The sequence below is a fragment of the Glycine max genome, chromosome 4 (assembly GCF_000004515.6).
Source record: "Glycine max cultivar Williams 82 chromosome 4, Glycine_max_v4.0, whole genome shotgun sequence".
Lineage (NCBI taxonomy): Eukaryota > Viridiplantae > Streptophyta > Magnoliopsida > Fabales > Fabaceae > Glycine > Glycine max.
In genome coordinates, this window is record NC_016091.4 from 9,825,395 (window position 1) to 9,897,483 (window position 72,089).

General features: G+C 31.6%; 5 protein-coding genes and 1 pseudogene across 10 annotated transcripts in view; 2 read left to right on the plus strand and 4 right to left on the minus strand.

Annotated features, from left to right (window-relative positions):
* LOC100792347 (uncharacterized) overlaps positions 1–2,441 on the minus strand; it is a 6,586-nt pseudogene extending 4,145 nt beyond the window's left edge.
* Positions 2,442–33,504: 31,063 nt separating this feature from the next.
* Positions 33,505–36,384, plus strand: LOC100775995 (phosphatidylinositol transfer protein 3). 2 transcript variants are annotated; one of them, XM_041014697.1, is made up of 6 exons: positions 33,505–33,765; positions 33,909–34,006; positions 34,137–34,313; positions 34,775–34,873; positions 35,191–35,433; positions 35,737–36,303. In XM_041014697.1, the coding sequence occupies exons 2-6, from the start codon at positions 33,932–33,934 to the stop codon at positions 35,965–35,967; spliced, it is 825 nt and encodes a 274-aa protein (XP_040870631.1). In that variant the 5' UTR covers positions 33,505–33,765; positions 33,909–33,931; the 3' UTR covers positions 35,968–36,303. The 2 variants fall into 2 exon arrangements, with proteins under 2 accessions (XP_040870631.1, XP_003522806.1); XM_003522758.5 differs by lacking the exon at positions 33,505–33,765 and having other exon boundaries at positions 33,774–34,006; positions 35,737–36,384.
* A 4,706-nt stretch (positions 36,385–41,090) lies between these two features.
* Positions 41,091–45,564, plus strand: LOC100777065 (phosphatidylinositol transfer protein 3). Of its 2 annotated transcripts, none has more exons than XM_041014699.1 (6): positions 41,091–41,245; positions 42,552–42,627; positions 42,741–42,917; positions 43,334–43,432; positions 44,445–44,687; positions 45,038–45,564. In XM_041014699.1, exons 1-6 carry the CDS (start codon positions 41,238–41,240, stop codon positions 45,362–45,364), a joined length of 930 nt encoding a protein of 309 aa, XP_040870633.1. In that variant the 5' UTR covers positions 41,091–41,237; the 3' UTR covers positions 45,365–45,564. The 2 variants fall into 2 exon arrangements, with proteins under 2 accessions (XP_040870633.1, XP_014630078.1); XM_014774592.3 differs by having other exon boundaries at positions 41,237–42,422.
* A 271-nt stretch (positions 45,565–45,835) lies between these two features.
* LOC100777582 (2,3-bisphosphoglycerate-dependent phosphoglycerate mutase 1) lies at positions 45,836–49,754 on the minus strand. Of its 4 annotated transcripts, none has more exons than XM_006578265.4 (9): positions 49,534–49,754; positions 48,734–49,007; positions 48,332–48,546; positions 47,893–48,011; positions 47,634–47,790; positions 47,172–47,273; positions 46,963–47,082; positions 46,273–46,329; positions 45,836–46,195 (listed from the first exon to the last, which is right to left on the minus strand). In XM_006578265.4, exons 1-8 carry the CDS (start codon positions 49,666–49,668, stop codon positions 46,285–46,287), a joined length of 1,167 nt encoding a protein of 388 aa, XP_006578328.1. In that variant the 5' UTR covers positions 49,669–49,754; the 3' UTR covers positions 45,836–46,195; positions 46,273–46,284. The 4 variants fall into 4 exon arrangements, with proteins under 4 accessions (XP_006578328.1, XP_014630077.1, XP_006578329.1 ...); XM_014774591.3 differs by having other exon boundaries at positions 48,332–48,555; positions 49,534–49,749; XM_006578266.4 differs by having other exon boundaries at positions 48,332–48,555; positions 49,477–49,609.
* Positions 49,755–58,726: 8,972 nt separating this feature from the next.
* LOC100305566 (putative pollen Ole e 1 allergen and extensin family protein) lies at positions 58,727–60,245 on the minus strand. Its single transcript, NM_001250260.3, has 2 exons — positions 59,984–60,245; positions 58,727–59,293 (listed from the first exon to the last, which is right to left on the minus strand). The coding sequence occupies exons 1-2, from the start codon at positions 60,138–60,140 to the stop codon at positions 58,962–58,964; spliced, it is 489 nt and encodes a 162-aa protein (NP_001237189.2). The 5' UTR covers positions 60,141–60,245; the 3' UTR covers positions 58,727–58,961.
* Positions 60,246–68,944: 8,699 nt separating this feature from the next.
* The window catches only part of LOC100793399 (uncharacterized mitochondrial protein AtMg00810-like), a 7,505-nt gene continuing 4,360 nt past the window's right edge, over positions 68,945–72,089 (minus strand). The window contains exons 7-8 of the mRNA XM_026128094.2: positions 71,082–71,188; positions 68,945–70,704 (exon numbers count right to left, since the gene is read on the minus strand). The gene's annotated coding sequence lies outside the window, so the exon portion shown is untranslated. The remainder of the gene's footprint in view (positions 70,705–71,081; positions 71,189–72,089) is intronic.

A 72,089-nucleotide genomic window follows, 5' to 3' on the forward strand; every position in this document is an offset into this window, starting at 1 on the left:
TAAGGACTTTATTAGGCTTGTAACATGGCTGGGCTAACAAAGAAATCATGGTTTTTCTAGGAGTCAAAGCTTAGGATATAGGATAGCATTCAGTCCTCCAAATTATTTACAAGCCATAACTTAGAATTTTTCACAACGCGAACCTTATTGTTTTGCTACTCTTTTCAGCACCTTTATTTTCTTTGATGATGGTTTACCCCAGCTTTTATTCTTTAAAATAACACAACTTTTTTTTTTGAAAATGTAAAAACATTCATACTAGGTTGGAGTAATACCATATTTTGTAACTCAATTTAACTTGCGATGTATATTTATTTTCTTGCAATAGAAAATCACTCAAAAACATTCCCCCCCAAATTTTGGACAAATTTGTCTGAATCCATAAGTACTCTCGTACAACCTAAGAAAGGGTAGTTAGTAAACATCACTTTTTGGGCTTGGGTTCCAAAAATTTTACATTGGGCTAAAAAAGGGTGCACGGGATGCATTCATTCACAGGATGACTTTTTGGCTAAGTAGCTGAATAAAATAACAAACAAGGCCTTGATCATCTTCGCATCATACATCCATTTCAAGCAATCCAAGAATTATGCAAACTAGGAAATTAAAACCAGTCATTCTCTCACAGTTGAAAGTTCACACAACTTACCGGTTTTCATTGAAGTATGAAGGTTCTTATTCCATGCTTTTATGTCAGAAACACTAACCTTTTCACTCTTGTACTATTAGTTCACACTCCATCACTTACACTGATGCATGCTGTCACGAGAATCAACCATTAACAAAAATACTCATTTGTATGCAGTTAATCTCACTCATGCAATCAGTTCACTAAAAATGTGTTGCAACCAATCAATAAATATCTACCTCTCTATCATGCATCAAACTATATTAAAACTATTAAATGACTGAATTTAAACTACTAAAATTAAACTATTGAAATTAGATTATCCTAAATGCAAGAATTTAAAATGAGAATAAAAGAAAATGAAACCAAAACAAAATAGATAAAGACAAATAAAAAGAATTAAAGAAAAATCAAGATCAAAATGGGTCTCAATCCTGTGTGGGGCCTGGATCCCAAGCTTCATGTGCAACAGTGATGCCCGCAATGTAATCATCATCAGCTCCATTGTTACCCATGTTAGAGGTGTCACCCCCTTTTATAGAAGAGGGTTGGACTCCTGGCCAGGCAACTTGCTGTAGAAAAGCTTCTGATAGAAAGGTGAATGGATAGCTGGTGCAAGTTATGCTCTTGGTGGGAATAAGAGGAGAAGAAGGGCTTGCAAAAGTGAAGGCGATCGTGAGCACGAGATGGTGCGCTTGGCGCCTGAAGCTTCTTTTTGAAAATCATCAAAATTTCATTAATCGTCACCCCAAAAACTGCAAAATCACATAGAATAATATTTTTTTTTTGGATTTTTAGTAAAAATGAAAAATTAACAAAAACAAGATGAAGATAGAAGAAATCCTAGGTTGCCTCCTAGTAAGCGCTTCTTTAACGCCACTAGCTTGACGTGGGACCCCTTCATGGGTCCTGAAGGTGGATGACGGTGGTCAATCTTTCAATGTAGCCACCATTATAGATTTTCAATCGCTTACCATTAACAATCTAGCTTCTCTCAGGGTCACTTGAGGCAGGATCCACTCGCTCCAGAAGGCCTCTCTTCTTTAATTATGAAGGGCCCAAACCATTTAGACTTGAGTTTACTTGGGAAGAGCCTTAACCTTGAATTGAATAGAAACACTTGTTGTCCAGGCTGAAAGTTCTTCTATATCAGCTTTCGATAATGGTACACCTTCATCTTCTGCTTATAAATTTTGGAAGACTTATAGGCATTGAGTCTCATCTCTTCTAGCTCCAGCAATTGCAGCTTCCGCTTCTCATTGGACAAAGATTCATCAAAATTAAGGAATTTGAGGGCCCAATAGGCCCTGTGCTCCAGCTCCACTAGCAAGTGACAGGTTTTTCCATAGACCATATGAAAGGGTGACAATCCAATAGAAGTCTTGAAAGCAATCCTATAGGCCCATAATACATAATTCAACTTAGCGGCTCAATCTTTTTTGGAGGAAGCCACAGTCTTCTCTAAAATCCTCTTCAACTCTTTGTTAGAAACCTCTTCTTGGCCATTTGTCTAAGGATGATAAGGTGAAGCCACCTTATGTCTAACATGATAATGCCCCAAAACCTTATGTAACTATGCATTGCAAAAATGTGAACCTCCATCACTGATGAGTACTCTGGGAACCCCATAATGGGAGAAAATATTCTTCTTCAGAAACTTGATGACAATCTTGGCATCATTCTTCGGGGAAGCTACAACTTCTACCCACTTAGACACATAATCAATAACAACCAAGATGTATTGATTCCCATAAGAGGATGGTAGATGACCCATAAAATCAATCCCCCAGCATTCAAAGACTTCAACTTCCATGATATTATGTAATGGCATCTCATTTCTTCGAGAAATGCCCCCTGATCTCACTAAAGCACATGATCATGGGCATCCTTGAAGATAGAAGGCCAGAAAAACTAGCCTATAGGACCTTAGCAGTAGTCCTATCCCCACTGTAATGTTTGCCACAAGAAGAATTGTGACAGTGCCTAAAATGCTTCTGGCTTCTTCCATAGTAACACATCTTCTCAACAGATTATCCACTCCAATCATAAATAAGTGGGGATCATCCCAGACATAGAAGCGAGCTTCATGGAGGAACTTCTTTCACTGATTCCAATTGAAGTCACTTGGAATGATACCTCCAGCCATATAACCGGCCATATCTGCAAACCATGACCTCTCATGCTCATGTAGAACATATTCATCAGGAAATTCATCCCGGATGTCCTGCTCCTCTTGAGTGACCTCTTCATTGACTAACCTGGAGAGGTGGTCAGCCATTACATTCTCTAAGCCCTTCTTGTCTTTAATCACTATATCAAACTCTTGAATCAGAAGGACCAATCTAATCAGCCTTGGCTTTGAATCGGCCTTCGTGAGATGGTACTTAATAGCTGCATGATCAGTAAAGATGATGACTCTAGAGCCCACCAAATAGGATATGAACTTCTCTAAGGCATAAACAATGGCGAGCTTTTCTTTCTTAGTGGTGGCATAATTCAGTTGCGCATCATTTAGGACCTTGTTGGCATAATAATAAATGGCATGGAATACCTTATCTCACCATTATCCAAGAGTTGCCCCCATTGCATAGTCTCTAACGTCGCACATGAGCTCAAACTCTTTACTCCAGTCAGGTGCCACTATTATGGGAGCATACACGACACTGGTCTTCAAGGTCTGAAAGCCTGTCAAGCATTCTTCATCAAGCTTAAACACAACATCTTTATTCAGCAGGTTGCTCAAGGGTCTGACAATCCTGGAGAAATCCTTTATGAATCTTCTGTAGAATCCAACATGTCCAAGGAAACTCTGGATGCCTTTCACATTTATTGGCGGAGGTAGCTTTTCAATGACATCAATCTTTGCTTGGTCTACCTCTATCCCTCGAGCTGAGATCTTGTGGCCCAACACTATTCCTTCTTGGACCATGAAATGACACTTCTCCCAATTCAGCACCATATTTTCCTTAACACAATGTCTCAGCGCATGCTCTAGATTAGTCAGGCAACAGTCAAAAGTGTGGAAGCAAAGCTTTCCAAGTTTATTTTGATGATGCCAAAGACTCAAGTCAAGAATCAAGAGTTAAACAAGTTTCAAGAATCAAAGAGTCGTTCAATCAAGAATCAAGATTCAAGTGAAGATTCAAGAGAAGACTCAAGATATGAAAGAACTTTAAGAAAAGCATCAAGATAAGTATAAAAAGATTTTTTCAAAAGAAAATATTGAATAGCACAATTTTTCCAAAAGAATTTTTCAAAGAAAAATCTTTTACCGGAGTTTTTACTCTCTAATAATCGATTACCAGAAGACAGTAATCAATTACCAAAAGCCCAAACAGTTTTATAACTGTTTTACAAAGTAGTAATTGATTACCATGGGCATGTAATCAATTACCAATGTTTTTAAACGTTGGATTTCAAATTTCAAGAGTCATAACTTGTGATAAAACATTTTCAAACTTGTGTAATCGATTACACAACATTTGTAATCGATTACCAGTGTTTCTAAATGTTTGTTTTTCAAATCTAAACATGAAGAGTCATATTTGTTTATGTGTAATCGATTACACTATAATGGTAATTGATTACCAGTGACTGATTTTCAAAAATAAATTGTCAAAAGTCACAATTTTTAAAGTGACTAGTTGTCAAGAGAGTCACAACTTTTAAAGTGACTAGTTTTGAAGAAATTGCCAAGAGTAACAACTTTTAACTTGTTTTTTTCAAGAGCCATCAAGTGGCTATAAATATGTGACCATGGCATGAATTTTAAAAGAGATGATTTCATTCAATTATTCTCAACATCTTTCTAAGAGTTTTTGTTCAATACTTTCTTTGTCAAGAAAAGTTCGTTGGGAAAAAACTTGTTTTTATTCTATTTTCTTCTTCTTTCTTTCTCTTTCTTGCCAAAAAAATTCAAAGAACTAATCGTCTGAGAATTCTTTTGATTCCCCAAACAAAGAATTCAAAGAACTAATCGTCTAAGAATTCTTTTGATTCCCCAAACAAAGAATTCAAAGAACTAACTGTTTGAGAATTCTTTGTCCTAACACTGAATTCAAAGATCTAACCGTCTGAGAATTCTGTGTAAGAAGCGGGTAGCATCTTGGTTGTAATAGTGAACACAAGGGAGGGTACATCCTTTGTGGTTCGCTTTAAGTAGAGGGTACATCTACTTGGTTGTTCAAAAAGAACAAGGGAGGGTATATCCTTTGTGGCTCTTTGCTTGTAAAGGATTTTACAAGGTTATTGGAAATCTCAAGAACCGTGGGTTGCTTAGAGACTGGATGTAGGCACGGGTCGTTGCCGAACCAGTATAAAACTTGTGTTTGCTTTCTTCTTCCCTATGCTCTTTACTTTTTTGCTGTGCACTTTTTATTTTCGCTTTACTTTTGTCTAAGTTATTGTTTCTGTTCTTTGCTTTCTCATGACTTAGTAGTAAAGCCTAATTGAATATAGTAACATTAAGAAGGATAAATTTTTAATTAGTCAAGACACGTTCATAATTAATTCAACCTCCCCTTCTTAATTATTCCGAGGCCACTTGATCCAACAAAAAGAAGGGACAAAGACAGAGAAGTCTTCCATGAATATTTCAATGCGCTTTTCCACCATATTAGCAAAGATAGCCAACATGCACCTCTGGAAAGTGGCTGGTGCGTTACATAGGCCGAACGACATTCTTCTATAAGCAAAAACTCCAAAAGGGCATGTGAAAGCAGTCTTCTCTTGATCTTTGGGGTCCACTACAATCTGATTGTACCCTGAATAATTGTCCTATAAATAGTATAAGCCTTGGCTCGCTAACTGCTCTAGCATCTGATCCATAAATGCTAAAGGAAAGTGATCATTTCTCGTAGCATCATTGAGCTTGTGGTAGTCTATGCACATCCTCCATCCAATGACCAACGAGTCGAAATTAGATCATTTTTTTCATTGCGGACCACATTCATTCCTCCTTTCTTGGGCACCACTTAGGCTGGACTCACCCAAGCACTATAAGAAATAGGGTAGATAAGTCCTGATACAATCCTACCTCCAAGGGCACTGGATAAAAGACTCCAAGAAGATTGAGCCAGAGCTGCTGAAGAAGGCCCTAGGGTTCTCATAAGCCTTAGGGTAAATTTTTGGTCCATGGGCTAAGTATAAGCCCACTTATCTTTGTACATATTAGATTAGGGTTTCATTATTTTTGGACCTTATATTTAGGGCTCCATAGTGTAAGGAGAGTACCTTAGTAATGTAAGCACTTGTATTTTAGAGCACCTAGACTAGTTTTTGTATTAGGGGTAGTTTTGTAATTTCATATGCATTAAGTGCACTATTTGATGTGTGTGAGTTGGGAGAGAAATTTAACTGAATTGAGAGAAACCCAATCCAATTAAATTTTGGACCTTTCTAAGGGGGAGGTGACCATTTGCTTGTTACACCCCATTGTCACATCATATAGTCACACTTTGCGCATGTCCTTCATGCTTTACATGCCTTCTTACACCTAAGTACACTTAGTAGAGAATCTCTGACTTGATCTTGGATTAGTGGGCTGAACCATAGCTAAAATTTACTAATCATAATTAGTGAAATTTTGGCTCCAAATTTGAGTCCACAAATTCAAATTCAAATTCAAGTGAAATTTGAATAGAAATTCAAATTTCTATCCAATTTTGTGTGACACTTAGGCTATAAATAGAGGCCTTGTATGTGTATTTTTTCAACTTTTATCATTTGAGAATTACATTTCAAAGTTTAGACCTCATTTGAGACATAAAATTTCATGCTCTTTCTCTCCTTCTCCCTCCATCCATCTTCTCCTATCTTCAAGCTCTTATCCATGACTTCCTATGGTGGTGAGCTTGTTCTTGACTCATCTTCTCCTTGAAGTGACGTCTCCAATCATCTTTCTTTCTTCTCCATTCCATTGCCATTGAACTTCAAGAAGCAAAGGACTCCATTGATGAAGAATATCCAAGGCCTACAAGCTCCACATGGAGCTACATCATGTGATATCAAAGCATCTTTATCTAGGTGATGTTTTTTTGCTTCCTCTATCTTTTAGTTTGGTCAATTCACTTTAATTCCTTGTTCTTCATAGTCTTCTCCATGTATCTCGTCCATTGTCTTGTGGTTTGGTTCTATTTAGAGTAGATTCAAAAAAATAAACCGACTAAATCTTAGATCTACACTTGTTCTTGCATTTCTATGGTTCAAATTTTATAGATCTACTATTGAATCATGTTTTGGTGTTGATTTTAGGTTCTATCATTTTACAGTCACAATCTTCTTATGTTGAACCTTTAGATCTCAATTTTCTTGCAAAATATTGATTAGAAAAGAAAACACAAAAATATAAGTGTAAATCACTTCATTCATGTTGTCTTAGAGTCATGTTTAGTCATAATAATTGTCACAATATGATCTAAGTTTGTGCTCAATTTTGATTTTGTTAATTGAATTATATATACATTTGTTCATGTATTCTTGCAATTCTTAGCCTATAATTTGAATTTTAAGTCTAATTCATGCATGTTATTTAGTTCATAACATGTTCTAAATCTATTCCTAGAAGTAGTCTTGTTGTTGAACTTTGTTTTGTTTTCTAAGTTTCCTATATGATGCCTATGAAGAAATTGAGTTGTGGTGCTGAGTTGTGGCTGGATTTTTTAATCAAAATAAGTCTTAAGCTCTTTTGAATTGTGTTATTCAATACAATTGAGCATAAGAAAACACAAATTGTAACTATCCAAGCCTTAAGCAACATAAACACTACTCTTGATTTCTAGGTTGAAATCACTGGTGCTGGCAGCTTGAACATACACACTTGTAAAACTTACTGGGAATTGGTCACTGCTAATTTTGAGCTGAAATGTTTACTTAATTTTCTAGAAATCTGGAAAAAAATTAGAAAAAAAGAACCAAGTGATTTGGATAAAAGTAAAAAATAAGAAAAATCACACAAGTTGGCAGGAAAATCAGTGTCCAGAAAAAAAAGTGAAAGGGAAGTGTGCTTGTTGTTTTGGCTCAAAATTTGTTCTATAATTGGTGCCTATTTTATAACAATATTAGTTCTGAAATTTCAATTTAAAATTAGTGTGAAAACAAGTGCCAAAACTAGAGGTTTCTTTAGTCTTTTATTGTTAGTTTTTTTACTCTACTCTAGAGCCATTTTAGGTTTCTCTTTGAGTCCTAGCTTGCTTTTATGTGCTTTTCATTGCTTTAAGTGTTGAATAATCCTTGAAAATTTGTCTTGTTAAAAATCTATTGGTTTATCATTCATTTCATTTTTTGGTCTTTGGTTATTGTTTGTCTCTTTGTTTCCTTGTTTGTGAGTTGCCATATAGGAAATTGGAAAGGATTGGTGCCATCCCTTGAAGAATTTGGGTCAAGAAGTAAGGGGCCAACCACCTTAAGAGCTATTGGACTAAGAAGTACTCCAAATTGAGTGAAACACCAAAGAGAGAACAGCCACAAACATTGAGGACTTTTTTGAAACTTTGTAATTGGAAATTTACTTACCTTCATTGCTTTAAAATTTTGTAACAAAAAGGCCTTTCATTGGAAGTGTGTTGGGAGTCTCCAATAGGTTACCAAACTTCCATTTTTGTGTAATAATTTTTAGGCAAATTTTCCCATAGGATAGTGATTGTTTTGTTGGGATCCTTAAATGTGTTCATCCAAACACTCTTAGGATCCGCCTAGTTTACATTTCTTGCTTACTTTCATAGCTTAGTTTCTTTACTAGTCACAACTAGTTTATCTTGTTGTTGCATGATACTTTCTTCTTGCTTATCACGCTTATCTTGAGTTCTTTTGAACTCTAGCTTCTACCTTTTGCAAACCCCCAATAAGAAAGAACCATAACTTAGGAACCAACATGAGTCATCATTCATCTAGTGTTAATGGTGAGGGTACTAGTCATAAGGACCCTCTCTCTAGAATCTTAGATGACTTGAGTTCCCTCAAGTTATGGAAAGAAAAACTAGAAAGAAAATAAAAAGGAAAAGAGAGGTAGAAATAAATTAAGATGAGAGAGAACAAATAAGGGAGGAAGAAAGAAGAAAAATAATGAAAGAAATGAAAAGAGAAAAACATGCCTCCTATAGTAGTCATGACTCTTGCAAGAGTTTAAGTGAAGAACTTAGCGACTATTATAGAGGGCGTCATAGTTCACATACTAAACATCACTCCCAAAGAAGAGAAAATGATAGAAGGCCTCAAGAGGCTAACATTAACCTCCCATACTTCCATGGGAAAGACAATGTAGAAGCTTACTTAGATTGGGAGATAAGGGTTGAGCAACAACTTAAAAGGAAGTCTACTTCAAAATCTTATGTCCCTCACTCTTATCCAAAGAAAGACCAAGGTCAAGGCATCTTAGGGGCGGCACCTTCTAAGCCCAAAGATGATAAGGGGAAGACAATAGAAAAGCAACCCCCTAAGGCTAGTATGCAAGAGAAGACTAGCTCTATAAAGTGTTTTAAATGTCTTGGAAGAGGACACATTACTTATCAATGCCCCACCAAGAAAACCATGATTATGAGGGATCAAGACATTTATAGTAGCCAAGATAAGGCTACTACTTCACCTTCCTTTAGTGAAAGTGAAGAAGCAAAAAGGAAAGAATCTAGTGAAGAAATCTACCCCCAAGAAGAAGGACAACCTTTAATGGTTAAGGAGGAGTGTAATGAGGTAAGTGTCTCCTCCAAGAGGTTAGCTAAGAAGGAAATTCATTTTGCAATAAAGACAAACATTAAAGAAACTTCCCCTCTTAGACAACCTTCACATTTTCTCCTTTGTAAAAAGACACTTGTTAGCACTGCCACACTTCTTGGGTTTGAGATTATTCCTCAAGTAAAGGAGTTGTTGGATAAGGGTTTGGTTCGTAAGAGCTTAAATCCTTGTGCTTTGTTGGTGCCCAAAATAGGTATTATGAGGCGCCAAATCCCTATGATAGGTGGTATGACGAATTTGTTGAGTGGTGCAACCCTCTTTTGTAAAATTACCCATGCATCCAACATCTTCATGATTCACATATATAGGGACTCATTAGGTAAGTTTGTTCTTATTTTTGGTTTCAATACAAACCTAGGTGCTCATATGAAACACCTTAGGTTTGTCATACTTTTTGGTAGCAGTAATCAACATGAAAATATAAAAAAAGGTACGTTTTATTGCATTACTTTTCTTAATTTTTTAAATAGTGATCAATGGGTTCTCATGGACCCTAAGAGAATAAAGGTCACTCCAGAGTGGCCCACTCCACCAAGTATAAGGGAAATTTGGGGCTTCCATGACTTAACAAAATTTTACAAAATAATTGTCCCATATTTTTCTATACTTGTAGCACCACTCATTGAGTTGGTGTGGAACCATGTTCCCTCATGGGAAGATTGTCAAGAAAGGGGTTTTCAGACCTTACCATACTCTAACATACCCAACACCACTAACATATATGTTTTTATTCTTTTTACAAGTGTCGAGGAAAGAAGCCTAGAGTTTCAAGAACCTTTGAATTTAAGGTCAAATCCTTTTCAAGGGGGAGGGGATGATGCAATCCTACCCCCCAAGGGCATTGGATAGAAGACTCCAAGAAGATTGAGCCAAAGCTGCTGAAGAAGGCCCTTGGGTTCTTATAAGCCTTAGGGTAGATTTTTGGCCTATGGGCTAAGTATGAGCCCACTTATCTCTGTACATATTAAATTAGGGCTTCATTATTTTTTGGGCCCTTTATTTAGGGCTCCATAGTGTAGGGAGGGTACCCTAGTAATGTAGGATTTTTCAGCCCTTGTATTTTAGAGCACCTAGACTAGTTTTTGTATTAGGGGTAGTTTTGTAATTTCATATGCATTAAGTGTACTATTTGATGTGTGTGTTGGGAGAGAAATTTAATTGAATTGAGAGAAACCCAATCCAATTAAATTTTGGACCTTCCTAAGGGGGAGGTGAGCATTTGCTTGCTACACTCCATTGCCATATCATGTAGTCACACTTTGTGCATGTCCTTCATGCTTTACATGCCTCATGACACCTAAGCACACTTATTGGAGAATCTTGGACCTGATCTTAGATTAGTGAGCTGAACCATAGCTAAAATTCACTAATCATAATTAGTGAAATTCTGGCTCCAAATTTAGGTCCACAAAATCAAATTCAAGTGAAATTTGAATAGAAACTTAAATTTTCATCCAATTTTGTATGATACTTAGGTTATAAATAGAGGCCTTATGTGTGCATTTTTTTCAACTTTGATCATTTGAGAATTACACTTCAAATTTCATACCTCATTTGAGACATAAAATTTCGTACTCCTTTTCTTGTCCCTCCACTCATCTTCTCCTATCTTCAAGCTCTTATCCATGGCTTCCTATGGTGGTGAGCTTGTTCTTGACTCATCTTCTCTTTGAAGTGGCGTCTCCAATCATCTTTCTTCCTTCTCCATTCCACTGCCATTGAACTTCAAGAAGTAAAGGACTTTGTTGATGTAGAAAATCCAAGGCCTACAAGCTCCACATGGAGCTACTTCAAGTCCAACCTCAAGTAACTTGAGAACTTCTTTTCACACCTACTCTTTCATGGATGGATTGAGCCTCATTTATGGCTGTCTCACTGGCTTGTACTCTTCTTCCATCATAATCTTGTGTATGCAGTATGAGGGACTAATTCCTTTGAGGTCAGACATATGCCACCCAATAGCTTCTTTGTGCTTCCTAAGAACCTCTATCAATCGTGCTTCTTCATCTGATGACAGGTTATTGTTGATCATGACTGGATTGGTTCCATTATCTTCCAGGAACACATACTTTAGATGAGTAGGTAGAGCCTTCATCTCCACCTTGGGCTTCTCTAATAGTGTGTCTTTCTTCAAGTCTTCAAAGGTATGTTTCCCTAAGGGAGCTTTCTTTAATTTGTCTAAGTCTGCCAGACAGTCTTCGATATCTTCTTCTTCTTTATTGGTCAGGCAATCAACATCATTTATAAGGGCCTTCTCTAATGGGGAGTGAATGGCCAACTGCTGCACAGTGAGGTCGGCTTCTTGCTCTATTGCCTCCACCCTGAATAATTCTTTATGATCACCGGGATGTTTCATTGCTTCAAACAAGTTGAAGGTAACTTTCTGATCTTCGACACTCATCTCCAAGTTGCCATCCCTCATGTCCACAACACATTTTGCAGTAAGCATGAATGGACAACCCAGGATGAGCAGACCATTTTTGATGTATTTAGATTCAAAGTGTCTTCTAGCTTAGTGGTTTTCTCATATAAACTAGGCACTTGATTAGAAGGTCGGATGGATAGGCCACCTTGATCGTTGTTGAAGTTGTTCCCAGGATGAGATCTCTAGCCTTGGCCTTGAGAAAAATTTCCTCCCTGATTGTCTCCAGGAGGTCCTCCTTGATGGAAGCCTTGACAATTGAGATTGGCCATGTAGTTGACTTCTTTGAATGAATCATCTTAGTTCATGCACATACCTGACTCATGGTCCCCACCACAAATGTTGCATCCCCTAATTTGCATGATTGAAGAATGGGAAGGTTGCACTGCATGCAACTATTAAGGAAGCTTACTCAGCGTTTCTATGAGGGTCTCTATTTGCTTGGCTAGAAAATTGTTTTGGCCTAGTAATGCGTCTTGTGATGTGAGCTCAAGAAGACTCTTCTTTGTAGGTGTGTAGGCTCGATCACAAAGGACAACATGGTCATTAGCTGCCATATTTTCAATCAACTCCATAGCTTCATTAGGTGTCTTTAGTTTGATCTTCCCACCAGCGGAGGCATCAAGTAACTACTTCGAATGGGGTCGCAAGCCATCAATGAAGATATTGAGTTGAACTGGCTCGCTGAACACGTGGGTGGGAGTCTTCCGAAGTAAACCACAGAAGTGATCAAGAGCTTTACTTAGTGATTCATCAGGGAATTAGTGGAATGAAAAAATCTCTACCCTTCCCTCAACGGTCTTGGACTCTAGAAAATATTTCTTCAAAAATTTCTCCACCACCTCTTTTCATGTTCACAAGTTGTTTCCCTTGAATGAGAGTAACCATCTTTTAGCTTCACCAGCCAAGGAGAATGAGAATAGGTTGAGGTAGATGGCATCTTCAGGAACTTCTGCTATCTTCATTGTGTTGCAAATCTCTATGTATGTAGCAAGATGGGAATATGGATCTTCATTAGGGAGCCTATGAAAGAGATTGCCTTGAATCAACTAGAAGAGAAAATGTGGATAAGGGATATTGGCAGCTTGAACTTCGGGCCGGGCTATGCTTGTGAAATACTAGGGTGTAGAGGTACTAGAGTAGTCATCCAAGGTGATCCTCCGTGGCCGGTCTTCTTCCATGATGTGTTCTTCAAAGTTGGGATGTGGAAAAGAAGAAGATGATATAGAGGATGATGGTTCTTGATTCCCTTGTTGTTCTTTCTTTCTTCTTGGAGCGTTGTTTCTTCTACACGTTGTCCCAAGTAGTAAAGTTAAAACAGAAGTCCCAAGTAGTAAAGTTAAAACGGAAGTCCGAGTATCGTATCCACAAGAACTTTGTTTGTACTTAGGTAGATAAATATTTAATTTACAAGTAATAGATAAGGAATTTAAAATAGAAGATAAAGAAAGATAAAAGATAAGATAAAGATTTAAATTAAAAGATGACAAAGAAAGATAAGATAAAGATTTAAATTAAAAGATGATAAAGATAAAAAAAGTAGAAGATAAAATAGATAGGAAATTTTAATGAAAAATAAAAAAAATAAAAGACAGATGATGACAAAAAGATGAATTCAGAATATGGGAATGTTGGAAGCTTAGCCTACCAGAGCTACTCTTTGATGTAATGTTACTGATTTTTTTTCTATATATAATTATTCCAATTTACACCTGTATCTACTAGTTTACTCTAACTTTGGTCCCCAGCATAAAAAAGTCTAATTTATCTATTTTCTCTCCCAAATCCCTTTGCAGAGCTAAAATAGTAAATTACATTAAGAATAGAGATGTATAACAGGCTAAACAAATATCAACCTATCCCTAATGATGACTTTATTTAGATACCATTTTCCAGTTATATTAGAAAATAATGTTTCCCAACGCTAACCCTAAAACTTACAATGAAAATGAGTGATCAAGGCACAAGCAATAATATTAAGCACAAGAAAGGATAATGAAAATGTAATATTCATAAATAGATAGGAAAAGGAATTACATCAATAGTAGTTGACTGTCAAGTTCCCAACAAAGGGGATTTAGCCTCTCATTGTCATGGAGATTTTACAATTGCAAGAGGGGAATATTTAGTAAAGGAGGAAAAGATAAGAAAGAGAATGGAGGGAAGGAATGACTCTCATTGTCATGAAGACTTTACAATTGCAAGAAGGGAATATTTAGTAAAGGGGGAAAAGATAAGAAAGGGAACAGAGGGAAGGAATGACTCTCACTGCTCGCTTCTCCTTCTTCTAGCCTATGCCTTCTATAAGGGATTGTATTCTGTTGAATTTTTGTGTGTCTTCTCCTTCTTCTCTCTTCTTCTTTTATAGGTGCAAATTAGTGGGCTTCTGAATTAGTCTGATTTCCTTAATTAGTTCTTCTTTCCTTAATTATTCTGCTTTTCTACTTTCCTCAATTAGTCTTCTTTCCTTAATTAGCTTGTTTTCCTCAATTAGCTTGCTTTCCTTAATTAGTCATTCTTTCCTCAATTAGCTTGCTTTCCTTAATTATTCCTGCATTTTTGGGCTTTATTTTACTCACTAAGCTTCATAAATCCATCACTTTTAATATTCTTTGTACAAAAACTTAAATGATGTTAATTTAAAAATTATTTGCTCAAAAAGGAAAAATTAAAAGAGAAAAATTACAAATTCCTATATAATTTAACCCCAAAATATTCTCATAATTAGTAGTTATCACTCACATATCAACACATGTTCAAATTTACACTTATACTCAATCTCAATAACAATGCTATAATCTCATGATTCATCGTATATTCAATTTATCACTTACACACAATTTTAATTACAATTTCATGATCTCAATATAACAATTTATTACGCTAATATAGTAATTTTGTCCAAAATACAAACAAATTATACGAAAATGTTTCTCACAACATCAGGAATAAACCCCCTCAAACAATTTCACATAATCATATAGGAAGAATTACAATACAATAAATATCCCAAAATAAACCCCAATTTGATCCCCTAAGGATCTCTACACATGTTCATCCAAACCCCCAATTGTGATAAATTCATCCCTTACCTCTAAACGGGTTCACGTGTGTAAATTTCGGCAGTGATAGCGGCATCTCTAGCGGTTCCCTAAAATTTCTCAAGTTTTTCCTCTGTTTGCTCTATTAGGGTTTCAAGCATTAGAGAGAAGGAGAAGGGATCAGAGCCTCTAGTTCACTGTGTGCGTGAGATGAGAAATTATCCCTCCACATACATTGCATTGCAAATCTCAACGGTGGAGATATGAACAAATGAATTTCGAATTTGGTGTCCAAATTTCATGACGATCCAACGGTTAACGAGTTCGGGATCGTAGATTTATTGGGATAGGTTTGAGTGTATGTGGCAAAAATAAAGAGCTACGTGAAAGGGATGTTTCTTCCACCACAAACATTATCTAGAAAATCCCAACACTCGGTGTGTGCGGGAAAAAGAGAGAATTTTAGGAGGGAGAGAAGGGAAAACGAAATTGAGAGGAAGAGAAAGCGTAGAGACGTATCATCAGTATGAAAACTGATCTAATATATCTCTATTTATAGTTACGGTATTCTCAGCCTATTATTTACTCTATTTTTTCTTTATTTTTATTATTTTATAAACATGAACTCTATTTTATTTCCTATCAAATGAATAAATAAATTATCAATTTTATTTTCCTTCAAACCATTATTTTAATTATTAAAGTTATTTTTCCTTATTTATTTAATTGTAAAAATCTCATCATTTTTTCTAAAACTCTATTTATTTTTAAATAAAATTTCTTTTTAATTTATTTTACGAAAAAATGGGGTGTTACAGTTCCAATTCACCCATTAGCACATCCTTTCTTTTACAAAGGTTCTCTTTTTTTCCATTATTGATTGAATGCTCAATGGTATTATTCAATTCTAAGCGTGCTTCATTCATAAATTGTGATTCAATCTCCAACTCCATCTTTTTAACCTTCAAGGTTTCAAAGGATGAAAGTCATTGGTCCATTTCTTTTGAATACACTCATGATGCTCTCTTCACGGTAGAATCTGCATTATTTAAAGCATTCGTTGCATAATGGTTGAGTGAGATTACACATTGTTCCTCAACAACTGTATGATGAAAATGACCTAATCTTTTGTGCCAGACTTCTATATTGTTTACAGTAAATGGATAGGTTGTTTGCTCCTCCTCTAATAGATCAATTGAGAAACTTTTGCCTCTCATTTTGATATTGAAAATTTCCTTATCATCGACATCTTTAATCAAATAGTGCATATTTTCAAAGATGACTTTAAATCCCTTCTCAATCAATTGTCCCAAACTTAGCAAGTTTTGATGAATCTCAGGTACATACAAAACATCATAAATTAATTTTGTTCCTGCACAACCTTCAATGGATACAATTCCATTTCCTGCAACAGTGATAAGATCACCATTGCCAATTCTAAGTTTTGATACCTGTGATTTGTCTAACTCTATGAAAAGCTCTTGATCGTGGGTCATGTGGTTGGTACAATCACTATCCACTAGCCAACATTTGCTTGAGTTACTGCTTGTAAAACAAATTGCTACAAACAGTTGCTCTTCTTCTTGTTGATCTACAACTTGAGCCACATTCTTTTGTTGAAAATTGCTTTTGCAAATTCTCACATGATGCCCCAACTTGTTGCACTTTTCACACTAAACATTAGGTCTTCTCCAGCATTTGAAAGGAGGATGACCCATTCTGCCACAGTGCTTACAAGGAGGAAATCCTTTGTTGTCTCCATTATTGTTGCTAGTGTTAGCTACTGCTTCTTAGGTGCTGAAATTTTTCTTCTTGTATTTCTTCCACTTGCTTTTCTCTCCTTGGTTAGTTTGCAATTTAGCTTACAATGCTCCTTCCACAGAACCCCTAGCCCTCATTTTTCTTCTTTGCTCCTGGGCTTGTAAAGCATTTACAAGTTCTGCCAAGGTAAGTTTTGATTGATCCTTAGTATTCTCCAAGGATGTAATAGTAGCCTCAAATCTTTTAAGGACAGTCACCAGTATTTTCTCAACTATTCTTGAGTCGGAAAAATTAGAACCAAGTAATCTAACTTTGTTAGCAGTGCTAAGAAGTTTGTTAGCATACTCTTTAATTGTTTCGGACTCCTTCATTTTCTACATCTCAAATTCTTTAACCAGATTTAGGACTTGCATTCCTTTAATCCTTTCATCTCCTTCGTATTCATTCTGGAGCAAACTCCATATTTCATATGCTAATTTGATGGTCATGATTCTAGTGAAAATTTCTTTTAAGACAGCAACAAACAAAGTAGCTCTTGCCTTTGACTTTCTTGCTTTCCTTTCTTTTTGATTTTTTATCTGAGCCATTGTTGAATTAGTTGGTAAAGGAAGAACTTCATAGTCTTCCTCAATAACTTCTCAGATTTGCCTTTGCCTCCAGATGTGCCTCTATTCTCGCTGCCCAGATTTGATAATTGTCACCATCAAACACATGTGGTGCTAGTGCTACGTATGGTGTTTCAGATGAATTGAAGCAAGGTGTTTAGGCCTTTTCTGTGATGGGTTTCACTCAGTTCACTCACAGACCCTTCTTAAGAAGAAGACTCTGATACCAATATGTTGTAAAATAAACGTAACTCACAAAATCAAGGGAGATGACTGCATACTTTTTTATTGAATGATCATCTGTTTAAATACATATTTGTTGTAACATTGTAACAGAAAAAGTAATAATAACTGACTTCCTATATAATAACCAACCACAAACATAACAATTAATAGAAAACAACAAACTAACCCTGGCTTCTTATATAATAACCAACCACTAACATAACAATTAATAGAAACTAACAAACTAATCCTAAAACCTTGATCAAACAATTAATAGAAAATAACAAACTAACAAACAATTACTTATACAGGTTCAACAGAAGCGTGGTGGGGAAGCATCATGTATTTCTATTTATTAGGCCTAAAAAACAAAAAAGCGCAAGTACTGTGAAACAATAGGTGGGTTTCGAGAGTGTGATGCTTGATGCAGGGGAAATGGCTCATCTTAGTAGAGCAAATGAGGCTGGTGCAATGATAATAGAAGAAGGGTCTCATATATTGCTTGTGGATGATCAAGAGCACCCAATAGATATAATTGTTTGATGCTATAGATTTATTCTTCAACAATGTCAACCTAATTTAGCCAACATGCATCTGAAACACGCTGCACTTTGGGATTATGAGACCAAGAAATGTACTATAATTTGATTTGGTTCCAGGCTCCATGGTATTTGCATATGAAATTTAGATGAACAAAGAAGAATTATTTAAGTATTTGCATGTAAAAGTTGGCCCTCGTTGATTATTGACCGAGATAAACCTGGTCACTAAATTGAATTGTATTTGTATGCATCATCTAAATTCTAAAAGTGTTTTTTTTCTTCTCTTCTAGAGAATGCTTCATATGTATGGTTACAAATAATCGTGGAACACATTCCACGATACTAGTGTTCAATTGTTCATTAAACGTGTCAATCTAAGAACAAAATTTCATTTTCTAAAATGTATAGCTTACTTAGAGAAAATCTCCTATAAATTATGCATAATTATTTTACTTCCTGAATGAATATACATTTCTATGGTACGAAACACAATGAAGTGATCTTAATAGTTGACTATTGTCATCATGCAAGAGGAAAATGGGAATTATATAGCTAACATGGAAAATTGATTACACTTGACTTTGAGTGTTGAATCCAATATTCCAACATGTGGAGATTGGTTTTCATTAATCTCTACATGGCAATAAGAACATTAATCTCCACATGTAATCTAAGGCCACCAAATAATCTATTATTGATATACAAACAAGGCCCTGATACCTCCACAGTGGCCACGTGTCGGAATACCCACGCCCCCTCATAAGTTGCTTTGTTTTCCACTCCACATTTATTATATTTTGTCTTTTGTGTTTAATGCTCTTCATTTTTCGATGAACGCATGTTTCCAAGAAACATTATTGTGACCCTGGGGCATCGGATGCATTTTGGGGTTACCCCATTTTGAACTCCCTTTAGTTTGGAGTGTCGCTATTGAGTTGTGCACCAGTTCCATTTTCATCCCGTGAAGAAAAAAAAACAAATGCACTTCTATTTACATCTTGGACGTCAACGACACTGGAGCTAGACCCCGTCAATGGCCGTATCCCCTCCAACCTCAACAGGTTCGTGTTTCTTTTGTTTTGCCTTTGTTATGTTTTCTGAGATCTCGCAATACAAAAGCTTGGATTTGTTTGTGTTCCTGAGCCTTCCAAAGCCTTCTATTGTATGCAGAGAAGGTGGAAGAAGACACTAAAGCTGTCATCTTTAACTCCAAAAAGCTTCGATTTTTGTCTCATTTTTATCTCAAATAGGTTTGTTTTCTTTGTTTCTCTGCCTACATGTTCGTTTTCTTTGTTTCTTTGTTTCTCCATCTTCCATTTTTGTTCCTCTCCATTCCTCTTCATATATATTCTGTTTTACTTTTATTTTCCTTTTGGTTCCATTTTCGTTTATCTCACTGCATGTTCATTGTTTTTTATGAATCGCTATTGTATGCAGAGAAGGTGGAAGAAGACACTAAGGCTGTCATTTTTAACTCCAAAAAGCTTCGATTTTTATCTCAAACAGATTTGTTTTCTTTGTTTCTCTATCTACATGTTTGTTTTCTTTCTTTCTTTGTTTCTCCATCTTCTATTTTCTTTCCTCTCCATTCCTCTTCATATTTCGTTTTACTTCTATTTTCGTTTTGGTTCCATTTTTGTTTATCTCACTGCATGTTCATTGTTTTTTATGAATCGCTATTGTATGCAGAGAAGGTGAAAGAAAACACTAAGTTGTCATTTTTAACTTCAAAAAACTTCGATTTTTATCTCATTTTTATCTCAAACAGGTTTGTTTTCTTTGTTTCTCTATCTACATGTTTGTTTTCTTTCTTTCTTTATTTCTCCATCTTCCATTTTCGTTCCTCTCCATTCCTCTTTATATTCCGTTTTACTTTTATTTTTTATTTTGGTTCCATTTTTGTTTATCTCACTGCATGTTCATTGTTTTTTATGAATCGCTATTGTATGCAAAGAAGGTGGAAGAAGACACTAAAGCTATCATTTTTAACTCCAAAAAGCTTCGATTTTTATCTCATTTTTATCTCAAACAGGTTCGTTTTCTTTGTTTTTTTGGTTTACCGTTAAATTTTTTTGTCATCGACAGCCTTCTTGAGCGTGTTCATTCTTTCCTATACCCATTTTTTCACAAGCCAAAAGCTTTAATTTTTGGGGGTGTTCTCCCTTTATTTTGTTTTCTGAGTTCTTGCACTACAAAAAGCTTAAATTTTTTGTGTTCTTGAGCCTTCTACACCTTGCGTTGCATTTTGGTTTCATTTCTGTATCATTGGGTAACTTTTTTTTTTCCTTTTCTATTTTTTCGCAACCCAAAATTTTAAAATTTTTTTGTGTTCTGCCTTTATTTTGTTTTTTGAGTTCTCGCAACACAAAATCTTAAATTTTTTGTGTTCCTCAGCCATCTCCACCTTTTTGTGCTTTCGTCCTTTTTTTGGTGGTGTAAAGGTTCAATATATTTTTTTTGTGTTGCATTTTTGCGTTCAGCTGAAGCAATGACAGGAATTCTTGACACAAAATCAGTTGACTCCGGTGATGGGGTAGCATTCTACTTAATGTGTATGGGAGTTGATAATCAGGAAACAACAAAATTGGAGTGATGATGACTCCATTTGATTGATGAAGAAATTTTTATGTTACTTTGTTTCTGTGTTATGTTTATTATCATTTTGTTACTTTGTTACTGTCTTATGGTGTTATTGATATCTATCTAGATATTTGAAGACTATTATACTGTGGACTAACTTTGGAATTATTAGTGTATAGATTCTAACAGATTTGCTACATTATGTTTGCAGATTGTTAGCTAAATAGATATACGTTATTTACCGCAATCAAATACAAAAGTTTCAAATGTTATTTATTATGAAACCTCTCGAGACAAAAAAACCATGCGATCTATTTTTTTATTAATTAAAAAAATAGTTATCTCTCCACAATTTAGAAGCATAAAATTTGAAAGCATGCTCTATCTTGGGGTGTGTTGTCCTTCAAAATGGCTAATCCCTTTACATTGGGGATTGTTGGGAAAAACAGAAATTGAACATCAAGACAGCACGAATATAAACGTATAAAAAATAAAGAGCAAAAATTGATATGATATATTTCAGATTTGTAACTTAAATTTTGAACACTTTGAACTATTATAACTATAGCTTAAATAGAGAAACTAACAAGGTCTTTGGTTGGTTGAAATAAATAATAAATTATAACTAACTGAAACTAGAAATTGTTAGCAAACAGCTATATGTTGTTTCTTTCTAAACACAAGTAACCTTTAAACAAACTTACAAACAACTATATAGTTATTCTAGAAGGATCAATGAATAATACATAAATAATTCGGTTGACAAAAATCTACAAGCAATGAATCTCCCAATACTTTTGAGAAATCCAAATTAGGGTGATTTCATGGGGCCATTAATAGATGAAGAGTCCTAACAACATACTCTTTAACATATTTTTTATTAGTTAAAATGTATTCAATATTAAGCCTTTGGACTCCTTTGTATATAAAAAAATAAAAGGTATAAAAATATTTTTGATCATTGTAAGTTAGTGTTTTTTTCCATTTTTGATCCCTATAAGTTTATTTTTTATTTTTTTGTCCTTATAAATTTGCATTTTTCTATTTTAGTCCATGTAAATGCAACCTTATGGGGATCATAAATGAAAAAATTAAAATCTTAAATGAACTAAAATTAAAATACACAAACTTAAAAGGAACAAAAAACTTATAAGGATCAAAATTAAAAAAAAAATCAACTTACAAGAACGATTAAAATTAGAAATATAAACATATAGGGATCAAAAACAAAAAAAATATTTATGGATCCTGAAAACATATTTAAGCAAAAAACAAATGTATTGAAACTACAAAATCATGAGGGGGAGAGAAAGGATTATTAAATAAGAATTGAAACCCACCGAATTTTATGATTTTCAATCAATTTCAACCAATAAGTAAAAATATGTTTAAAAGAATATGTTAAAGAATATCTTTACAAGAATGTGAATCCTAACATTTCTCTTAATAGATATACTAGATAAATGCTAACCAATTTCATCAAAAGTGAAAAAGAAAATTATTGAAAACAATATTGACATACCATGCCATAATTTTTAATGCAATGTAATATTCAATAAAAACTTTCTGTTATTAAATCCTAAACAAACACCAGTTAAAACGATCTAATAGACATTCAAAATTTGATCCTTAACCGTTAATGTCATGTGGACGTAGCTATCATTTTATTACTTAATTATTACCATCTACATTGTTTGCATTTAATTTTTTGGGAATCCCCATCAACTGAGATAACACTTACCATCCTGCATCACTCCTATGTCAATTTATTAATGTTTAATTAATAAGTATATTTTATTCTAATTTTTGTTAATTTTCATTTCAAATTAATAGGTACTTAACATTAGGATATTTTATTCGTATTTTTGTTATTTTTCATTTCTAATTAATAGGTACTTAACATTAGGATATTTTATTCACATTTTTGTTAGTTTTCATTTCAAATTAATAGGTGTTTAACGATCAATTTTAAATATTATGTTAGAATAGGAAAATAATCATAATTTTCAAAATAACTAGCATATTCCGTAAGGATATCGAAATGATCATAAGTTAGACGTTGACTTATTCTTAATTAGTAGGTACTTAACAATCAATTTTAAATATTATACTATCAATTTTAAACATATTATTAAAATCAGCTTCAATTTTGTATTTGTTTTTGTCGTAATTATTGTGAATTTATTAACGTTTAATTAATTAGAATATTTTATTCGTATTTTTGTTAGTTTTCATTTCAAATTACTAGGTACTTAACAATCAATTTTGAACATTCTGTTAGAATATGGAAATAATCATAATTTTCAAATTAATAAGCATATTCTATTAGAATATGAAATAATCATAATTTACATGTTGACTTATTCTTAATGAGTAGGTATTTATCAATCAATTTTAAATATTACATTATCAATTCTAACATATCATTAAAATCAACTTCAATTTTGTATTTGTTTTTACCGTAATTATTGTCAATTTATTAATGTTTAATTAATAAGCATATTTTATTCGTATTTTTGTTAGTTTTCATTTCAAATTAATTGATACTTAATAATCAATTTTAATATTCTGTTACGATATGGAAATAATTATAATTTTCAAATTAATAAGCATATTCTGTTAGGATATCGAACTAATCATAATTTAGAATTGATTTATTCTTAATTAATAGGTACTTAACAATCAATTTTAAATATTGCACTGTCAATCTTAATGTATTATTAAAATCAGCTCCAATTTTATATTTGTTTTATCGTAATCATTGTCAATTTATTAACATTTAATTAATGAACATATTAAATTCATATTTTTATTGATTTTCATTTCAAATTAAATCAGTATATCATAATAAAACATGATAAAAATGATAATGTGCATATATTAATTTCTCGGCCACCGTCAATACTAGGAAAATCGTGACATCCACTATTCTTTAAATGCATGAGTATAGAGATTTAAATGGAAAAAAAATAGGACAAAGGATAGTGAGCTAACGCACGTGAATGAGTATTTTAATTTTAGCTTTTTATTTTATTTGACAATTGAGACTCATTATTTTAATGTGATAGAAAAGAAGTCACGTAAGTTTTTTTTATGAAGTTACTTCCTTTTTTTGTTTTATCTTTAGGTATTAGAAATAATATAAGAAGATTTATAATAACTCATACGGTTCAACCAACCAATTATATTTTAATGCCTAATTCTTTGTTAAATAGATTGAATATACAATTTTATATCATTTTTAAACCATTTACAAGTTTATTAAATGATTTAAATCGCATGTATAATATATTTTTAAAATATAAATAAATATTAATCATAACACTAAATAAAATATTTAGCATTTGAATTAATGAAATTCAATAGCAGTATATAAAAATATTAAAATAAATAACCTTTGCGTATATAAAAATATTAAAATAGATAACTTTTGCGTAAAATTACATTTGGACGAAAGGTTTATGCTCTGTAATTTTTGTGTGTGTATTATTTTCTTTAATTTATGGTGGAGGGAATTCAATAAAAAAAGAAAATAAAAGAAAAAGATGCAGTCAAGAGGTTCGTTTTCTATACCCTATTTTCTTGAAATTTCCTTTGTGCCTTACATTTGGAGTACATCCCAAAGGTTATTTGAAGGCACGGGTTAACACTACTAATATCTGATTTTAGTCATGTGCATCCCAAAGGTTTTTTTTCGTGCCTTCTTCTCCTATTTTTATTAATGTTCTAAGTTCAATACCTTTGGGTATCAAACAATTTTTTTATATTTTTTTTAAAATTTTGACTAAACAGTTTATGGTTTACTCTGATTAATTATGAACTTATTTCGTTGGCTTATATTTTTTCTATTTGTACTTAGGTTATTTGAAGGCACGGGCTAACAGTAATATCTTTTTCTAATATTTGTTTGTTAACCAATCAATTATGTAGTATTTTTTTCCTGCCTCTTATTGTTTCATGACTTAATGTTCTTGATTTTTTCCATGCATTTTCTGCCGAGACCTCCATTCTTTTCTTTGTGTGGCCTTATTTTGGTTACTATATGTAATGTTCTATGAATTTTCATTATAGATTAAATGTGGACAAATAATTTATGCTCCATAATTTTTGTGTGTATATTGTTTTCTTTAATTTAGTGAGGTACATATTATCCAATCATGTAATCGTTTGATTCACATATTTTTATTGTACATCATTTCTTTTATTTTGAACAATATCAAACAATATATAATATTAACATGTTATCTTAAAATCATATTTTATTACCTACATATAATTCAACATTAATTATTTTAACTTTTCAATACTCAAATAGGAGTAAGAATTTTTGTTTTTTTTCCTCCTTTTTTTGAACTGGATTGCACACTTTCTGAAGCTCAACCAACTAGCGTTTTTTATGTATTCCGCACCTGGTGGGCTAGACGCCCAATGGCCCAAAAACTTTATAAGTGAAGTGGGTGAGATTCAATGGTTGTAAGGGTTCTTTGCATGATGGCCGTTGGATGACGATGGTAGAGTTCTTCTCCACTACATCAATATGAACACTCTTTCTTGCAGTTACATGCGAATCTTACTCAAAATTTTGCCCTTTTGTTACCATGACCTAGAATCGTTCTTTGTACTCATGTAAGATGATGTGCTCTAAATGTTCTCAAGGTCTTTTTGGCTTTTAATATGAAATTTGCACCCAATTATAAGGTGTAGCTACTCTAGAACATCAGGTCTAACAATATTGATATGATTATAGTCGATTTTATTAGAACTGATATCCATCAAGGGTTTTACTAGGAAATCTCCCCTTCTCCCAATACCAATTTTCAATAGTAGTAGTAGTATATGCTTTTGGTTCTTGTAATATGTTATTTTTATAAAAAAAAAAAATTTAAAGTGGTCCTTATAAAATTCAGAGAAAGGTTTAAATATGTGGATTTTGAGCAAGCATTGAATGGAAATATCAAATTTCTTTCGTTTGTTAGAGAGCAAGTTTAAAAAGATGGTAGATATATGGTATATTACATCAATTACTTTTTTTTTTTTCTATATGTGTCTAGGTGTAGATCAAATGGAGTCTCCACAAAGGGTGTTGCTAGGTGCACCCAGTATTATTGTTGGTGCACCCAGCATTTAAGGTGAAATGACAAAAATATCCTTGATCCGTAAGCCATTTAAGTTAATTCGTAAAAGTCTTACGGATCAACTTGATCCGTAGAAGCTTTACGGATCAACTTGATCCGTAAGCTTTTTATGAATCAAGTTGATCCGTATTGTTCCGTAAAAGGCTTACGGATCAAGTTGATCCGTATCAACCTTACGGATCAACATGATTCGTACGATTTACGAATCACCCTCACACATCCATCACAAATGCGAAAAAAGCGTAAGGGCAATTTTGGTATTTTAATAAAATGTTGGGTGCACCAGCAATAATTTCTAATTCACATATATGTATTATTGTTTTTTGGTAATGGGATGAAAAGAAACAAAAAACGAAAAGCCTAATTAAGGGAAAAAGATGCCCATGCTAGCAAACTACGTACTATGAACTCCAAGAGGAGGAAAGAAAACACATCATTTCTCTTTGAGATGCTCTCAAGTCTCATCTTTATTGTTTTAAAAAATAAAATCTGCTCTATAATTGCCTTCGTGAAAAGTGTGACGAAGAATTAATTGCCATTCTTCACTCAATCTGTCACGTATGCTTTGAAGGGGCAAACACGTGAGAGGGTGAGAAAGAATGATTGATCAATTTAATAGCCCCAGCTAGGATTGTCTAGGACCCTGGTCCCAAGCCATATTTAAGTCATGTAAAATGGCTAAGAGCTTTAATATTCACATATGCTATTATGGTTCACACGGAATTCCTAAAAGTTTGACAGACTATAAGATTAAAGACTCAACCAAATCCAAAAGAGTCTGCAATGATGAAGATGGTTTTCTCGCTCAAACAATTAATCAACCACTAGTGAATTTATGCTATTGGCGCATTTATTTATTTATTTATTTGATTGGTTAATGTTAGTTGTGAATCCATGTTGGCCAATTTGGGAGGTGAGATGGATGGAACCCTTACCTAGGTGATTCGCATTATCACCAGGATATGTTTAATAGCATGTTTGGATAAAATTTTGGGTCAGACATGACGTGAATTTTGTGAAGCAGTTAGTATTAACTTTTGCATCAAAACAAGAATTGGACATGGAAATCAAACAATACGTGTGTTTTTAACACCATTCCAAACACGTATTAAGTCCTTTAATTATAAGGCGTTATGGGTGGGTCCTAGGATTAGGATAACTTGAATACTTAAGTAACAAGTTGCATGTGGATGGAACATGGGTGGAATTTATTGCCCACTGGTGGTTGAGAATTATGAGACTCACAATAACAGAAAAGCTTAAAATTGGAAAGTGACTTAGGTACATATATAATGGGAAAGTATCGACCACCAAGTCAACACATGAATCAACAACCCACTGTATATTTTAATAAATATACAGTGGGTTGAGAAACTTAATTTGTTACTAATTAGTCTTTTCCAGTTCCAACATACAGAATTATTTCCAGTACTGAAAGATAAACATGGTTTCTAAAGAAAGGAAATAACGTGAAAGCATGGTACATAACAGTTTGAGTACTAAAAATTTATTTGGAAATTATTATTTTTAGTGTGTCAAGAAAATGAGAACTTAACAGGGATAAGGAAAAAAACGAATTATGGGGAAGGATAGTCGATCTAAACTAAAATAAAATAAATTTTTTGAAATATGTTGAATGTTCAATACTATTCCTGATGATGGATGATGGTGCGGGGAAGGTTTGGTGGTAAGGAGAAGAGTAGCGCTAAACACGTACATTATGATACATCCGTACAGATTTTGTTGCTTAATTATAATCAACTTTATTTTGGTGTTTATATTATTATATATCTATTTTATAATAATTAATTATTACCAAAAACTAATGTGAAATCATACTGGATTTTGAAAATCGTAAATCAAGCATTTTTGTGAGAAGAATTGGTTACTGTTTAATTGGATTTGGTTGCTGAGTGCTGACAGCATGTGCGTTATCTTGCAAAATTGTCTTTAGAGACATTAAACGCAAAACCAGTCTTAATTTCTCTTGTTGTTCTCAATGCCATAGGAAGATAAGGTCACAACGAAAGAGTGACACATATCAGTCTTTCTTTATTTCGGAGATAAGATGGAAATCTAACTCTAAGGTGGACATGTAATACTAAGAGTTTGTTTTTCTTGTGTATTTAGAAACCTTTTATTTCATTGTTCGTCGCTCTATTGGAAAATAATTATATAATTTGAGAATAATAATTTAACTGTTGACAATCATTATATTGAATCAAATGACATGCGTAGTTATACTATATCGTGTAATTTATATATATTCCTAAGAAATAAGTCTCATGTAAAGCAAGAAATGCAATTTAAAAAACTGCAAAACTATAACTATTAATTACAAAACAAAAAATTGAAGTAATAATAATAATAATAATAATAATAATAATAATAATAATAATAATAATAATTATAAAATCATTAAAATTTATCTGATTAAATTTATAATCAACAAATATAATTCCTTAAAATAAAGTCTCTTGATATTGGAGTCTCTTTTTGGCTAAATATTTAAATTTAGTTTTTATTATTCAAACATTAAAAACAATATAATTATCTACTTGGTAGATGAACAATTAAAGTAGCATGTGAACCACCAAATGTATACATCAATTCTAGTTGAAGATATACAACTTCAATAAATTAGCTTGTATGGATTATGATTTCATTCTCATAGCTTTAACATAAAAGAAAATCAATAAAAACTTATGGTTGCGTTATACTTTTTGTTGCCTCAATGATGTTCTGGAAATATTTTCAATTTAAAGTAATTTTTTTTTATAGATTCCAAGTATTTTTCATTAAAAAAAACAGTATGATCGAGTCAAGAAAAATTCATTGAACGGCGATAAAACACTAAACTTTTTACCCCAAAAATATAAAAAAAATATTGATCTAAATAATATATGTAGAAAAATATTTACTTGAATGAAATAAATACTGTGTAAGGTGAGAAATCAGTTCCTTCAAATCAATTTTTCACTTGCACATATTTTTTTAACGTATTTTAGAAATCGATTCCTAGAACTGATTTTTAAACTGTATTTTTTAACCAATTTCTAAAATAGGTTTATTTTTATAAAAAAACTAAGTTCAGAAACGAACTGAGTTTTTTTTTTCTTTTAGTTTTTTCAAATTATTTCCTATTCTTTTCTTATAATTTTTTAAAAAAATTAACTGTTTTTTTTGTTTTACTAATTTATATATATTAGTTTATAAAATATAATTTATCTATAATATTATTTAAGAAAAATAAATATATTTAAATACTCAATATAAATATAATTTAGTTAAATATTTATAAAAAATACATATCTTATCTAGAATAGCATTTAACAAAAATGCATATAATTAAATATTCAATATAAATATAATTCAGTTAAATATTTATAAAAAATATATATATTTAAGTGATCTAATTCTTTCTCCTAAATAAATTAAATAAATAAAACATCTTCAATTTAACTTGTTGGTTGCATGTGTTTTTTTTAAATTAAATATGTATTTTAAAAAATCAAATAAAATTAAATTAAAAAGAATTAAAATATATGTTACGGTGAGATATTGTCCAGTTTTTTTATTTTAAAAATATAAAAGTAATTAGGTACTAAATATTAATTTTTAAAATCAATTTTATTCCATTTTAGTAAAATATATGAAAAGGATGTGTTCAACCGTTCCTACTAAAAAATTGATTTGAATTATCCAAGACAATAAAATAATAATATTGTATTAAGAAAAAAGTGTAAGAAATATACAAAATTTCATTTAACAACTTAGAGTTCTTTTTATACCAGCATATAGATAATAAAAAACAATTAATAAACAAAAAGAAATTACAAAAAAAACTCAGTTCATTTTTTGAATTGAGTTTTTTTTTAAAAAAAAATAATTTAGAAATCAATTCATCAGACCTAGACAACAAAAACAAAAATCCACTTTAGAAGTCGGTTCCTAAAAAATTGAGTTTGAGGGAAACCAATTTTTTCATTTTACATAATATTTTATATCATCCATTTAAATATTTTTCCACATATATTATTTGGATAAATATTTTTATATATTTTTGGGTTAAAAAATTCATAAAACTCTATCTTTGAATATTTAATGTTACTGCTTAGAGGATGGTGTAATAATTATTGATTGCAAACTAATTTTCTCTGGCTCTATTAGTACGATGATAGATATCCAACCGCCAACATTTCATTCATGTAGGTAGATGAAGAATATTTAAAGTGGCATCCATAGATAATGACTTCTTTGTAAAAAAAAAAAAAAAATAGAGATAATAATCTATTGTTTTTAATTTTGAATCTGTTTTTAAAAATATTTTTATCTAAATTTTGAGCAAATATATTTTCTTTCCTATTAGCATTTAAATCAAGCACGAAATTATAGTTGAGTGGTTTTGTCGTATCAAATTGATGATTTGAAAACATTTTCATTTCAAAATAGATTGACGTAATAATCCTAAAAGAAATTTCTCTGCTCATTAATTAACTCTATTAGTACGATGACATTCAACCTCCAGCCCAACCACACTATTTAATTTAATTCCGTAGACTGCCTCTTTTCTTCTTCTTCTTTTTTTTTTTTTTTGATGGTGTAGATTTCCTTATTATAGTTTTAACCGAATGCAGAGTATAAAACTAACTTTTTATTGTGTTACAAATAAAACTAATTAGTTAATAAAGAGATTTTAAAAAAATTATCCAATGCATTTTATACAAATAAAAAATTTAACAATTTTTTTATAAAATATATTAATGATAATGAAAAAAAAATACATTTTTAGTATATGTTTTAGGTATTAAATTTCATTATAATTAATTATTTTATTAATATAAAGTACTATACGTTTAATATTTGTACATATTGAATTTAATAAATTTAGTAAGCATATTTAATGAATATAATATTTAATAGTATTGTTTAACTTAACTATATATTCCATAAAAAAAAAACTTAACTATATTTTCTATTCCATTTTACTAATTGTTATTCTAGGGGTAATATTTAAGAATTGATAAATAAATAAAATATTAAAAATTATATTAACAATGAATATTATATTTTTAATAAAAAATTTAAATTTTAGTTTTTTTTATTATATGTGAGTAAAATTAACTATATACTAATATTAATAATTTTATTTACTAATTGTAATAAAATTTTGTAACCATTGATTACCTTAAATAGTTAAAAAGTTAAAAAAATAAAATAGAATTAAAGTATATAGTATTTAATGTTACTAAGATGAAAATTTGATGAGAAGATGATTTTCATTTGAAAATTTGGATTATAAACACGTGTATTCTGTAAAAAAGAAATGTGCATTTAATGGTTATATTCATAGTTTCTATTTAATGATAATTAATCAGTGTATGAAAATTAACCATATATTTATATTAAAAATTACGTGACCTTTTATAAAGAATTTTGCTTATGTGAGAGTGTGAGGCATAACTATTAATTATTATATACAAGTAATATTAAAAATATAAGTTGTGTAGTTGTTTTTAAGAATTCATATATAACTTTTCAAGTAATTATATAAATTTAAATTTTTATTTTTCACCATCAATGTATGATTTTAGCAATCCAAATTTTCGTATGAAATTTACTTTCTTATTTTCATCATTTATGTATGATTGCATGGAATAAATTTACTATTCTCACCCTTTTATTACAAACACTCGTATATATTATTTGATAAATCTTTTTATACATGTTTCAATAATCATAAAATCTCCCACCGTTTAAGCGTCAAGATCAATAATAATTTATATACATCCTTTATCCTTAATCCATCGACACAATGTTTTTTAATAAAGAAAAAATTGTGACAGATTTCCAAATATATAAGCGGACAATTACTCGTATGTAACTCTAACGAATTCTTACGGTTATCCTCTAAATAACGTATCCCTCCTATTACATTCTAACTCTATCATTGAATAAGTACCAGACACAAAAAAATCATCATCAATTACTACTATGCACATATAATTATGGGTGGAAATGAGTCGAGCTGCTTGTCGAGGGCCTTTGGCTCGGCCTATCTAAAACTTGGCTCGGCTTGTTTACTATAAAGGTCAAACTCAAGCTTTTTAAAAAGTCTTTTTAGATAAAAAGGTCAAGCTCAAATTATAAAAAAAGCTTGATAAGCCGACTTGTTTAACTAACAATAATAATAACTTTATTTTATCAAATCTTATCTTATCCAGATTTTATTCTATTTAGATTTTATTTTATCCAGATTTTATTCCATCTAGATTTTATTTCATCCAATCTTATCTCTTGTCCATATTTTATTTTATTTCGTTTATGGGTTTGGACTTAAAATAGATTTGTGAGCTTTGAAGCTGAGGACCTATGTAACAACACCAAGGTTTTACTTTATGGAGTTTTTTTTCGGAGAGGAGAATAATTCTAGGATTTTAGAATTCCAATTTTTATTACTGTTCATGCACACTGTTCACGTAGAATAAAATTCGTTTTCTGCAATTTCCTTTCGGCTTCAATCTACAGTCTCATTTCTACTGATTAATGGAAGGCTAAGTCTCCAACATTGTTTTCTCTTGAGGATTAAGCACAACTCTCTTTGATGTTTTGTTATTACTATTGAATACATATCAGTTTTTCCATTTCACCAATTACTTTGTATTTGTTGCTATTAATCCATGCATGCTTAATGCTTGATTAATTGTCTCTGCGCTTAATTTACATTCATGCTTAATGATCAGTTTCGTTCATGATTAATTGGTGTATGTGTTGTTTAATCACATAATGACAGCTTTATGTTAATTTTCACTTAGTAATTTAATTTAGGGTTGGATTAAGTGGTTGAACTCATTAAGGATAAATTCTCGTAACCTATAATAAGAGACTTGCTTGTGAATCAAGGGGAAACATGTTTTAATTCTATTGTTTTCTAATTCAAATTTACTTGCGGTTTAATTTACAAAAACAAACAACCACCAGTTCATTACTGTTTTATGAACATTTGGTTGATCATTGCTCGTTGGGAGACGACCTAAGATCACTTCCTAGATACTGCATTTTTAATGTTTATTTGATTCGGGTACAGCCTCGATCAATAGTATATAAGATATGGCTTGAGTAGAGGGGGGATGAAATTATTGTAGATATATTTTTTAAAAAAATATTTAATATAATTATATATTCAAAAATTGGATTAAAAATTGTTAATTTAACTAATAATAATTTTTGTTTGGCTATATTAGTGTAAACCATCTCTAATCCATACATTTTTTAATATTATGCTCTTTTTATTTTCTTTTGATATACTTTGTGCTTTAACGACTTGAATTGTTTATCAATTATTTTTGGATCTGTACATTACTTATATAAAATTTTATAAGTTTCTTTTTTTAGTTAATATTTCACTAGATTTTAAAATAATTAATTAATAAGACGTATTTAAGCAAGCTTTTAAATAGGCTCGTGGGCCAAGCCAGACTTTTATGTAAGTCGAGCCGAGCCTTAAAAAAAGCGCCTATGACAGGTAATGAGTTAAGCTCAAGCCTTATGTATTCAACTCAAGCCGAGCTCAAGCCTAATAAAGCTTAACTTGGCTTGACTCATTTCCACCCCTACATATAATATAACTACCACCAAATTATTTTGGTTAAGAGACAATTATTGTAGTCCGTGCAGCACTTGACTTTGTCATTATAGCTTTAACTTCAATGAATAACATGGTTGTTGATAAAATGCATGCCACGTTTCAATCAACATAGGTTACATTGGAAACATATTATGTGGCTGAGCGATCGGAAAAATTTATCTTACTTATAGCATGTAAGATTTGTATGACTGTCTACTCATGTGACACACCGCTGAACCCACAGTTAAAAAGACTTTTGATATAAAAGATTCTTAAGTTAAGGATCTATTATCATCATTTTATTTGTTTGAGTTAGTCACCAAATTAAACTATTGATTCTAATATCAATTGTTGGAAAATTGAGAAGGTAAAACAAGAGAGATTTATACCAATGGAAGTAAATTTGTCCGAATCGGTCACTAAGTTGAACTATAAGCTTTGTCGCTCTGATATTAATGGTCGGGAAATTGAGGTATTGTGGAAAAATGTGGCAGTATATAATTGTTGGTTTGTTTTGCTGTAATTATTAGGAACCAAAGTGAATAACTCTTATTACGATAAATTGAAATTGGTACTGATCATTGCTGTGCTCAACTGTTCATTGTTAATTTTTAGCGTCCCTATACTAATTAAACAGCATGAGTGTGGATTTGAACAAAACTGCCTCCAACGGTCATGATAAAATGGTAATATCACAAGAACATCAGGCAAAGGTTAGTCCAATTATCTTTGCATTTTTTGTATATTAACAAAGATACTTTTGCTCTTGCTGAATGCGAAAATACCAAGCTACAATGTTTTGAGTAAAGGATGTAGCCCATGATAATTTGCTTTCTTTTCCAGATCACTAAGGTTAGAGGGTTGATAGGGCCACTATCAGATAAGGAATCTGTGTACTGTTCTGATGCTTCCATCTCAAGGTATTTAAGGTCCCGAAATTGGAATGTCAAGAAGGCAGCTCAAATGTTGAAACAGAGCCTAAAATGGAGAAAAGAATACAAACCTGAAGAGATTCGCTGGGTAAGTTACTAAGTGCATGTCTGGATTGAAGTTAGAAGTGTTATGTCCGTGTTCCAATGCAAATGCCACATATAAAAACAAAATGAAAGTAAAAGCAAGAGTTCTGATCCTTTTGTAAAATTACTTTTGCCTCAAAAGTACTTTTGCAGATGATTTCCAAACATGCACTAATTGTTTTCCCTTTTTTTATGTAGTTTAAGAGACAATGCATGGTTGGGATGTGTCCCTTTTCAATAAAACTAGGTTAAGATGGTTAAAGTGAGTATTACTTGAGAGAATGCCAGAGTAAACATCAAAAGAAGTGCTCACAGCTCAGTAACTGATTATGTTGACATATTGTTCTTAAGATTGATCAACCGAATCTGGTTCATTACTGTCTCACGTGGTGGAATTTAATCTAGACTTATGTGATACTTTACTCTGTTAAAATGTTGTCTGACATGGAATTTTCCTTAATGCAGGAAGAGGTTGCTGCTGTAGCAGAGAAAGGGATGTTGTATAGACCAAATTATTGTGACAAGTATGGGAGACCAGTGATTGTAATGAGACCTTGCAACAAGGTTTCTTCTGAGAATCTCTTCCAAATTCCAATCTCTACCTTATTTAATTTAGTGCCTGAAAATGGAAGAATGAGAATAGGGGATGCATTCAGATATACATTGTGGCTAGCTACCTCATTATTTTTCATTTTCACGAGTAGAAAACACTCTGGAATTTTAAGACTTTACATAGCAGTGCTGACCCTTTTATTATCTGCTTCGAAATTGATGTCAAGGGTTTATGGATTATACATGTAACATGTGTATTTGGTTAGAATCTGATTTATTAACAATTTTTAAGAGTAATATCATAATGTGTTTATTTATTTGTACTGCAGAAATCAACACCAGCACAGGACATGATTAAGTATTTTGTATACTGCATGGAGAATGCTATTATATATCTGTCACCACACCAGGAACAGTTGGCCTGGCTGATAGATTTCCAGGGTGCCAAGATGTCAGATGTATCATTCAAGACGTCACGTGAAACTATCCATATATTACAAGAATATTATCCAAAGCATCTGGGTTTGGCAATGCTGTACAAAGCACCTAGGATCTTCCAACCATTCTTCACGGTAACTAAATAAAAGGCTTTTGATTATATATACATGATGCTTTGGTATAAGCCATATATATCTGCATTAGTGTTAAATGCTGCTTGCGAAGTTAATGATGAGTGTATGTTGACTACTTTGGATGCCACGGTGGGGATTTATGATATTTTCTCCTGACTGATTCATCTTTTTGCAGCTGAACCGTAGAAGATTATTTTTGCTAGTGTCTGATATTGTTGATCTTTAACTGTTATGTTAGATGCTATTTAAGAGTGATCATGAATCTAGTACCATTTTGTAATGTGAAAGAGTGAACTGCTGCAGATGCTAAGGCCCTTTCTAGAGACTGAGCTTTACAATAAAGTAAAGTTTGGATATTCGGACGACCTGAACACAAAGAAGATGTTGGAGGATTTGTTTGATATGGATAAACTTGAATCTGCATTTGGTGGGAATGGTGACACAGGATTTGACATGAATAGATATGCTGAGAGAATGAAAGAGGATGAAAGTAAGATCATTTCTTTCTGGACTCAGGCCAAGCCAGTGTCTTAATAAAGCTCCTTTTCCTTAGATTCAATCAGGAAAGATGCAAACTCTGATGCTTCTTAAAATAAGAAAATAGACTGTTCTCAAGTCACTAACCCTGATCAATACAATACATCTTGGTTGTTCAAAGGGAAATAAATTAGAATGAGAAATTACAGACCCAAATCAGTGTTATGAGTCAACTGTAATGCAGCTAGATGCTACGACATTCTAGTTTGAAACCTAGATTCTAGACACCAAGTGTCGACTTCATGTATGATTTATGATTATAAATAATTTTGCCTCGTGGCTTGAAGCTTCTGACCTTTGAAACAAGCATGGAATGAATGAGCTTCTCATCTGATTGACAATATTTTCCCTCATAAGCAAGGACAATTCTAAGTAATTTTAATTAACAAGGAATAAATAAATCAAATATAGTACTACAACTCGCAGTATCAGTATTAGTTTTCTTCATTGTATAAGAAAGGAGGGAGAAAATGAGAGGTATAAGTTTCTCTTATAATGCTTGACCTGAACTGCAAGTATTACACCGTTTCCTAAGATGCATCAACAACGGGCTCACGGAAACAATTACTTGCTCACCGTATGGGATAAATTACAGTGCTTCCACATATAAAATGCATCAACAAGTTGTGGATGCCTTGCTAAATTAGTTAAAAGAAGATTTAAGGACCTTAATTACTTGCAACATCACAATAAGGTATCAATCCAAGTAGCAGATGATTACTGACTAATAATAGATCAGAGCCTCCAGAAAATGCCAATTTCATCCAAAGACAATACTAATTTTCGTGCTCACTACCAAAGTGCAGTCAGAAATTTGAGGAACGAATGCCACATTTTCTGATATCAAAAGCAGTCTAGAAATTCACATATAACTGAGTTTGCTATCAGAATTTATTTAATGCTTTGCTTATTTTCAGTTATTCTTACATGTTGCATCAACCAGACTAGTTGAAACCAAAGTATAAATAACAATCATAATAACAGCACATAGAGACACACAAGACAAATTGCTAGAGGACGGTAAGTCGGCCAGTACCATTGCAGCTTTCCAGATAAACGATATCTATCCTTAAAACTTCTACATTTCAATTAATTAAAATAAAATGAATCATATCATACATGTACAAAGTGACAATTATCCATGAACCCAATAATAATAATAAGCTGGTGGTGACTTGACTAAGATAACATTGGTCGACCTTTAAAAGGGAAAAGGGTCATGCTTCGCGGTAAGGAAAAAGCAATTAGGATCACTTTCTATCTTGAGGCAATTACATATAGTTCTTATTCGGTATGATCATCCATTTATTAGCAGATATCTTCTTATCAACTTACAAAGATCGGCTCAGTTCGGTCACTTGGTCATTGCTACCAACAGTGCCGTGTTGACAGTAAGGCCTAACATTAGGCCTGTGCCTTTGGCCCACAAATTTAAAAGTTACAAATAGTGTTTTTTTTTTTTTGCTATAATAATATTGTAGGTATTTGAGGTATACACAATCATCGGTAAATTGCCCTAAATTAATTAAGTACAAGCATTAATTTTTTAAATTTTAATATTCACTTGACCACATTTTTAAGTTACTTTTTTTAATGATACATTGAAAACATTGATTCTTAAGGATAAAGTTTTAATAATAATATTAATTTGTGATTAATAATAAGATTTTAATTGAAAGAAAAATCATTTTGATGATTAACTATTTCCAAAATTATACCTTAATGGTTTTTTTTTTATCTCTATATATACATTGTAAAAATTAATATTTTCACATATTCTCTTTCCTATTTCATTTTTAATCTTTTTTCTCTTCTTCTATTTCTCCTCTTTCTATTATTTTCTTAAGACTTGAAGTGTATTGTCAGAGTAGACAACTGGTGTCAAATTGTTGCTGGAGAAAACATCAAGGGTAATTTTCTTGATTTTTAGATTCTATTGTTTCATCGTTTTCTCTTTTTTACTTTAAAACATTTCTATTTATAAATTCGATTGTTGTCTTTTCATTTTATTTTCTTGTTACACTTTTAGCATGATAATATAAAATGTCAAATAAGAAATATGAATCTAATTTAAAAAAAAAAGAAAAATTGAAAATTAAATTCAATCTCAACATTGTACTTTTGATAAATTTGTTACTATTTATAAAAAGATATAAAAATAAGTACAATTGATGAAATTGATAGTCTTAATTTCAATCAAGAAAAAAGAATTTGCAGACGAATACTTCATTTAAAAAAAAATAATGAATATAGGCTGAAAATATTATGATTCAGTAAAATGAAAAATAATTTATGAAAAATTTTGAGATTTAATGATAGAAAAATATCCCATTAGACATAATGATTTACAATTTCAAAAAAAACAAAAATATTTTATCAAAGTGAAATGTTAAAATTACTTGATATGAAATATTAATAAATAATTTTGAAATTAAAAAATTAAAATAAAAATTAATAATTTCATTAATTTTATTTTAGAAATTTTAGCTTAGACCCTAATTTATCTAAACACGGCCAGGTACAAAAACGTCTGGTGTATTTCATCTTGTCACTATATATTGAAGCTATATAATCAATCCCAACGGATCAGAGCCCAAGATTCCTCACGCATACCAAGTTGAGTTGCAACTACACGATAACCATAATTCTCTATGCTTTCACATCAATCATGTCTTCAATAAATGGATGAATCTCAACCGAAAAATGGTCCATCATGGCAAAACTCTCCTGTTTTTAGACTCATGGGTAGGAAGCATCAACATGCTCTCAATATGAAGGATTATGTTTAGTTGATCTGTCTTTCTTCGACCCTGGATCCTTCGGAGCACCCTTTGTTCTTTACCTTTTCAAGAGTATGACACATTGAAATTGTATAAGAAAATGTTAGTTCACGCAATTTAGCCTTGATAGTAATTTTCCTAAATAAAAGTTCTTGAAATTGCTTATGCAAAACATTCTTTTCTTGTTACAGAGGTACCCTTTGCCTTTCTTTTCTTGGTATCTATGTTTAATCTCTTGCAATGAACATGAACCATATGCAAGAGAACTGGGTGACACATCTTACTGTACCTAGCATAGCAAATACACATTCACAAGGCAAACCATGTGTAGTTCCAATTCGGCCTTAACTCAGTCATACTCGTCTACTATATGATTCAATGCACTGCTTGATACAAATCTGCTTGATGTAAAATGGAGTATGACGTTTATGCTTTTATCAAATGATGCCTCGGTTTGAGTGTGTTGCAATGTAATTATGTTGTTAATGGCATCCCAACAATTTCACATATCCATGTTGTCTTGAAGGAATATTTTCAACCTCCAATGATAATTAAATTAAAGATAAATTATTTATTTGGTTCTTATAATTTTATAATTTGTATCTTTTAATTCTTTTAGTTTGAAAGTGATTTTTTTAGTCCTTATTATTTATATTTTAATTCTCTTTTAATTTATATAGTTTAAAAATGGTATTTTTAGTTCTTATTGTTTGTATTTTAATTCTTTATTAGTTCCTATAATTTGTATTTTAATTATCTTTTAGTTCTTACTACAAAAAAATATATAAAAATAATTAACTACAAATTAATTATAAATTATTAACTATTTTTTATTATAAATCATCTTGCGATAAATTAGTTACGAATTACTTGATAATATTTTTGTACTTAATTGTAATTAATAATATTACTCATATTTTGATGGTAATGACTAAAAGTAAATTAAAATATAAAATATAGAGATTAAAAAGACTACTTTCAAACTATAGAGACTAAAAAAGAATTAAAATGTAAATTATAAAAACTAAAAAGATAACTTTCAAACTATAGGGACTAAACGAGAATTAAAAAGTAAATATTATAGGGATTAAAAAATCACTTTCAAACTATAAGGACTAAAAAGTACAAATGATAAAACTATAAAAACTAAATAAATAATTAAACCTTAAATTAATAATGATCCTATAATTATTATTTTTAACATATAATCTTTTATTGTGTAATGTTTTAAGCAATTCATCATGGATTAAGAGATTAGTCATATTTAAAACTCTTTACACCTCTCTAAAAATGTATTATGTGGGTCCTTCTCCAATAAGGTATTTTTTGGAAATTAAACTTATATTTTTTTTCAACTCAGTATGTGTTCCTAATTGAACTATATATATCAGTTAAATTTTTTATTTGAGAATAAGAAAAATAAATACTACCAATTAAATAAATGGTTAACATTAAACACACATCATCTATAAATTTACATTTTTAAAACAAATCATCTTACATTTTAAATATTTATGTCCTTAATGTTTTTATTAATCTTGATCATATGTTTGTACCTAAAAAAAAAAAAAAATCTAGATCACGTGTGGTTCTTCTCGTATGACAAACATTTTTGCATTAAATACTCATCCTTTACGTGTTTATATATTATACCTTCTAACACCATCATATTAAATGAGCATTACGACTACGGCAACCACCCCACTAAGAACTTGTCGATTGATATGGACAATTTAGTTTGTTGTTTGTTATTAAATTTATTTAAAATGTATAATTATCATAATTTATACTAAAAAGATAAGGTAAGTGTTTTTATCTTACGCTTTGAAGAAAGAATTTTATTATTATAATAATTTTATTTGACTCAAACATAATTATCTTCAATAAAAAATATCAATTATCTAGAAAAAAATAAAGTAAATATACTTTTTTAAATTAGTATGGCATGCAGAAAGATATGTTGTAATCAGGGACGAAACCACATAGTGCATACATCTCAATGCAAAAGGGACATCTGGCCCCCCTAAAAAATCAAAATTCCTTAGTAACGGTACTTAAATAGAAAATTGACTCCCTCAACAATTAACTTTTATCGTATTAAGTTTAATATTATAACTTTCTTCTTCATGCTTCTTTAATATAATCATGTGCTAATTTTTTTTTGCCCCCCTTAACTTTTTTGTCCCCCCCCCCCCCCCCCCTAACTTTTGTCACATCTATACTGAAGTTATACAAATTGTGATTTCTATTATCCACTTAAAAAATTTCATGTAAAAAATGTATTTTTTTTTCGTATGCACACCGCATTATTTGGACCTCATTAAAACCGGTAAGTGTAACTGTCAGAGAGTGGCAGGATGCATTAATAAAGAAGCTGAAGCAGAACCTGAATCCACACTGGAACCAGTTCGGCGAACACGTATAAGATTAATTGTTTGCTTGTTTATAGTTTTCTGGCACCCACTTTCTCAATATTGTAGCGATATAATGTTCAGGTGAGGTGTTCATCTAAGCTACTAGTATCATTTATTTATTTCCATTTTCTAAAATATTCCGTTAATCTTGTCTTGTTCTTTTTCTCTTCTTTGCATTGCCTCTGAACTCTGATATTGATGTATTTCGAGTGTATATTGTCTTTTAACTGTCGGTTCGTTTTTGTGAGTTTAACCGCTCTTCATTTTCTTCATGGTTAAGTTGTACCCCGTGTGCCTTACGTCGCAAAGGGTATACGTTACCTATTAGAAACAAAGTGAATGTGAAATGTAAATGACATGTCAAGATGCACAAGTAATTTTAAAATGATTCAATTTGATATCATTTCCAAATGGTTTGGGATGATACCTTACGTTGCAAGGGTGTACTACCTTTTAGAAAGAAAAAAAAAAGTGAATGTGAAATGTAAATGAAATGTTAAGATGCACAAGTAATCTACAGTTTATTCAATTTGATGTCATTTCCAAGTGGTATTGACTTGTCTTGTATGTGTACGCGTCTTTGTTGTGGTTTTTTTATTAGCTTTCTACTTGCTGACTACAGTGAAGCTTAATCGTCATTATGTTTTGTTTTGTCATGCTCTCTCGGTTTACTACTCTTATGCCCAGGGTCTCTATATTTTATCTTAATTGAAAGATTCTTTTGTCTAACTTTTATAATCAATAACAACAAAATCTTATAAGATCGGTTACATGGATCACATAACATTTTTTCTGGTATGATTAAAACCAAACCTTTTTTTTAAGCCATTAAAGCCAAACTTTTATAATCAAAACGTATTCTTATATTCTTAAAACATAATAAATAAACTGTTGGAAAACTTGGCAGAGAAGAAAAAAGTTGGGAGAAAATAGAAAAATCCATTATCTGAAAGTGAGAACGTGCATGGAAATAGTATATGAAAGAAGTTAATTTCGTATACAACATGACATAATAGAAGACTGTATGCCCGTAACTACTCCTAACAAACGAAGTGAACTTGCTAACAAAATTGAGCTAACTAACTTTGAGTTAATCACCAACTCTGGTAATATAAACTATTTAACATAAGTAAGTGGCTATAAAAGGAATGCCACCTTTCAATGATGAAACCAAAATTAACAATATCCTAGAATTCACTTTGGTTCCCTCGAAGTTTAGCTTGCGTTACATCGGTGGATCACATAGGTTTTGTTTAAGGTAACTCACTTTTATAAAAATGTAACACTGTGTCTTTGTTGGTTGTTATGCTGTAATTATTTGGAACGATTGATAGCCATTGCAGTGTTCAACTGTTCATTGTTAATTTTGTGTCTCTATACTGAACAGTATGAGTCAGGAGCTGAAAAAAGCTGCCTCTAAGGGTCATGAGAAAATGGTAACATCACAAGAAGAGCAGGCAAAGGTATCTCCAGTTATTTTGCATTCTTTGTATATTAACAAAGATACTTTTGCTCTTGTTGCATGTGAACTGAAAATATCAAGCAACAATGTATAATAATTTGCTTTCTTTTCCAGATCACTGAGGTTAGAGGGTTGATAGGGCCACTATCAGATAAGGAATCTGTGTACTGTTCTGATGCTTCCATCTCAAGGTATTTAAGGTCGCGAAATTGGAATGTCAAGAAGGCAGCTCAAATGTTGAAACAGAGCCTAAAATGGAGAAAAGAATACAAACCTGAAGAGATTCGCTGGGTAAGTTACTAATTGCTTTCAAAAAGATTTGATGAATTTTAATTTTTAACAGATAATGCATGGCTGGGTTGTGTCCTCTTTTTATAAAACTTGGCTAAGATGGTTAAACTGAGTATTTGTCGTCCCTCTATTCCCTTGAGTCCATCACTCTCTTAAGAGGACCTGAGAGAATGCCAGAGTAAACTGTGAAAGAAGTGTTCACAGCTCAGCCATATCTATGACTACTTACCTTGTTTTGTTTTGTTTTGGCTATATCTAACAATATTCTAGATAAACCACCAGTAACTGATTTTGTTGACATATTGTCTCACATGGAATGTGTGATCTGGACCTGCTTTAGACTTGTGTCAATTTTCACGCATTGTGATATTTTATTCTGTAAAATGTTATTTCACATGGATTTTTCATAAATGAAGGAAGAGGTTGCTGAGGAAGCACAGACAGGGATGATGTATAAACCAAATTATCATGACAAGTATGGGAGATCAGTGCTTGTAATGAGACCTTGTGTCCAGGTTTCTTCTGAGAATCACTTTCAATATCTATCTTCTTTTTTTATTTTTGGTACAGTAGTATTTATATTATTTAATTAATAAGGATGTAATCGTACTCAGCGCTTGGAATGAATTAAAATGTAATAATGAGAATAAGAGTATTCAGATATCATGGTCAACTAGCTACCTTGTTATTTTTCTTTTTCATCAGTGGAAAACACTGTAGAGTTTTAAGACTTTACATAGCAATGCCACCCTTTTACTCTGATTTGAAAATGACATCAAGGTTTTATGCATTATATATGTAGAATTGGTTGGAAACCAATTTGTAGAGATTGCCTCAAAATCTGTTATAAAGTTTGCTGTGGAGTTAGTTAAACAGTTGAGTTGTTATTGTTATTGTAACTAATTCTCTGCTGCTTAGCTTCACGGTAACACTATTCATATAAATAGACATAGATGGCAAGTAGAGAATTGTAAGGAAAAAAATAATAATTCAGTGTGTAATACTGTTGTTTTAAAAGTCGGAGAAGGCAAGAGAGAATAGTTAAGGTGTGAGCTAGTCTTGGTTGGTTCTATATTTTCCGTAAAATCTTGAATGCAAGAGGGAAAGAAAGATTGTGTAGCAGGCCAATGAAGAAGGCATCGTATTAAATTTCATTGGTCTTGAAAGCATAGTGCAAAGAGCTCTCTCATATGGATGCAGGCTACATTGATCAAACCCGTAAATTTGTGTTATTCTTCTACTCTATATCTCTTAAATTTGCATTTGATTCTTGATATAATTTACTGGTCATGTTGAACAGATTTGATTTACAGTACCTTGTATTCTTGTTATAGTTTGATCTTCTTGGATTTTTTTGTTTTTTTCCTTAGTTTTCCATTATGTGCTATATTTTGAGTAGTTGGAGCCTTTGCAGCACGAAACTTTGATAATCCACAACACGGTTTAGTAACAATTTTTTTAGAGTAACGTCATCCATGTTTTCATTTCATTTCTAATTTCATTTGTGTCTTCATTTGTACACTGCAGAAGTCATCGTCAACACAAGGACAAATTAAGTATTTTGTATACAGCATTGAGCATGCCATTTTAAACCTTCCACCACACCAGGAACAGATGGTCTGGCTGGTAGATTTCCAGGGTTTCAAGCTGTCAGATATATCATTCAAGGTGGCACGTGAATCTGCCCATATTCTGCAAGAGTATTATCCAAAGCAGCTGGGTTTAATAATACTATACAATGCACCTATGATCTTCCAACCATTTTTCTCGGTAACTAAATAAAAGGCTTTTCATTATAACACTTGTATCTTCTTTATGGTGTTTATATATACATGCTGCTTTGGTATAGGCAATATATGATATATTTGCATCGACTTGGTGAAGTGTTAAATGCAGCTTGCAGAGTTAATGATGAGTATATGCTGATTACTTTGGATGACAATGGGGGGTTTATGGTCTTTTCTCCTAACATGCATTTTTTAGCTGCTGATCCGTAGAAGATTATTTTTGTCAGTGTGTGTGTGTATATATTGTTGATCTTTAAATTCTGATGTTAGCTGCTATATAAGGGTGATTATGAATCTAGGACCAATTTGTAATGTGAGAGTGAATCGCTGCAGATGGTAAAGCCCTTTTTAGAGACTGAGACTGTTAATAAAATAAAGTTTGGCTATTCGAACAACCACAACACAAAGAAGATTATGGAGGATTTGTTTGATAAGGATAATCTTGAATCTGCATTTGGTGGGAATGGTGACACAGGAGTTGACATAAATAAATATGCTGAGAGAATGAAAGAGGATGACAATAAGAAGCATTCTTTCTGGACACAGGCCAAGTCCATATCATCAGTTGCACAAAATGCTCCGTCAGATTCAATCAGGTTAGATGCAGTTTCTGATGCTTCTAACACTAAGAAAATAGACTGTTCCCGTGTCCCTAATTGATCAATACATCTTGGTTGCTCAAAGGGACAGAAAAGCCGTGGCGTTGTGGAATGAGAAATTACATACCTAAATCAGTGTTGATTCAACTGTAATGCAGCAAGATGCTATGACATATATTCTAGTTTGAAACCCAGATTCAAGACACCTAGTGTCAACTTCATGTATGATTTATGATGATAAATAATTTTTCCTTGTGCCTTGAAGGTTCTGAGTTTTGAAACAGGCAAGAAATGCAAGCTAACGCATCAGCTTCTCATGTGATTGACAATATTTTCCCTCATAAACAGGGATAAATTTAAGCATTATAAAAAAACTAAAAATAAATAATTAAAGCCTACTGTCAACATAAGTTTTCTTATCGTCATTGTGTCTGAAAGGAGGGAGAAAATGAGATGTACAAGAGTAGTCAAGGATAAGTAGGATTGTAGGGAATTTCCGTAATAAAACTTTCAGAATATCCAGTCAAGGATAAGTAGGACTGTAGGGAATTTCTATAATAAAACTTTCAGAATATCCAGAAAAATCCACAATAGAACTGATTTACAATTATAATAATGGACCTGAACTGCAAGTGCTACAGTGTTTCCACATTTATAAGATGCATCAACAGGTTCTTGGAAATAGTCGCTCGCTCACCGGATAAGATAAATATACATAAAAAATGGGAATTCATCTCTAGATATACTGATTCAACACTGTACTCGCACATAGAAAACAACCTAGCTTTAGGACAAGTGCACATATTCTATGTACCTAACACAGTGTCACTGAAAACATCTTCCACCTTTGTGATTTAACTGTAACATTTCTTATTAAATGTGAATGTATATCCTGAAAAAGTGAGAAAATGCAATTTAGCATATTAGTATAGTAGCAAAAGAAGAAGAAAAGAATCAGTGAGTGTTTACCTAAATAACATATCATTGGAACATGTTGTCCAACTTCTGCTTGTAAAGAGCCAAACGCTGGGAACAAGTATAGTTGTCAGTGCCTTGCCAAATTAGTTACAAGAAGATTTAAAGGACCTTAATTTCAACATCATAATAGAGCATCAATCCAAGTAGCAGATGACTAATGACTAATAATAGATCAGAGCTGCTAGAATGTACCAACATCATCTGCATACATTTAATTTTTGTGTTCACTACCAAAGTGTAGTCAGAAATTTGAGGAACAAATGCCACTTTTTTGTTGGTATCAAAAGCAGTCTAGAAATTCACATATAATTGAGTTTGTTATCAGAAACTAATCACTGCTTGTTTTCAGTTGTTTTGCCCATGCTAATCAACCAGACTAGTTGAAATCAAAGGAAAGATTTTAATGACAATTTCTCCTAGATGAGAGTAACAGTGAAGCTTTCTTAGTTTAACAAGAAGAACACATAACAACAGCAATCATCGATAACAATCATATAAGTAATAACATAGCACATAGAGACACGTGACAAATAATTTCACAAGCAAAACCATTTTTATGTTCTATTCAATCTATTGGTAGAGGACTGCAAGTGCCATTGCAGCCTTCCAGACAAATAATATCTATTGTTAAACATTTCATTAAAAAAAGAAAGTGTCTTAAAAGGGCTATAAACAGCATACCCTAGTATAGGCATAAACTCCAGCTTCAGAAGGTCCTATGGGACTCCCCCTCCTAATGAATCTTCCCTCTTTGAAAATGTAAAGCATGGGAATTCCAGTTGACAGTTCCAAACTAATGACCTGATGAAAGGTAAAAGAAAAAAAAAAAATCATAACTATGTACGATATGCAAACTTATGAGCCACAATAATTCTGAATACTCCAGTCACCTCTTGGGAAGTTAATTTATCAAGGTACATGATAATGGATCTCAATGAATTCCCATGGGCTGAAATCATAACATTCTTTCCAGATAAAAGTTGAGGTTCAATCTGCAATATTGATGTCAATAGGATCAGTCCCTTATCAATGTTATATGATGACTTCAACCACAGAAGTTTGGCCAAACAACATATATCAAACTACTACGTACTTCCTCTCCAGCATATATAGGCTTGAAGTACGCTAGTCCCATAAAACATCAAACATATAGCAAATACATAACTGAACTAAAGCAGAGCTACTGAGTTAAGAGAAACATCTAGTTTAAAGATTCACATTTGTCTGGAAAACTTTTAACACCAAATTTAACACACGAAAATGAGGAGGGGAGGGTGGATGTAATTTACTGATCAGAATTCTTTTGAAAAACCAAAACAAAAATGAAAAAAAAAAACTATATTTCCACTTACTTGGTCTCTGAAATAGGCAACTGCTCTTTCAGCACACATTTCCAAACTTTCACCATTTGGAGGAGGTATGTCATAACTTCGTCGCCACTCATGGACTTGTTCTTTCCCATATCTGTCTGCTGTTTCTTGCTTATTGAGACCCTGCAGCTCCCCATACCTGAAAGGATAATAATTATGTTATACCAATAGTATGTTAATGTTATTCATGCCATTGTAAAGCAGAAATTTCAAACAATGGAAGCAGGAAAAAGATTACTACATTCTTTCATTTAGTTGCCAAGATGCTATGACTGGAATGGACTGCTTTTTTGTATCTTCACTAAACACTTGACTCCATGACCTTGCTTGTTCACTCTCATTGTGCATCATGATAGGGACCTGCTGGGAAGTTGATGATTTAGGAAATAACATTTTACTAGTATACTGCAGCAGATAAAAATAATTTTTCAAATGGTCTAGAATAGAGTTTATGTATGTAATCAGCAACAAGCATAGCAAAACCTGTCAATTTTTTTCATTAACCAATTTTCTGGATTGTTGTGTCCGTATAAATAGATCAAAATTCCTGTCTTTTTCACTAAAGCACCAGAGATTTGGAATATGGTATGCTTATTAATATGCCCTAGGCTTTCTAAAGAAATATTAGTTACATAGTGTGTCAGTTTTGACGCCAGAAGATAGGTGTCCTTTTGGGTTACCTTCCCACGACGGTGCTGGGTCATGGCAAGCATGGCTGTCATTTGTGCACGAATCAAAGCTGATGTAAATATTACATCAACAGGAATGCTGCTAATTCTTTTTCCAGCTTCAATTGCCTCATCTATACCCTTCTTGCTTAGAGGGACATCAACACACCCTGTGAATAAGTTCTTCTCATTCCATAACGACTCACCATGCCGAATAAGGATTAAAGCTGCTTCATCTAAGTTGGAACATATTGAACAACAGTTAGACAACACCCAACCAACAACTTGAACTGCCTGAATGTTGCAACCACCTCAAACTTGGTGAATCCAACTTCAAGAAGCAATATACATGGACACATTTAGCAAACAAGGAAGTCCAGCAATAAATATAATTGTCAGGAACGTTTAACTTACTTGATTTCTTGTAAGTGTCACCAGCATTGCTTCTTGAAGGGGACAACACTGGATCAACGACTGATGTTTGCGAAGCTAGAGATCGAATTACACTACAATTCCTCTGGCCAGTGCAGTTACTTCTTCTCGTTGACAAGCCATTACTGCTGATAAAATCCCTAGACACCAATGTTACTAAATTGTTTTGATGCTTTTGGTGATGATTTAAATTATTCAGATAAGAATGGGACTGCAAAGTACCAATAGCCTGGTAATATACTTCAGCAGCCATTATCTGAAAATTGAAAACAAACAGCTGAGTAAGAAAAAACAACTTTAGAGTTGACAATTCAGGAACAGGGCAACAGTGCTAGGTTGCTGTGGTGCACAAGAGATGCAGCTAACATGTAGGTTTTTTATTTTGATGAACATGTAGGTTTGTTTTAGTATCATGATGTACCCTCAAAACTCAAATATTAGAATCAAGGAAACAACAAAAACATACTTGCTTAGAAAAATGTTCAACACCAGGGGAAAAAAAAAAAAAACAATCTACCTTACATCACTATCTAAATCATCATAGGCATAGGGAAATTAGAAATAAAGAGATAGCAGATCTATAAAAGGAATATAGCAACGAAACAAGAGAAATCCCACATAGAAGTTTGATGCGTAAATAAAAAAAAAATGAGAAAGTTACTTTTTTATTTTATTTGCAACAAGTATTAAGTCAAAAATCACGAAAACAAATGGAATCAGCGTACCCCAGATGCAAGTAGTCAAAGAGAAGAGCGAAATGAAAATGTGGAAGAGAACATTACACTATAAATGGAGAAAAGGAGGTGGAGGCAATGCAAGAGTGCGAAGAATGAGTTTAAGGAGAAAATGTAAATACAGAAGCGAAGGTAGTTGTAATTGTCAAGAGTATCAAGTGGCACGACAAATTGACAAAGCATAGAAATAGAAGAAAAAATGGTGGTAGGTTTGTTTGTTAGGTTGTTGGACAAAAACTAGACTGTGCCACATCCCGCTAATGCCATGCGCATAAAACCTTCCAAACTAAATTCTGTTTTTTTCTTTCTTTCTTTCTTTTTTCGCTCTGCTTCAATTTTTCCAAAGATTATTATAAATAATAAATTGAGTAATGATATTTGGGATATTCCATTATTCTATACACTTAATTAATCTTCATTATTTCTCTTTATCTCTTTCTCTTCTTATAAGGTGTCAAATATGATGATAATGTCAACGAATTTTGTATGCTTGTAATAGGCTTTTTCTTAGAAAGAAAAAAAAAAATCCCCCTCGCTTGAGTGAGTTTGTATTCAAAAGGGGAAAACACTAGTGGGAGTAAGGTGAGAGTCTAATATTAGTAAGTATGGTATCATTATATTTGACCTATTTAATTTTATCCTTTAAAAATAATTGGGTCAAATTATTTAGAAAATTAAGGAATTTGTTTTTTAATAAAAGAAAAGAGAGGAAATAGTATTATGAAATTACTTTTAAAATAAGTTGCAATAGTAACCTCACCCAAAATAAACTACTTCTTATTTTAATGCATGCCAAGTCTACCAAAATAAATTATTTAGAACCTTTCTATAAGGGAATTATTAAAAAGAGGCCCAGCAGTAAACCTCTCCCACTCATTTTCTTCTGTTCTCTATACATAGTTTCTTGGTTCCAAAATAAGAAGGAAACACCTAACAAAATAAGGCTTAAACCGGTGAAATTAACATCATCTAACACCACGACTTATTGTATTTAGAGGCCTAAAGTAAATTTTAAAATGAGATATTTTTTAATTTAATAATTTTTTTAATAAAAATTAATATTTTTATTGAAAATTTATTTTTCAAGCTTTTAAGGATGTAAAGTTATTTATTAATTTATTATAATCGATTTTCTTTAACATTTCTTTTTCAATTGATATTAAAACTAATTCATTAAATTTTTCTTGAGACATTGTTGATCTTAAATAAGATTTAATTAATTTTAGTTTTGAAAAATTTCTTTCCGTCGAAATAACACTTACCAAAATTGTTAACATTATTCTATAAGCAATAAAAACATTCGGAAAAGAATTAATTTTTTTATATAATTAAGTATATCAATTGGTGTATAATTTTCTACTTATATAATTTCTCTTACAATTTTTAGTTCTATAAATAAATCTAATTCGTCAATATCTAATGATTATTATGTTTTAATGAATATTCAAGGTCAAGACAATATTCTTTTAAATTATTATCATCCAAAGACTTCAATTTCTTAATGCTAAATATAAAATAAAAAATATCTTCATATATTTTAAATTGTTTAAATTTATTTCTTAATGTGATAATTGTTTGATCTATTATATATAGGAAGTAATCAATTTAAATTATTCTTTAGGTGATTTTACAACTTCATTATCAATATTCGCATTAAATTATTTTTTCTATGAATAAAATGTTTTTTCACGAAACTTAGGTTCTATATCCATTTCAATAGTAATTTTTTGGACAGATATTCTAGCATTTTCAAAATCATCTCTATATTTTTAAAAAAAAAAGAAGAAATAAGACATTTCAATTATTCTATAGCAACATCCATACTCATATCTTTTGATTATAACTTTTTACTAATGGAGTTTACAACAAATAATATGTCATACCAAATAATCATACTTAACAAAAACTTAAAATTTTCAAGCTCATAATTGAAAAAGAAAATAGAGTATATATGCATTGTAGTACTCCAAAAAAAAAGATGTAGCTTTAGTACAAGAGTTAGTCATATCACAAAGTACTAAATTTAGACTATAACAACCACATGAAATATAAAATGATCGAAGATTAATGTCTATTTTTTTTTTTTTTGCACATCTTGATGTTTTTTCTTTTATTTTGATCCATTATCATAACTTTGTCCTCTTAAGTTACTAATATCAAGTCCAATATTATTTATTTAATTCATATTAGCATCAAAAAGACTTTTTCCAGTTGTATCATCTACTTTTAAAAATTCTAAAAAATATTCAAAAACTTTATTTGAGTTGAAGAAATATCTACACATCGTAATACAAAAGACATTTGTTCTTGATGACTTGCATTAGGAGTAGAATCAAGTATAATTGAAAAATATTTCGCATTCTTAATATTTTTTATAATATTTGTTTTAATTTCACTTGCTAACAAATTTATCAATTCATCTTGTATCCTATGTCCAAGGTAATGATTATGAATTTTATTATCTTTAATTCCAAGAATATGTTCTTGTATTATAGGATCAAATTCTACAATTGTTTCAATAATACTTAAAAGTTTTCATTACTTTCTTTGTAAATTCTTTCATCCGTTCCACAAAATGCTAAGTTATTTTTTGCAAGTATTTTAACAACCGTAATAATTCTAAATAAAACATTTCCCCAATGTTCCCTATCTCTATTTATTTATTCTTGAACATGTTTGTCAATTATTTTATTTTTTAATAACCATTTTTCTAAGTCAATCCATAAACTCATATTAGCAATGTGCTCATTACTTATCTCATGATTCCTCAACTTCTGACTAATATTTCGTCAATCCCTACTACCTTCATTAGCTAATTTAGTTGTACTAGAAACAAGATTAAACAATTCCTAAAAGAAACAAAAGACTTTATCCAAATCTTGAGAATAAATTAACCATCTTCTTTCACGTTGTTCACCATTAGACAATTTTTAAATGTAAAATGATGAAGAAAAGTGCCTTGAAAATTCGTCCTTAGAAAAATCTATATTAGTAATTTTAATAGGACCTTTTTCTACTAATAAATCTCTCAAACTTGTAATAATATTTGTCCATTGACTTGGATCATATATATTTTAATAATTATTTCTTTTAATTTATTAATTTCTTCTTCTTTTTCATTTTGAGTTTGGAAATCAATATAATTATGTTCATTAACTAATAATACTTCTTCGTTATCTTCATTTTCATAAATTACTACATTGTTAACTTGTTCATTAACTAATACTTCTCTATTTTCATTTTCATGAATTTCTACATTGTAAACTTGTTTATTCAACGAGCAATTACCTATATGTTTAGATTTATTTTTATTTGTTTTGATAAATCTATCTAGAGTCTCTTCTTGAGATTCAATTAAAGCATCAATTCTTTTTTTAAGTTTTGAATAACCATATTCAAATTTTTTAGTTGACATTTTGAAATAAAACAACTAATGTATAAAAAATAAATAAAAGTTATAAATCAAGATTGTGAAAAAAAATGTTGGAACAATAAAACCTGATTGCCAACTTGCAAATGGATTGTTTTATATATTTCTTTGAGTTGAAATACTTTACCGCAATGCTCTATGAACTCTAAAACCAATAAATGTAAAACAAAAATATTTTAGAATTTCAAGAAATTATACAAAAAATACCAAAATTGAATTATAAAAAAATTATAAAAATTATAATCATATTTCAAAAAGCAAAAAAGAGCATAAATGATTCAAATGATTTAGTCAAATGGATAGAAAAATTATTAAAATAACATGTGTAATACCTTACATGTGAATCACTATAGGAGCAAAAGTAAAGTCAAACCACAAATCAAAAGCAAAACAAGGAATAATGAGGAAAAAAAATCAATATGCCTATTTAATCAAATGAGAATAAAGAAAGAAATAATTTACACAAATAGAGAGTCACATAAAATAAATGAGAATAAGAATAATATTTTAACTAATTTGAAAAAGAATAGAGAATAACTTTTTGATTACTTTCGTAATTAAAAAAAATTCAAATTAATTTCGTTGAAAATGATATATTCATATTAAGAGACCCTTGACATAGTGAATCAATAGACAACCTAATTAATAGAAACTAATGAGTAATTAATTTTAAGTAAAAATTAAATAAAAAAATTATGGATCTTACCGAAAATTAAAATTATATATTTTTTATAAATATTATAAAAAAATATGAATCTTATAATTATTAATATACATATTTTTTGAGACCTAAAGCAACAACAGTTACTCATTGGGTCGACATAGTTGACACAAATGACACGTGTTTATGTTTATGTCATCCCGAAGTTACGTTCTTTGAAGACAAAACTCGACAAAGGCAGTCTCTCTCTCTCCCACCTACCCACCCTTTGCTATTATCACTGTTTCAATTCAACGATGAGATCAAGGGCCTTGACATTGAAATTTTCTTCTATAAATTTACCATGATCACGTGTTACATACAACAATCAACAATGTCAATTGTCAACAACTACTTCCGGTGGCTGCAATGGAATATACCCTCGCATTCTGCGCCTGCCTTGGAAGGAGAGAGAAGTGAATCATCCAAAACCTTCCCGTACCAAATCAGGAATGAACTTCCATCTAATACAAAGTTTAGATTTTTTTTTTGAATGATTTTATACTTCTGGAATTGCATTCAAATTTTGTGTTATAAGGTTTCTTTGTGTAATATTATCGTATTTTAAAGAGATTAATTTATATACTGAAAATATTTTTACACAGACATTTAATAAATAAAATTTGATCACTTTATTAGGTCATCATATTTATTATTTTGATGTGATATTTTACATTGGCATTATATATAACTTAATTAAACTCTTTCTTAAAAGAAAAGCCAGTGTCTTTGTCATTGAATAATTTTAAATCATCAGACTATACTTTCATAAATTCTTTTATTTATTTTAATAAAAATGTTGACTAATTGTTATATTTTTAAGATATTAAATGTATTTAATTTTTATTTATTATTTATTCTATATAAAATAAGAAGGGATTATAAGAGAATTTTAAATTATTTTTATCAAGTAAGAATTTGTTCATCATGAGCCCTTATTATTACAGTTTTTTTTATATAAAACACACTTTTATAAAATTAATTTTTTTAAGTTCGTCATGTGTTTGTTTCGACTTTTCAAAATAATCAGAAACTTTAGAGCATTTAAAATCTAACTAAAATCCAAAGTTATTTGAATAGCTTTCGTTAAGCAATTTTTAATATTCAAACAAACATAAATTAGCTTATTTTTTAAAAAATCTCTAAAAAATAATTACTAGATTATTTAACACCATGTAAACATTCCCCAATATTATTAAGCAAAGCGTTGATGCCATGTTGATGCCCTACCTGGTAATATTGGAGTGTTGCTTATTCGACTTATTTTCTTCAAATAAATAATAATAATAATAATAATAACCATATGACCGTTTAATTACTGATAATAAAAAAATATGACCGCTTAATTTTTCCCAACTAAAGTCCGTGTCTTCGGTCTTCCACCAACCTCTTCTTCCTGTACACTTTTCTCTTCTTCCATACTTCAAGTGGGTTCAGTAATTCAAAGCCAAATGGATCACATTTGACAATAATTTCGGTGGCTGCATGTGTACCAAATCTTAGATGATGATGATGGTAATGTCGTATTTGAACAGTTTAAATCAATATGCAACTAAGCATACTGTTAATAAATTACTGGGGTGCTAAAACATCCCATTCACATCCCAAAAAAACGGCCGAAGAAAATAATTTTGCTTTTGCTGAGAACCCAATAAATAAATTGGAAAGACGTTCCCTAGAGTGGCCTACGGACCTGAACTATAGGGCTAAGTCAATCAAATATCAAGGGACATAACTTTTTAGGATGGGTTTGATAGAGTATAAAGAAAAGAAATAGAGAAGAAATTTTAATGAAAATAGAATCGTAGAGGTGTGATATTTACATTAATTTTTTTAAAAAAATTATTTCCATCCTATTTCTTCTCTACTAAACCCACCCTTATTTATTATTGAGGGACTCATTTATATTGAAAAATATTCGTGATTGTGAAAAGTATCAAAAAGACAAAAAAAAGTCTAGCTATTTGCAAACTATTAGATTCGATTTCGAGATTTATGTATATAAACAATATTGTTAGAATGAATTTCCACTTTAACACTTAATCATACTCTAAAAGATCAGGGAATCCTCTTCGAAATTTTAAAAAATAAAATGAAAAGCAATTTAAAATGTGAACAAAATAGTTATATATAACATAAAACGTTGTTTTTTTATTGATAAATATAATAAAAGAAATTTTAAAATTTATGTCGTGAAGGATTTTTATAATAAAAATAGCTTTCAGCACCCGTTTTTTTTTTAGGAAAACTCTTAGCATTTAAAAAAAAAAAATTAAAGTCCTTTTACAACACTTTGTCAACTTTCCAGGTTTCCAAATGGACATATCCAATTATCCATAATCCAATCCAACATGCCCCAAGACCTGACATGTCCACTGCGTCATTGTGTCATGGGCTACTCATAGGTTATGGGCGAATCTCCGTGGTTTTCTGCCATTTCTTTTTGCATTTATCTTTTTTCTATTTACATCTCCACTTATTTTTATTTTATTTTTTTATATTCCCATTCATCTCACCTTTACCCTCCTCCCCTTCTTACAACCTCCCGCAAGAGAAATAATTAGGTTGTTATGGTCCCTAATTAATCATTACATTACATGATATGTAATTGAATATTATTATTTTCTTATAAATTGAAAAACTTAAAAAACATATCATATAGAATTGAATATTATATTTTCTTGTAAATTGAAAAACTTAAAAACATATCATATAGAAATTGGTTTGAACGATGAACTCTTGGTAAACTACCTAATAATGTTTCCTCCCACACTGCACAGAAAGTACACACTTTGTTGTTTTAAGCCTTAGATATTGCTATTGAGCAGAATTCTCTGATTACTAGTGTGCTCAATATTGAACTGTATTTCTTGTTGTGTGATGAGCGAGAACACCTTGTTATTGGTGGAAAGTGGCTCCATAGCATAATTTAGGAACTTACACCTGAATATTGTTCATTGAGTGCTCCTAAAATCTGACCATATAATCCGAATTCCTTGCTCTTTAACCATGACAAATGCATTACATGTGCATGTTTGTATAGGTTTTAAAACATTCAATTCATCCCATAAGGTCTTCAATATCAATGAAAACATGTCTAAAGCTTCAAATCTCTTTTTGAAGCTGACATTCTGAGCAAACCGGCTTGAGATAATGTTGTATACAATATACCTGCATCATTGACAAAAGGGGGAAATTGGATCAATGATACTTTCTAGATTTTAAGTAAGCGAACTCATCTCCATATACTTGGACCAACTATGGAAATTTGTTGATAAGAACCTCCATTGGAAGTCCATCACTGGATTATCTAGGAATGAAATTTAAGTTCAATATTCAACCTCTAGCACATATTGTTAACAAACTATCTTATGTCATGTTTTACTCCTCAGAATTGAGTGTTTCTAAAATGAGGAGAAAGAACACTTTTTGAACTACACGATAGACTCAGAAAACACCGAAAAAGGCTAGATATTTCAAGAGATATAATTTGAGATTAATTGAGACGAAAATTGGGAATTTGAGAGTTAGGGTTTGATTCGATGAAAATTTGGAAACAAAAATAAATGAACAAAAATTGGAAGGTGTCACATTCCAAGGATTGATAAGCCTATGAATGCCACAAGAATAAGCACCTTTGATAAGTTTAGAGATTCTCAGGAGACCCTAAGAGAACTAGTCTCACTCACAATGGATGAATTGTAATCTGATTTGCCTTTCATTCACAAAGTAGGAGATACATATAGCTAGTCAGTCATAGGATACTAAAAGTCTAACTCCTATTATTTGTTGGTGATAATTATTTCAATTAAATGTCTTAATTATCATTTAAGTCACTCAACAGACATAAAAATATACCAACAACCAATATTATTCTAAACATCTTATTACAAACTTTATATAGTAAAATAACATAAAACAAGACATCATTCCTCAAGTTGTTTTATGTTGTTCAATGAAAGTTGTCATCATTTGATTCAAGGCTTCCTTCGCTTTCTTAGCGGGTGTCTTTGTCATTGATTCACCAAGTCCTTGTATTGCTTCAATCTCCTTGTTCCTTATTTGATTCTCATCATTTGTTTTAGAGTGAGGTGAAACTAGCACCATGGTGTTTTCAATTGGGTGAATATAAAATGGATTGGAACTTTGGAAGGATTGATCTTAAGCACCGTCCACTGTTGCACATAGTTGATTGATGAGTGCTCATTGTGAGAAAATCAGAGATTCATGCAGCAGGACCCTCTCCCATACAAATGAAAGATGCTAAATGAAAAGTTTGAGTATTTTCTTTGTTAAGCTAACTGCGAAATCAGAAAGATAGTTATTATATGTTGATTCATATATAAGTTATACGACCAAGACCAACTGTACGTGGTAAGTTGAACTAACTGTTAGTAAATACTCCATTGGTTATCTGTCAGTTGGGTTGCTTGTATCAGCTGTGTCATGGAATCAGAGTCCCAAATCGAGACTGTTAAATAAAAGATCGAACAACTCATATTTTAAATGTATATTTTAAGTCTCATCTATGAATTAAATATGATCCATCTGATCTTCATCAGACATGATCATTAACTGACTGCGTGAAAAATTCGACTGCGGAGAATCCAATTCCAGTGTGGTCAGCTTGGGCTGCTGTATTACTTTACATTAATAATTCTTGTATAGGAACAGTTAATTTTTTAACCAATAATTGTTATTTATAAACTGTGGTCAACGACGCCATTAACAAATTTAGCTAAATGTGGTGCGATTATTATTAATCATGAAAAGAAAAAATTGACGTAAACTTTAATTTGATTTAAATAAATAAAGGAAACAATTTGACCAAACCGAGCCCAATTAAAATCGGTATCGTTCAAAACCAACCCGAACCGCAACCACACAGTTGAACTGTTGTATCAAAGTGATTTGTGACTCAAATACTACCAAAGAAAATGTAGGAACCTTTAAAAGCCACCAACGGTCAAAAAACTTAACCATCAATAGCCTAAAAGAAAACAAAAAAATGATTGATGTATTTCACAATCAAGCCCTAGTATAATCTTAATGGAAACAAACCAAACCAAGAGCAGTGACCTTAGCTTCCTAGAAATCATCATCCTTGTTCTTGACGAAAAACAAAACCCTTCAATGAATGCAGCTATAAAAGAATAGTTTATTATAACGACACAAAATAGACTGCTACCATCCTCAAGTCCAGGACAGATCTTGATGTAATTATAAAATTAAGCAGGGTCGTTCCATCAACATATATAACATGATAATATGAAAATGTCGAGATAACACTCCACATCAAGAGACATTAGGAAGTAGATTAATAATATACTGAAATTAATTACGTAATTAATTCTCATTGTCGAACTCCTGGTATTGCCTGAGGATCTCAGCACAGCCAGAAGCAACCTCCTGAGACATGAAGCCCATGGCATTGGCGAACCTATCGTCGGAGGCAATGCCGTTGTAGCGGGTGAGAATCACGACGGCTTCGTCGCGGCCTGGGGTGACTTCCTTGCATTGAGGGTGAGGGCTGCTTACAAGCTTGGCACTGCAGATCTGATCTGCGTGATCCTCATCCACGTACATTGTGTATGCTCCGGTTGAGTCGGTGTACCCCTTCTTCGTGTACACAACCTCGTTGCTAACCCTGCTCTTGCATTGCAACATAATCTCAGCACCTGCAAACAATCATTAATCAAACAATACGTGTTACAAACTAGCAACAACTACTAAGGTAATGTTTCCATTCACATTAAATCATTCAAAATTACCTTCTAATATGTAATTTTAAATATATGTTCACATGTTTAGTCTCATGCCAAAGAAATGATGTTAGATCTAAAATTAATTTTGACTCTAATTTTATTTCTAAGTTGCTTCCAGAATAAAAAGATCCAAATATAAATAACTTTACTTCAAATCAATTTTAACTAAAACCAACGACGGAAAAACAATTTTGCAATACCAATGAATAAATTAACAAGTAGCTACTATCATCGAGTGCAAAAATTTAGCATGACAACAGTAACAAACCACTAACTGACATAGATTTTTGCTAAAATATATTCTAGGACTTGGTTACTAGATCCTACAAACTGCATAAGCTAATTTACAGCCACTTATACAGTCAGATCTGACACCCCAGCAGTAAAATTCGAAATGAACTACTGCATTTCCCGAAACTAAATGTTCTTAAGTGTAAAGGAATGAAATTTAAGTAAGAAAACAAAAGCAATATGAACGAAAAGCTCAAAGATTACATTGAAACAACAGATATTCACTTTATGAAACAGATCTGAGACTTGGTACCGTATAACATAAACACTAGTATTTTTTTAAAAAATATAAAGAAAAGGGTTAGCAATTACCAGCAATGTAGGTGGTAGCTGAGGTCTCAAAACCAGCACGGCAAGGGTCACAGTAGACACGACCCTTCACGCAAAAAGGGTTCTTTGCTGGGCGAATGGCCACAACCATCGCCGGAAGCACACACATAGCCAACAATAACACTGCTCTTGAGGCCATGATGCTCGTCACAGATAGAACAAGATGAAGAGGGTTTCGTTGTAAGAGATGAGTGAGCACAATGGAAGCTCAGGATTTCAATAAAAGGGGTGGTTTGAGTGTGTGGGGAAGCTAGAGAAATGCATAAAGAAAACAAAAGCAAAGCGCGTGGTAAGTGTTCAGCTGCGTTGGAGTGCACCGTAGAGGAAGGTGGTCTCGCAACAAAAACATGCCACGTCATTATGATAAAGGATTCTCGGGCCTGATGGGGTTACGTGGAAGGGTGTAAAGAGAAAGGAGCATAGAGGAAAAGAATTGTGGCAGTGTAAGTGAATTGTACAATAATGTTTGCAGCTGGCGTTGTCGGTGATCGCATGTGACTCTGCTAGTGAACACAAGCTGTTCGGTTCGCAACATGAAAGTGTATGTGTATCTATTAACCCCGCGTCACGCGCCGAAAATTTTGCCTTCTCTCTAATTTTCACTTTTGGGAGAGTTGAGTAGCCTTAATCAAAGTCCATGGAAGTCAATTATGGCAGTTGGCAAGTTTTTTCTATTCTAAATTTTGGAATCTTTAATTTTCTGGAGACTTTATTCAATTATCATCGGTCTTTTCTTTTTTCCTATGCAGAAATTTAGGGAGAGGCTATCTTTTGTAACCAAAAAATAAGAGAGTGAGAGTATCATATTTAAATTAAAGTACGAAAGTCTTTTGAATAAAAGAGTATTTGTAGAATAACTTATAATTATCTTAAGTCAAAATAATTAATTAAACTTGTGACTTGTTAGTGCATGTTTAATTAAAATTGTTGTAACATGCATTCCAATACAGATTCAATGAATAAAAATAAAAGTAAGTGCATTGAAACTGGGTTATATGTAAGAATTATCTTACAGTTCGTTTGTTGAAATTGGGTTTTGACGATCAAAATGTGAATTGAAATGTTTTATTGAATATAATGGAGATGGTGTTGGTCCTATCCTTCCTCGAATCCAAGTTTTGAAAGCAAATATTTTTCTTAATGAGGATTTCTTGGAGGTCAATCTAGGGTATAATATTAATATAAGTTTTGTATGGCTTAGAATCCACATTTCATGGGTTTTGATTAAAGGTCTAAGATGACGAGCTGGGAATGGAGAAAACGTAAGGGCGTGGACGGATCCTTGGCTAAGGTTAGATAATTCTTTTGCCCAAACTACACTTGATAGCATGCCAACTTTGAAGGTAGGTGATTTCTACAACTATGACTTGGAATCACGAGCTTCTTCAAGCAATTTTTATCTCACATGATTTACAAATTATTCAATCAATGCATTTATTTTCTACTGAAGATGATGATAAGGCGGTTTGGAAATTGAGTAGAGATGGCAAATACTCGGACAAATCGGCTTACTATCATGCCATGGAGAAAATTATTGATAATTTTCATTATAGAGTTCCTAATGATTGGTCACTCATTTGGAAGTTAAATATTCCCTTGAGAATCAAATTGTTGCTATGAAAATTGGCAATGAGATGTTTAGCAACAAGACCACGCTTTACCTAGAGGTGTTGAATGCCCTTTAATGTGTCCCCTTTGCCATGGACGCCCGGAGAATGGAGAATGATCTAGAAGATTTGATTAATTGATTGTCTCGATTGTGATGTTAGGTAAATATGAATTAGTTGAATAAATTATTTATTAACCTCAAAATTCTCATGGTGATTGAATATTTTTGGTATATAATGGCCACACGAAGATTGAAATATATGACCTTATGCATATCACTTTAAACTTATTATACTACTCGTGTTGATTAAACGATATTATATTAAGGAGGATAAATTAATTTCTTACATTTGGTTTCCTAAACTATGAAAAAAAAGCATTCAGATACACAATTTGACTTTGTGGAGAAATAAAAATGCAAATAGTTAATAAAGGTTTAAAAGCATGTAAATATAGTAATGGAAATATTTAACTCTTTTACATTAATAAAATGTTAATTATATTTTACAGTATTCTCTAACTTTAGAGAAGAGTCAAATTAGCACTATAAGTACACATGCTTTCTCTGTATCTATCTCGATCTCTACCTCTCCTCTCTCCCTTCCCACACACATGCACACTTGTAATTTCTTTTATATATATATATAAGGACCACACTTGTAGATTGACTTGTGAAATGATGCAATTTAAAGTTCAATAAAGTAAACTTTAAAAGCAATATATAATTAAATTTTAAAAGAAAATGCTTAAATCTAAAGAAATCATTTTAAATTGAAAGAATATTTTAAAAGAAAAAGACTGTAAAGTGCACTTAATCTATAGGCAAAATTTCGAAATTAAAAAAAATGAGAAAAAAAATGCATAAATTAAACTACTTGAATGTAATTGACTTTTTTTTTTACAGAAGAATGTAACAAATGACTTGAAACTGAAATGTGGGCAAATTTAAATGGAAAAACTAACAATTGTAAATTAGTTTCTGTAAAGTTATTTATATGTTAAAAGCTAACAATTTAAATGGAAAAACTGAAATGTAAAGTTTCTGTAAAATTAAACTTGCAAGCTGCACATATTGTAAATTTTTGAAAAGGTAAATGGCAAGAAATTAAATTGAGAGCCAGTGTCAAGAAACAGGGAATGTAAATTGAAACTTGAAAGAAGAAAGAAGTAGAAGATGATTTACTTAAAATAAATGATTAGGAATGTAAAATGAAAACTAAATGGAAGAAATGTAAAGAGACTTGCATGTAAATTTGGTTGGAAACATACATGTAACTCTTTGAAGTTTGAACCAATAGTAATTTGATGTATGAGGCATGTTAGGTGTTACAAAGCGTTTGTGTAATGTGTTTCGATAACAAAAATGAATTATAAGAGTTCTATTTATAGATTGATTGAGAGTAAAGAAATCTGATACAGATCATATATATGCTAAGTTGTCTAGGTTAAGCCGTCTAGGATTGACTAACTGAGATCATTCTCAATCCGTCTAACACCTGATAATTATATATAACAATAGTCTGACTTGGAGCGGTGAATGTTATGAATTTTATAATTTTTAATTAATTAATTAATGTGGGTTATATTATATTATAATATTTATGAGTTATTTATATTTTTTATGGGTTCAATATAAGTGATTTAATTTAGTGAGTCTATTAGATTATTATTAGAAAATTAATATGTTCTTAATAAGTAGAAACCGGTTTGGCTTGACTTTTGGTGAGAAATTTGGACATGATTTGGTTGAAAAAGATCACAAAACCAATTGTTCTTTATAATTGTTAAGTCCGATGCGTACTATGGACCTAGGTATTCTTCATAACCCCTCATGATCATCTAATGTAATGTGTTCTTGGTAATTATTGGTATTTTATAAGGATACCCTCAAATTTCAACAAGTGATTCTAATGAGGCAAATATTGAGAAATGGACCGTTCCAATCGATGATCATGAAGTGCTTTATTCCAGAAGCGTTTTGGGACCGGAGGGTGAAAATGCAAAGAAATTTCTTGAGAAAATTGAATAATACTTTGCCAAAAACGAGAAGGCAGAGGAGAGTAACCTTTTGGCTAAACTCATCTCCATGAAGTATAAGGGTAAAAGTAATATAAGGGAGTGCATAATGAAAAATGTCCAACTTGGCATCAAAACTAAAAGCACTTACGCTAGAGCTTGGTGAAGATCTGCTAGTGGATTTAGTTTTCATCTCACTTCCTGCATACTTTGGGTAATTCAAAGTGAGTTATAACACCCAGAAGGACAAATGACCACTTAATGAGCTTATATCTCATTATGTGCAAGAGGAAGAGAGGTTGCAGAGAGATAGATTTAAAAGTGCTCATTTAATTTTGACATCTCAGAATAAGAAAACTAAGGGTGTTGTGGAAGGGTCTTCTCAACAAAAGAAACAAAAGAAAGATGAAAATTTTACCTACTACTTCTTCAAGAAGTTTGGACACATGAAAGAGTGTCCAAGGTATGTTGCATGACGTGTTAAGAAAGGTAAATCTCTAGTTCTTGTTTGTTCCGGAGTTAATTTAGCTTTTGTGCCTAAAGATACTTGGTGGGTGGGTTCTTGTGCTACTACTCAAGCGTAACCATGCAGGGTTGTCTATGGAGCCGACTACATGACAAGTGACGATGAAAGATTCATATTTATGGGTGACGACAAAAGGGTTGCAGTGAAGGCTATATGAACTTTTAGATTACAGTTGAAAACTAGATTTTATTTGGATTTATTTGAAACTTTTGTTGTACTATCTTTTAGACAGAATTTGATTTCAATTTCTAGTTTGGACAAATTTGGTTTTTCTTGTTCATTTGGAGATAATAAAATTAGTCTTTACCAAGATTCAAATTTGATTGGTTCCAGTTCTTTAATTGATCATCTATATATGCTAGATGTTATTTGTTCCTACAATGAAATAATGCAAACAAACTCATGTGGTACAAAACAAAAATGAAATGAGAATTCAACCACCTTATGACACAAATGCTTAGGTCATATCTCTAAATAGAGAATTCAAAGACTTGTGTCGGATGAAATTCTTGAACCTTTATATTCATGAAACTTTAAAGTCCATGTTGAATGCATAAATGGAAAATGAACAAACATGAGGAAATTAGGTGTCGAAAGAGCTAAAGATGTCTTGGAACTAGTACATACGAGCATTTGTGGTCCTATTCCAACATCTTCTTGGAATGGACAATAATATTTTATCTTGTTCATAGATGACTACTCTGGATACGGTTATCTATATTTGATACATGAGAAATCTCAATCCCTAAATGCTTTTAAGAGTTTCAAGGTTGAAGTTGAACTTCAACTTGGAAAGAAAATTAAAGTTGTCAAATTTGATCGTGGTGGTAAGTACTATGGCAAATATGATGAATTAGGAGAACAATGTCCAGAACCTTTTGCATTTTTTTGAAAAGAGTGTGGAATTGTTCTACAATACACTATGTTAGGAAAACCTAGCATGAATGGTGTAACAAAATGACGAAATCGAACTCTTACAGATATGGTTAGAAGTATGGTTAGTCATTTTTCTTTTCCAGAGTCGCTTAGGGAAGAAGCCTTAAAGACCGCAACTTACATCCTTAATAGGGTGCCAAGTAAAGCAATTAACAAAACCCCTTATGAAATTTGGACTAGCAAAAAGCCAAGCATTAAACACTTGCATATTTGGGGTTGTTTGATTGAGGCACAACCTTATAGGCCACATGAAAGAAAGTTGGATTTAAGAACAATTAGCTACTATTTTGTTGGTTATGTCGAACGCTCTTAGGGCTATAAGTTTCACGGTCCCATTTTAAGATCCTTTTTTGAAATGGGAAATAAGAGATTTCTTGAGAAAGTTGAGTTTAGGAAGGAAGAGAACATAAGGAATGTTGCCTTTAAGGAAGAACCTGTTATTGACAATGCTCAAGTCCTTATACCTATTACTGTTCAAGAAACAACTCTAATAATAGAAAACAATGTCCCAATTATTGTTGATGACATTGTTCAAGAATAAGACAACAATGAGGTTCTCCCTCAAATACTTATACAACAACCTCAAGAAATGCCATTAAGGAGATTTGTTAGAAAGAGGAGAAGTTCAATCCCTGATGATAATATGTATTTCTTTGGGGTAATGCAAACTTTTCTATTAATTATTCAAAAATTTTCTCTGCTAGAATCCCACCTTATACTTCTTAACCAAATCAACCAAATCATGTAAGCTCGTTATGAAATAGTACTTTGATACAATGTGCCTTTCAAGTTCAACTTCCATATGCATTAATAAATGAAGCTTATGTACTTGTCTCTATATTCAGGTGATGAGAAAATTGTTAATCATTCTCTTGGACCAGTCCATGCGAGCCATGGTATGTCATTGCTAATCATCACCTTTATAACAAAAAAGTAGTTTGTAAAAGAGAAAAGGAAGGTTAGGTTAAATATGTTTTTACTCCTTATAAATATAGAAAATTTTGGTTTTATCCTTTAATTTTCTTTTTGGTTGGTTTTGATCTTCATAATTTTTTGAACAATCCCTATTACTATTTATTTTGGTATTTATGACATGCATTTAGAAATGTCACATTAGTGACAATTCTAGCATGTCATGTGGCGTGACTTGTAGTGGTTGTTGGTTTAGTATTATAGTGGTTGCTGTAGTTAGTTGGGTTTGGAAGATAACTTATGATAAACATTACATGAACTGTGTTTGCTTACGGTGTGATGAGTAGTGGTAAGACACATACTATGCAGGTAAGTTTCACTTTTAAAATTAATGTTTTTGATTTTTAGCTTTGTTATTTGGAGTATATACGATGGAAGTCAAATTGTTATGTTTTACCTCTTCATCATATTGCAAAATTTTTTGATACATCATATTGCAACATAAATCTGTCATTTAAATATAAATTAGTAAAATATGCATATTTTTATAAGGGGTGTTGTCTTTTTACTCCCTTTGTTTCAAAAGTATTTGCCCATTTAAAAATTGTTTTGCTTCAATTTATCTCTAGCTTTAGGATTTTAATAAAATATTTAATGAGTTTATTTTATACACTATCAATATGATACTCATTACACGATTATAAATCATGGTAGGTATAATTTTAAAACTAGTTAAGAGTTAACCAAGTTACCATACTTGTCAATTTGTGATTAGATAATATTGTATAAATCAAGTTATATTTTTTTCACCTCTATCCATATATCTTAATATCTTCAATAAGTGCATATTGGTTTAGCCTATTTTGGAGAATGATATAATTTTTTTTTAATGAAGTGACAATACTATTGGTATTTTTAATGAAGATAAGTTAGTCAAATGTGTATTGTTATTGATACTATTTTATAATTTTCTTGATCCTTATGAGTGAATAACCTTGAACCGTGTATATTTTGAATGAAAGAGAGTAGTTCTTATGTCTCATAGGCTATTTGTCAATTTTCAATTGTGATGTCTTTTTGATAAGTTACTAATTTGCTCTGCTTTCAATTTTCTAATACAAATAAAACATATACGACATGAGACTAACTTTCGTGTAAGCATTTAAGTTCATAATCATTCTTATCATATGTTGAAAATTTGAATGGCACTTGAAAGACACGAGAATTGGTGATTGAGTTAAAAGAAGTACAACTAAAATTAGTAGAAAAGAAACATTTTTATTAGTATAAAGGTATGATTATTAACAGAAATAAACCTTTTTTTATTAATTTAATATAAAGGTACAATAAGTTAGCTTTGGAAAAAGGTCTTGTACTCGGACAGTGGAACTGAATCATTTGATTTGAGAGTAGATCCTTAATCATCACATAAAACTAGTAGCCATTTTTAATGTTGATTTATTACTTGTCTATACTAAGTCTTATAAAAGAGATGTATATGGAAATGCCTAATATGCCCATGCTCCAGGTGGTGACACGTGTCCCCCTACAATTAATAGAATTGAAATTTTGAAAATTTTCTAAGCTTGACGCGTGACCCTACAACTGTCCATTTCTCCTGTGCCTCTTCCTTTCTTTCTTTTTCTATTTTCTTCTCTTCTCTTCCGATTCGAACACAACCAGCCACAAGAAAGTCATTTTTCTTTCCGCTTCAAGCTTTGGTTGCTCCACGTGCCTCCTTCTCCAGCCTTCTCCCGTTGTTTCCTCTGAACTGCGTTTCGTCATTTCCTCACCTTCTCCCGTTTGCTTTTTTTTTTTCTTCATTTTTGTGGTCCGTTTCTTCCAGCTTCACTTGTCATTGAGTTTTCCCCTTGCTGAGGTTTTCCATTTTCTATTTGCTACACGAGGTTTCCTCCGTGCTTTCTTTCTTCTCCATTTTTGTGGTCTGTCTCTTCCATCTTCACTTCTATTTTTTGCTTTGGTTTTCTGTTGAGTTTTTGTTGTTATGCATGTTTTCTTCTTAACTGATAGTTATTTTTTTCTTAATGATTTTTTTACTTTGTTTTTGGTTCCTTTTTTATCTTTCCGCTTACCAGGCTATCGATGAAGAAGCATCTTGCAGGCAAGTTTTTTTCTCTTTTCCTGTTGTGCATGTTTGTTTTGGTATTATTTGTCTCTATTTCCAAGGTTTTAATTTTGTTTGTTGTTATGCATGTTTTCTTCTTAATAATAATTATTTTTTGTTATGCTGTTGTTCATTTTTTGTTGAGTGGAAAAGTTTTGACTTTTGCTTCCTGTCGTGCTTGGTTTTGTTGTTGTGCATTTTTTCGATGGCAAACGAGGTTTTACTTTTCTTTTCCTGTTGTTCTTCTCATGCATGTTTTCTTTTTGTTCTGATGCATGTTAAGTTTTTGTTTTCCTATGTTTTTGGTCCCTTTGTTGTTGTCCATTTTTTGTTGAATGGAAAAGTTTTGACTTTTGCTTCCCTTTTTTATAATTTTATTGATGGTCTAACTTTTATCCGATTTCTTTAGAATCAATTGGGTTTTGATGGTTTTTAATTGCAGGTTTCTTGGTGTTGTTTGTGCATTGTACATTATTATTTCTACATGTTCTGGTGAGATGCGCTTCCATTATTATCTCTACATTGGTGCTTTTTGTGAGCTGTTGCATTTAGTTTTGTTGAGCCTATTTGAAGTGCCCCTAAAACCCTGTTTGGATCAACTTATGTACTTAACTCTTATAAAAGTTGTCTCATCTAACTTATGGGAGGAGTTTAATTCATTTTACTTTCTTATTTTCTTCTTTTACAAGTGCTTATGAAGGAGGTAGTCTCAATCGGGCGTAAATCACCATTTTTGCCTAATTTTTTTGCTTAATGATGGATAGACATCGCACAAAGCAGACTAATTTTTTTCCCTTTTGATGTTATGCATGTTTGCTTCTATTTGCAAAGTTCTAATTTTGTTTGTTGTTATGCATGTTTTTTTCTTAACTAATACTTATTTTTCCCGATTGTGACATTGATCTTGGCTACCTAATATGGTATTTAACAATGGAACTATGCATGCTTTACTTTTTTAATAATATCTCTCTTTTCTTTTCTTTTCTTGGCTGGTATATTGCCTGTCTCGGATTTATTATTTGTGGTAAATTTTTTTATCTCCACTGATAATCTGTTTTTGTTACACAAGTTTCATTTCCGTTATGTAGTTTTCATAGTCCTTTTCTCTTTATGCCTTTGATTGTATTAGTGCGCTTAAGATTACCAATTTACCATGTGATGAGTTTTTTTGCTTTTGTTGTTGTGCATGTTTGTTTCGGTACTATTTGTCTCTATTTGCAAGGTTTTAATTTTGTTTGTTGTTATGCATGTTTTCTTCTTAATAATAGTTATTTTTTTTACTGATTTTTCATCTTTGTCTTTGGTTCTTTTTTATTTTCCCGGGCTATCGACCAAGAAGCATCCAACAGGCAAATTTTTTTCCCTTTTGCCGTCATGCATGTTTGTTTTATTACTATTTATTTTTATTTGCAAGGTTTTATTTTTGTTTGTTGTTATGCATGTTTTCTTCTTAACTAATAGTTATTTTTTCCAGTTGTGGCATTGATGTTGACTGCCTGATATGGTATTTAAGACTCCAGGCAAGTTATTTTCCCTTTTACTGTTGTGCATGTTTATTTCGGTACTGTCCCTATTTGCAAGGTTTTAATTTTGTTTGTTTTTATGCATGTTTTCTTCTTAACTAATAGTTATTTTTTCTTATTGATTTTTCTGGTTTTTTTTTATTCCTTTTTTATTTTCCCGCTTACCAAGCTATCGACGAAGAACTCTATTTGCAAGGTTTTAATTTTGTTTGTTCTTATGAATGTTTTCTTCTTAACTAATAGTTATTTTTCTCGGTTGTGACATTGATCCTGCCTGATATGGTATTTAAGAATGGAACTATGCATGCTTTACTTTTTCAATAATATCTCTCTTTTCTTTTTCTTGGGTGATATATTCCCTGTCTCGGATTTATTATTTTTTAACAGTTCAATAATATCTCTCTTTTCACTACTGGAAAACGCGTATTCTACATCGGTCAGAATCGCGATTCAACAACGGTGCTTGACCGTTTTTGATTATAATGATGTTGAAACTTAAAAATTTCAACAACGTTCCATAAGCAAACGTTGTAGTAAGCTGTTTTTTTTCTACATCGATGCTGACATAGGCACCGATGTAGTAAGATTAGTTTCTACATCGTTTTTTAATTAAGAAACGATGTTGATCCCCTATTTTCTACATCGGTGCTGACGTAGGCACCGATGTAGTAAGATTAGTTTCTACATCGTTTTTTAATTAAGAAACGATGTTGATCCCCTATTTTCTACATCTATGTAGTAAGCTACGCTTTCTAAGTCGTTTTGCAGAAAGAAACGATGTTGAAATATGATATTTCTACATCGGTGGTGACGTCAGCACCGATGTAAAAACATGTTTAACCTGCAAAGTAATTTGAGGTTATTTAAACTAAATAATTTATAATATGATAAAATTATCTATAAATAAAATTATATAAGATATTAAAAAAAACTTGAGTAGAGAAATTTGCTTGCTGGTGAATACACGAATTATATGCGAATTAGCATATGCAACAACTGATTTGAGAAGTTTCAGCTTCCAAAGAAGAGTATCCCTTGGTATAATATCAGCCAGCTCCTGATAATAGATAACACAGTAAAATACAGATTGACAGTTCAATATAATCCCATATTATATGGACTTTAAGAATTTGTCTAGAAAATAAAACAAGGAAAAGGGAAAGAGGAAAAAGACAAGACAGATACTACTACAATCTAGAAAATAAGAGGGATACTTTAACAACCATAAGGTTTACCAACAAGGTGAAAAAGAAAGCTTCATAATTGTGTACGTGTTAGTGTGTTACCATAATTTAGGAGCTAAATCCATGCCAAAAGCTTGTTATTCTTGTCAATTAACTAAAATTAGATACAATATAGCCAATAGCCCTTAACATCAAGTAAAAGAACAAAGAGACAGAGAGACCAAAGGACAGAATATCAAAAGATTCTTACAGGAAGACACGGCAGCAATGCAGTAATGTTGTATGACAATTGTTCAATTTTTTTGGCAGGAGGAAGCTTATTTTCAATACTGACTGATGCCATCTTCACTGGATCACCTGATGTTGTTAAATATAACAATGTATATGAATTAATAACAGATATATGTGCAAGTTTGTTATGATACTGATATCAAGATATCTTGTTGAGCATCATTCAGTTGTACCAGAACATAGAGATTAGGCCTTTTTGTTTTCCATTTGGTTGTTATCCGCCTAGTAATGTGCTACACTAGTGTACATATATGTATCATCACTTGTACTCTGATATCTTGAAATTCTTTTTTTAAATGTACTAAGAAATTCCTTTTATAATAGAAGTTTTTATTTCTTAAGCATAATCCACAAGTTTTTATTTGCAAATGAATTATATCTTCATGAAAATGTAACAACTAGAATATGAAGTAAACAGATTAATTACCCATGATAAAACTAAGAAGAAAGGAATGAAAAAAAATCTTATTGAATTTAACTTGAATTTAAATTTAAAAATAGTATTATAGCTTATTGGACCACTGAACCGTAAATTTTTTGTTTGAGATATTTAATCTTTTGGCATGAAAAAAGTGTTTTAGAGAAACATCAACTAATAATATAAAAAAATATTCAAATTCATATTCTTAGAACCCTCTATAAAAATTGTCACTGTGGAAAAAGATATATGAATAACATAGCTGTTCGGATAATTCCTATATCTACATGGCAATGCAATTTCGCAGTTGCCCATAACCACACACATATATATATGTACAAGATATGATATGTATATGAACATGAAGTATAAAAATTTTCTAGTCGCATATATAGCAGTACTTATCAATGGATCAGTACTTCCTGAGAGCTGGGACAACTTTGCATAATGAACCTAATATTTGTGCTTAATGTTTTGACAGCTGGAATGGAAATGAGATGCAGGCCATCTTAACATAAATGAAACTTACTACAATCTGATTCAATGTCA

What these genes read in the sequence shown, in the direction of transcription:
- LOC100305566 (NM_001250260.3), bottom strand. Translation starts at nt 60,140, where the DNA reads ATGGCCTCAAGAGCAGTGTTATTGTTGGCTATGTGTGTGCTTCCGGCG. An exon ending in AGCTACCACCTACATTGCTG is followed by an intron (nt 59,294 to 59,983) that starts GTAATTGCTAAC and finishes GATTGTTTGCAG; the next exon opens with GTGCTGAGATTATGTTGCAA.
- LOC100777065 (XM_014774592.3), top strand. Translation starts at nt 42,313, where the DNA reads ATGCCACCTTTCAATGATGAAACCAAAATTAACAATATCCTAGAATTC. An exon ending in TCACATAGGTTTTGTTTAAG is followed by an intron (nt 42,423 to 42,551) that starts GTAACTCACTTT and finishes TATACTGAACAG; the next exon opens with TATGAGTCAGGAGCTGAAAA. An exon ending in TAATGAGACCTTGTGTCCAG is followed by an intron (nt 43,433 to 44,444) that starts GTTTCTTCTGAG and finishes TGTACACTGCAG; the next exon opens with AAGTCATCGTCAACACAAGG.
- LOC100775995 (XM_041014697.1), top strand. Translation starts at nt 33,932, where the DNA reads ATGAGTGTGGATTTGAACAAAACTGCCTCCAACGGTCATGATAAAATG. An exon ending in TAATGAGACCTTGCAACAAG is followed by an intron (nt 34,874 to 35,190) that starts GTTTCTTCTGAG and finishes TTTGTACTGCAG; the next exon opens with AAATCAACACCAGCACAGGA. An exon ending in TCTTCCAACCATTCTTCACG is followed by an intron (nt 35,434 to 35,736) that starts GTAACTAAATAA and finishes GAACTGCTGCAG; the next exon opens with ATGCTAAGGCCCTTTCTAGA.
- LOC100777582 (XM_014774591.3), bottom strand. Translation starts at nt 49,668, where the DNA reads ATGCTTTGTCAATTTGTCGTGCCACTTGATACTCTTGACAATTACAAC. An exon ending in TGACACTTACAAGAAATCAA is followed by an intron (nt 48,556 to 48,733) that starts GTAAGTTAAACG and finishes GTTCCAACTTAG; the next exon opens with ATGAAGCAGCTTTAATCCTT. An exon ending in TGGCAACTAAATGAAAGAAT is followed by an intron (nt 47,791 to 47,892) that starts GTAGTAATCTTT and finishes TTATCCTTTCAG; the next exon opens with GTATGGGGAGCTGCAGGGTC.